Here is a 72,089-nt window from a genome sequence, read left to right as displayed (position 1 = left end):
CCACCTCTGAAAAAGAAAAGTGTTTCATGCTTAAGGAGAACAACGCACACCGAGTGATGTTTAACAGAAGGAATTTTAGGCAGCTTTTTTTCAATCTTTATTTGTGCAAAATTATACAAATCCAGATTCTGTCGCATCTTAATGAAACTCAACTAGAGAGACACATCTACCAGAGAATAAAGATGGGAAATCATTCTATATTACAGGAGGGATGTGTCAAGTACATGTCACATAGCTATTAAGTTGAAAAATGGAACTCACAGAAAAATCGGAGGACGTTTTCAAGAGCTAAAAGCCACATTTTCGCTTGCATAACTTCCCTAAAATATTTCAATAAGGATCTTATTTCTTTCAAGATTCTCTCTGTGCATTGTCCATGTGAGATTTGTGACTTTCTGTTGGTGTAGCACTTCTGGAAAAGCTATTTCAGCAACTTTCTCAGGTGTGTGAAGAACAGATAGCAAATACAGCTTACAGGCCAGATGCTGGGCTGACTGTAATCTTAAAAATAAAAAAAAAAGAAATAATATATTCAAAGCACCTGGTTTGTGTTGAAACAGCCAGAGATCAGGGAAACAGAGAACACAGTGGTTTGGATTTTTCCTCCCTTAAAGCTCAAAATTTGATTTTAGGAGCACACTTATGAATCTAACTTACCCAATGACTTTCCCAGTTCCTAAAACTAGCAAAATAGCCAATAAAAAATCCCCAACTATCTCCAGAGAGAACAGTTATTACATTGGTAGGAATTGACACAAGGGGTAATTTTGGTAATATTAATCAGAGCCATGATGGAGTCTTTCTGCATTTGAAGTCTGTATTTCCTTTACAGCTTTGTTACACGTTACTGTTGTTCCTGGTTTACTTGCTCTGTATTTAAATCTTAACCCTGAACTCTCAAAATGTGGGAGACATTAATACCAAACCTGTTGAAACCACAATGAACTCCAAATGAGGTGAAAAAATGGCCTCTTTGGAAAATACTACGTTTTAGAAAGACCCTAACAATCACAATACAGTATTCAAAACAGTAGCTAAACAAAAAATACACCACTCAGAGAGAATAACCATGGGCAAATACCTGTGGTCCAACTGTGTAAGAGGTGGAATAGGAGTCCTTGAGAAGAGTATTATACTTTCAGGTTTATCACATTCTTCGTCAGTAAACTTCAAGCAAAATTGATTGAACATTATCTCTCTCATGTTCCTCTTTTTGTCTCTTCTTTTCCTACTTAATATTATTTTTACAGACAATTCGCCTGGCAGTGGTCCTCAAGATTTTATATTTGAACTTAATATTGCTCACACAGAATTTTCTAAATTAAACCATTCTTATATTCCATGATTAACGCTGACAGCAGGAAGATGCCTTATATTAATCCAGAGGATTAATTAATAATTAATTAATAATCAGGCACAGCTTGCCCTCTCTGACCACACAGAATTTCTCAGTGAGTAACGAATTTTGCCTACCATCAATTATTGTTCTGCATTAGCTCTAAGTCTCCTTATATAGAAGATTTAATAGTTTTATAACAAGAACTTCTTTTGCCTTTATCATCTCTAAGTGGGGACAGATGCATGGCTAAATCACTCATCCTCAGCACAGCCTCGTTTTGCTCTGAGAGGAGACAAGTGGAAAACAAAACACAGACCTTTTAGCTGAAATGAGTTTATTCTCAACAGAAGTGCAATTTCTCTTGAAATGTGAACTATGCACACAAATGTTATGCACTTTTGCTTGTTTCTTTCCTATTTAGCCTCCCAGAACAACAGCATCAAATTCTTCTTCTCAAGCTGAGAAAAAAAAAATGTATGAGAAAATTAAGGGTAGAAAAGCTGGATTTTTGACAAATTTTGAGAAACTAGAGAATTTTTTTCCTTGAAAAATCCCAGTGTCTGTTTCAAATAACACGTGGAAGAAAATGCTAGTAAAAGGGAATTTAAGCCTTTATCGCGGAAGAATTCTTAGCTTACTACAGTCTTCACACATGATGAGAAATATGAAATAAATATAAATTGGCTTAAAAAAGAAAAATTACTGAAAAAAACCAGAACAGTGCAGTGTGTCCCTGAATGTGCACCTGAAGTACTACTTGCTCAGAAAACACCTCTGTGTTAACTTATATCCTGACTTCATAAGATTAACAGTTTTGCCTCCAGAACAGAAAAGTAACTTGTAAATCTGATAGAACTCACGGTGCAGTTGCTGTGGAAAAACACCAAATTCAATCTTCTTTTTTTCGCCCCTCTCTTGGTATTTACTTGGAATATGTTTCTGACAAATTTAGTAGCTAATCCTCCTCCTCTTATTTCTTACTAAGGCATTTAAACATTACAAGCTGATATATATTATTACACACTGTGGTGAAAACATTCAGAATTTCAGTGCTGCACTGTACGCAGATCAGGATTTTATGATCCCCCAAGTTCAAATTTGAAAAGCCCAATGATGCCACTAAAAAATCTATAGGGTTTCTGATGGTAGATTTTTACTTCATGAAACACAATTTCTTGCTCTGGCCGTTTGGATGACATATAACACACTGTGTATTTATTTTTGCTAGAAAAAAACAACTTCTTGAGGTACGTAGGGTTTGTCATACCAATCTCCTGGATTTTTCCCGCAATCATATTTTGAGAATATTGTTTTATCTGTGCTAAAGTAACAGTCAGAATTTATTGGGAGAAGAAGGTTTGAAAATCCTTTCTAGAAGAAAGAGATATATTCCAGCTGAAGACTACTAGTATTACTCAGACTTTTGGAATCAGAAAGATGCAATTTCATTTGTTGAGTGTTTTCTCTGTGTTTTCTCTGTGTTTTGCAGCTGGATAACATCAAGAACAAAATAAAACTGATTTATAAGGTAATGCACATGGAAACAAAGTGCATTTAGAAATCTGATTTTATGATTCTGGTCCAGGTAAATTTCAGTACATCAAGACACATCGGTAAAAACTGAGTGCAGTGATACATGGCAACATTTGATGACAAACATCTACCACAGGGACTGTGTAACTTCTTTTGGCTGACTTTTATGTGCATGCCCAGTTTTTTAAATCTTCAAGAAAACCCAGAGTGAAGAAAAACTCATTTGAGAATATTTTGTCCATCGTATGAGCTGAAAAAAAATTATCTGAACAGACCTTTGAAGCGTGGTCTAGCAGAAGCACAGCTGATGTTACCTTCAGCAATATTACTTTGGGTCACTGCATTTAGAGCAGGTCACTGAAAACAATTAACAGTGTTCTGCTGGACAAGCTACTGTGGGCAGAAAGAATGGCCTTCCAAGAGAACTCTCATGAACAGGGAATCATGAAAGCTAGGTTCTTTCACAAGTATTCTGGGAGCTGCATCAAAGAGAAGAAGAACAGAAAATGTAAGATACAGGGAACAAAAGCCATTTTCATACCTCTTTCATGTAGCCCCATAGGGGCTCACTTGAGGCTGTAAGTTCTTGAACTCAGCGGCTGCTCCAGCTGGCTGCATCTTTCCCATAGGCACTTGTGGTGTCTCATAGCTCCGTGATAAGGACAGAAGAGGTGAAAAACATTTTCCTCAGCCTCTGCTCTGCACTTAGCGTGTCCTCACAAGAGGAGTGACAAAGGGTTGTGTGTGATCCGTTCCACCCCGAAGGGTCAGCAGAGAGGGCACAGCACGCTCAACTCAATGGCCATATAAGAGGCATTCAGCCACAGAATCACAGAATGGTTTGGGTTGGGGGCCTTAAAGACCATCTAGTTCCAACCCCCTGCAGTGGGCAGGAACACCTTCCACTAGACTATATTTCTTCCCAATATCCCATCTCACCCTACTCTCTGTCAGTTTGAAGCCATTCCCCCGTGTCCTGTCACTCCAGGCCCTTGTAAACAGTCTCTTTCCATCTTTCCTGCTGGCTCCCTTCAGGTACTGAAAGGCCACAGTTAGGTCACCCCAAAGCTTCCCTTCTCCAGGCTTACAGGCAACCACAGGTCTGCTCTACAGGTGAGAGGCTGATGTACTCAGCAGGTCGGACCATGGCCTCTTCTGATCATCAAGGAATGCAGACTGCTGGGGTAGCTCAGGCATCTTACTTTCAATTGGCTGCAGTTAAGTAGGATAGATTCACTGACAGTGTTAGGGCAGAGGGGCAGCTTGATCCAAAAGCTGCACCAGTGGCTTGTAAACACAATCCATGAGAAGATTAGAGAGAGTCCAAGAGGAAGAGAGAAGCAAAGCAGATCACCAGACACATCAGAGCAGCAGCCAAGAGATCACGTGAAGTTCCACCATAACTTGTTGCCATGCAAAATAAATGTCTGTTCTAGTACTTGGGGCTAATAAAGGGGAAGCAGGTGTGACCGTGGAGCTTTGCTTCTTTTCTCTCTCAGCCTCGATGTCCTGGGATCGGAGCTGAAGCCCTGCATCCTCCTTTCCACCACTGCTGAGGGGCTGGGGAGCAGCTGCAGCCACACTTGTGTGCTCAAGTGGGTGCAGCTGGCACTGAACTGGAAGGACTGCACGGGCAGTACCCAGGGCTGGGAGTGGAGGAACCATCTGGAAGAGGCTTACACAAGAGACCACTGTAACCTATTGCTGAGTTACAGGAAACTTACTTTTCCACAATGTCGAGAAACTAGACACTGTAGGAATCAGACTTCTTGTGGCATTATCTGAGACCAGGATTCATCTCTGATCATCCGGTTTAAACCAGTCACCCAGACTCTTGTTAAAATTGATAGAAAAAAATAAATATCACCAGAGATGACTCAGCCCACCAGTTTTAGATAATTACCTTAGGAGGATATAAGCCATCCTCGGGAGATGCCTATTCTTTTCTATTGATTATTGAACGAGGCTGGAGCACTTGCCAAGGCCAGCTGTTAGGGGATAATTAGGTTAGGTGAGACTGAACAAGCAATTACAGAAAACAAACCAGAGACTTGTTTAGTTTAGGAATTGGTCCCCTAGCCTTTTCGGAGATGTAGGAGGTATCGACAAAAATATACCATATAGAGTTTTCTTCTTGCTGAAATAACCTCCACATTTTATTTTTCCTTGCAGAAAAGCAGAAGCAAGGTCACTAGAAAGGCTTGCCTGCGTCGTTCTTCAAAAGATACAGAAACATGGTGGGAGAGGAAACCTGATTATGTGTATGTTGACCACCACTTGACTCCAGGGTGTCTTTGCAACATTTTTGCAGGGCCTTCCCTGTCACTGTGCCTTTTTTCAGTATCTGCACTTAAAATTTGCCATCTATTTTTTTTTTCTTCCATTCAGAGAGGGTATAAGGAAATAGAAATAATACTGGGTTCAAGGTTGGTTAACAAGCAATTCATGACACTTTTCTGTCACAGACACATACAATCATTCATTAGCATTCCTAAAGCTTCAAGTGGCCAGGAGGTCAGAGGGAGGTGGTTCTCCCCCTCTACTCTGCCCCTGGGTGACCCCACCTGCAGAACTGCCTCCAGCTCTGGGGTCCCCAGCACAAGAAGGATGTGGAGCTGCTGGAGCGAGTCCAGAGGATGCCATGGAGATGCTCCAAGGGCTGGAGCTGGGCTGGGAGAGCTGGAGGTGTTCACCTGGAGAAGAGAAGGCTCCAGGGAGACCTGAGAGCCCCTTCCAGGGCCTAAAGGGGCTTATAAAGAGAAGGGAGAAGGACTATTTACATCAACAGATTGTGACAGGACAAGGGGGAATGGTTTTAAACTGACAGAGGGCAAGTTTAGAGTAGATACTGGGGAGAAATTCTTTACTCAGAGGTTGGGGAGGCCTTGGCACAGGTTGCCCAGAGAAGCTGTGGCTGCCTCATACCTGGAAGTGTCCAAGGCCAGGTTGGATGGGGCTTGGAGCGACCTGGGATGGTGGAAGATGTCCCTGCCCATGGCAGGGGGTGGAATGAGATGAGCTTTAAGGTCTCTTCCAACTCAAACCAGTCTGTGATTCCATGATTCTATAACTAAGTTTTGGTAGAAGTTCTACATTCTTGACAGAGGAGTTTTCTGGAGTACAAGGGAGACTCATCTCTTTGCAGTAACAACAAACACAAGAATAGAGTAGAAATGTAAAATTGCCATGTCCATGGACTTAACACAGTGAAACAAATAAATGTAATTTCATTTCTACAACTCTGTCCCACCTATGTTTACATTCTCACACATGTGCACATGCTGGCATGGTCTCTGTATAGGTCCTAAAGCATTTACAGTCTAACAGCTCAGTCACAGAATTGTCACTAAATGCCAGAAAGATGGTCTTAAGATGTCACCATGTCTAGACCCCTGCCTGAAGGTGTTCTCCGTCCTCTCTGCCTTCTCTAACCAGCTTGCTCCTGTGGGTCACTATCCCCATTCTCATTAGTTTCCCTAATGCCAAGCTCTCCTGCTGCAATTCAACCCAATACTCGGTGTCTTGTCTGCAACAAACATGCAGAATATTTTGTTACCTCTCCTCTGCAGTGCTGCTTCACTTGTTGTCTCCCCTCTATCAGTATTCCTATTTTGGGGGAGAGGGAAGTGCCTAGTCAGAGAATTTCTTTCTCTTCATTAATAAAAGTACAATATCAGATCTTGGGTACCTAACGTCCTAATTAATAATTAAGAGCTGGTATCCAGTACAGAGAATATTATTATTGTATTGATTAAATCTGTTTTGCCTATGTCATTGATAAATATTAAAAACCTACAGTATGTAAACAAAATCCTCTGTAGCTTTTTTAGGTTGTTTGTAATCCAAATTTTAATAATTGTGTTCTTAATCTCTCTAGCTCTGCCTTAATTATTTACAATGGAGCTGATGGCACCTGAGACATGGTCAGTTTTTGATTCAGAGTGAAGTAATTGCTTGTTACAAACAACTGCCCAAGCAAACCAACTACATGTCAGATTTACCCCCATCCACAGCACTGGGGGTTTCCTACATTCCCCAGCAAGGCTTGTGTAAGAATTAGGGATATGTCTGTACCTTTGTGTGTTGGCCTTGATTAATTAACTCATGATTCCAGTTATGAAGGTCAGCTTCAGCAGTGAATTTTCCTAAAATGTAATCTGGAAATGCCACATGGAACCATGACAAGCAATCTGTTTTGCTCTCTCACCTCATGCTCACTTTGTACCACAGGTAATCACTTTCTGCTTTAGTCAGACAGCTGTGCCCTGGAATTCTAACCCTTACCTGCTGCTGTAAATTCATCTTCCACAATTCATCTTCTAATACATAAGCAATGTAAAATGTTTCTAGTCTTGTTAGGCCCTGTTACAAACATGGGGGCTCAGGTATTATGCTCAGGAAACCAAAACAACTAAAATGAGAAGAAGACTTGTTGTCCAAGAGACAAAAGAAAAGCAAGGAAAAAGGCAAACCAAAGGAACTGGTCATATATTAAAGATCTATTCAACCAAAACTGGCAGCGCTCCAGCAACACGAAGGAGTTTGAGCAGAACTTCAAACATGTGAGTTGTCAAACTGAAGTCAAGACCTTAAATGATTTCCTGGACATGGAACTAAATAAAACAGATGTATTACTTAGTTTAAAACCAGATTTGTTCCATAAGGCCTCCTTATGAAATATTCTAGATCAGGAGTCCGTAGTAGCAGCATTGATTTTCCTATCAATGAAAACCAAGTGGGAAAATATGCAGTGAGGTGAAGGGGACCATCCAAATGATTCATGACTTATGCAGTGATTTTGATTATTTATAAACTGCTTCACTGTTTTTTCTGGAAAGACTTTGTTCCAAGTCTGTACTACAGGCCTGGTATGAACATCATAAAAATGATTTCAGCCTAAATCACTGCCAAACTGGCAGAAGTAATGCCTGAGACCAGAAAACATTACTGTTTCATCAACAAACTTCTTCCCATACTTTAATATCCCTCTTTAATTTACTACCCTGCTTCTATGCAGCAGGTACTCCTCATTCCTCTGTGCTGAGTGTAGCAGATGATGGGCTGACCATGTTCACCCTATGAAAAGTCCATTAAAAAAGCATTAAGGCTGTGACACAGAACAATAAAAGCAATGGAGAGCTCAGTTCCTGGAGAAATGCACCATATGTGCTCTCACACTTACCCAGCACAACAGTTGGGGTGCTAGATTATGCTAAGGTGTTGGAAAATGTAGATAGGTGAGGATAGAATGGGAAGCCCAAAGGTTAAAATGGGGATTATTAATATATTTGCTACTATTATGTATCAGAAGGATGAATAAAGAAGGATAATCTGTGATCTATTTAAAATTAAAAATATAAAACTTGTCTTTTGTCGTATTTAAATTATATCTATAGCAAGACAATGCTTACTCCTACTATTTCACTGAGGAATAGGCTTTTTTTGTTCTGATTTCCCCCTTTCTCTCTATCTCCCTGCCTACCATTTATTCATTTTCCTAAGAAGAGTATATATAAAACAAAGTACACAAGTGCCAGCACAGGTTTTGGTGACGTGAGAGGAACTTTAGTGGACACTGACTCTTCAGATGCTGACTGACCTGTTTGAAAAACTGCATCACTCTGGAAAATGCAAACACCCACATCTTTCATCAAAATTCTGCCTTCCTGTGGTCTGCTTGCTGAGACAAGCAGCTTGTAGCTGTGCTTTCAGCAAACTTTTGAGAACGACTAATCAGTAATCTGGGCTCTAATGGTCACAGTGTGAATTTCTCCTCCTTTCAGGATAATAGTTAGCAAAGTTGGAAAAATATGTATTGTAAATAAACCCTGCAATGAAGACAGTCCTCCCTTTGGTCACTGAATGGGTTTAAATCTACTTTTTAATCTTAAGAAATTTCTAGAAACATCAGAAAGGGATCGTCAAGGCTTTTCATCTGGTCCTGCTGTGTACAAGGATTGTTCAATTCCAGGCAAAACAAATGGTCCAAAGCTGATTTACGGAAGTAGCAATAGGTGAGGCTCAAAAGGACCACTCAAGTCATCACCACTGACCTCAGTGGGCTTCCAGCAGGACATTAGGAAACCTCAGCTCAGTAAGCAGGGAAGGAAAGACCTCTGAGTCTCAACACAGATCTCACGAGGAAAAGCCACAAGCCCAAACAGTGATAGTAAACCAGAGACCTCACTGTATCAGGGTCCTACTCAAATAATCTATCACTGCTTTTCATGTGCGTGGAAAAGACTGGGGCTGGCATTTTCTAACTGCCAACACTTTGTCCTAATAAATGCTTTTAAAATATGCCCTAACTTTATAAAATAACAAACCAGGAACATTTTAAAAATATGCAGTTTGTGGATTGATTTGTACTTGTCACACTAACTGATGTAAATTACAGACCCGTGGTTTTGTAAGAGAAAAATTACCACCCCTCTGAGAGCACATTTCATCTTTAGGCTTCACAGTGTTCTAAGGAAGTGGGTAAGTGGGCACGGCAGCTCCACAATGGGGAAGTGGTGAAGAGGAGCCGGAACCAGCGGGGACTGTGCTGGTGCCACGGCCGGGCACAGGCTGCTGGAGCTGCCCAGCCTGCCTTGCCCCACAGCAAACAGGCACCTGAGCCTGCACCCACCCAGAGGTGCCTGTCCCTGCCCAGCCCAGGGGGCCTGTGTGGCTCCCACTGGCACGTGGCACTTCCCACTGAGCTGGAGAATGCTGGAGAGGAACTTCTCACAAGGGCACGCAGCGATAGAACACGGGGAATGGTCTTAAGCTGAAGGAAGAAACTGTTCCCTGTGAGGGTGGGGAGGCCCTGGCACAGGTTGCCCAGAGAAGCTATGGCTGCCCCTGGATCCCTGGAAGTGTCCAAGGCCAGGCTGGATGAGGCTTGGAGCAACCTGGGCTGGTGGGAGGTGTCCCTGCCCATGGCAGTGGGGGTGGAACAGGATGAGCTCTAAGGTCCCTTCCAACCCAAACCATTCCATGAGTCCATGACTCTATAACCTGAGAACTGCTGTGACTTCTCTAAGGCTTCACAGCAGGCCAGTTACTCAGGTCATTTGTAAAATGCCATGAGGGAAGCAACAAGACGACCCAGTGAGCTAAAAAGCACGAGCGGAAGACTGAAGATTCTGGGATTTTTTTAATTTAAAATGTTGTGAACCCTCCACAATAACAATTTTCAATTATACAAAAGATTACTGTCAAGGGAAAGGGACAAAACTGTTCTTCAAAGGATAGGGAAGGGTTAGGACAAGAAGGGTTAAACTGCAGCAAGGGAAATTTAGTTTAGGCATTAAGGAAATCTTTCTATTTGTCAAGGTAGTTCAGCATGGAAATCAATTGCCAAGGGAGAGCGAAATCTCGGTCACAGGAGGGTTTTAAGAACAGGCCAGCTAATTAACTGTCTGGTGTGGCTCAGGTCTAATTGCTCCTGCTGGGGCAGGGGCCTGAGCTACCTGACCTCCTGAGGAGCCATCCAGCTTCACCTGCATTGATTAGAGGATTTCCAGAGTGTCAGAATTATCTACATCCCTCATCAATTATATATAGGCAGAATATAAGAAACCCAAACAAACCTAAAAGTTAATTACAGATGTTTAAGACACCTAATGCCATGTTGCTGCTATCTTAGTAAGTACAGAATTAAATCCATAACATTACCTCAATAATAATATTGTGCTTCAACATTATGAGACTATGGATATGTGAGTCTTACACTGCATTGCATGGCACATGTTTATTTTTTATATTCCATACAATTACCTTAGTCAAGCCTTTTGTACACAATATGTCGTGACCAGGTTTTGGTGGAAATTCGAGCAGGATCTGAGTGTTGTACATGCACATTATCCATGTATGCATAGACAACTGCATCAAAATACAGAGGGGAAAAAATATGTTAGAAGACAGTCCTTTGTAACATTCCTTCTGCTAATCATATGTAAAAAACACCCAGCAATATCGTGGTATCTAAGAGAGATAAGTCCTGACCCAGGATTCCTGTAGAGCTTCAGCTTTGTTTCCAGGCAGCAGATTGAAAGGAATACTGTTGCAGGATACTTCTTCCACTATTGCACTGTTCTATATAAATGACAAGTGCAAATTCATGCGAGACACATCCCTGGAAGTGTCCAAGGCCAGGTTGGACGGGGCTTGGAGCAACCTGGGATAGTGGAAAGTGTCCCTGCCCATGGCAGGGGGTGGAATGAGATGGGCTTTAAGGTCTCTTCCAACTCAAGCCAGTCTGTGATTCCATGATTCTATAATTAAGTTATTGTAGAGGCTTTACCTTCTTGACAGAGGACTTTTCTGGGGGAGAAGGGTAGACCTGTCTATTTGCAGTAACAACAAATATAAAGAAAGAGTAGGAGGGTGGAGCAAGATGAGCTCTAAGGTCCCTTCCAACCCAAACCATTCCATTATTCTGTGATTCTATAATTTTAGATGACTCAGATTATAAGTATCTTGTAATACCATTACTTCCTTGCAGATATGTTTTCATCTCTCTCATTATATGCCATGTTGTGTATAAACTGCTCATCTTTGTGTTTACAGTTTCCATTTAGTCCTTTACTATTATAGTCAGAGTGCCAGAGTGCTGGTTCCAACTTTTTTCTGTTTTTATTTTTCAAAAAAAAGTTTTTAATACAAAAACTTACTACAGGACAAATTAGTCATCTGAATCAAGTAAAATCTTTTTTTTTTTTTTTTTTTGCTTTTTATAATCCAATGAAACATAGAGTAATACATGGACACATAAACATTGTAAAATATTTGAACTAGGTACTGAAATTTGTAGGAAAAAAATACTATATTATTAAGTTATAATCAAGCCTGGGAATTCAATACAGTAACAAGGGAAAACTGCACTCAAATTTAGCTAAATCCCAAATCACTAATCTTTACTGTGTGCACTGCTAACCAGTGGCTGGCTTTTTCATGTGTTCTCTTTTCTATTTGAGACTCTGGGTCCAAACCAGAATATTTGACAAGCTCTGGGTGCCGTTTTCCTTTTCATTGCACCACTCCGTTCTATATTTTTAATTTGTTAAAACTACACACTTTTTTCTTCCATGACAACAACAACTATTCTGCAGGCCACCAATCCCTCAGCACACACGGCCATGAAACCGGCTGCAGTGCACCATTAGTCAGTGAAATCCCCACAGCCTTTTATTCTCAGTAAAGATTTCAAAGAACAACAGAGAAAGGCATCTGGAATCTGGACTCTTCATGCTGTAATAAAACATTTTTTATTTCGAAGCACGTTTTTGTTTTATGAATTAAAGTACTTTCAGAAGTTGTTTTTCTTTCCTACACTGTTTTTGTTTGTTTGTTTGTTTTTTTTAATTAAAATAATTATTAATCTCTAGCATTTAAATCCAAAGTAGATGCAAAAAAAGCAGTAATAATTAAATACATAGCAGGCAGCTTCCATACCCACACTCAGAGGTACAACAAGTACCCATGAAACTATAACCCTTTTGAGTTTGAGGATTACAAACAAGGAAGATCAAAACCCAGCTGTTCGGGACTGCAGGTTTCCAAGAACACGACTGAAATGTTTCCTATCCTTCACCACTATCACATAATGGTAGGATCAAAGGAACATGAGTGTTTACTAGTTTCTTGATGAAGGCAAACCCAAGTGGCCAGTTTCAGACCCTACAGCAGCATTTATTAGCTTGTTCTGTGTGTTTCTTTGGGAGACACAGCAGCGCTACAGCTGAACAGCACCGACACAGGGTTTTCATAAGGGTTGTTTTTATTAAGCTAATTACCTGAGTGAGGCCTGTCCAAGATAAATGCTTGTCAGCTTAAGGGTGAGAGACCATCAGAACTCATTCTCTTACTCTGGTTTTTTTTTAAGTTTCGGGTGTATTTCTCTAAGTGCTACAGTAGAAAAGGCCTCCCCCCCGGAAGCCGCGCGGCAGCCGCGGGGGCGACCCCAGGCCCATGTGGGGCCACCCTCCCCTCATCCCTGGAAGGGGAAAGGAGAGAGGGAACTTTGCCGGCGTGGCTTTGTGCCCTCGTGAGAAAGGAAAGTGGAAGCCTCGGAGCACACAGAGGTTTGCTGGTCTGGTTTGGGGGGGGGGTGGGAGGGGAAGGGTACCAGGTGGGCCATGGGGGTCCTCGGACTGGTGGGTGGGCAGGTAAGTGGTGTGTGGGAAAATATGAGGTAACATCCGATACCGTACTGATGGAAGCCTTTTCAACCTAAGGCGACTGAAGGCCCACACCAAGACCTTAAACCATCTTGTCCGGGAGCTGCTCTATGCTGATGACGCCGCCCTTGTCGCCCACACAGAAGCAGCTCTGCAGCGTTTAACATCCTGCTTTGCTGAGGCTGCTGAGCTCTTTGGGCCGGAAGTCAGCTTAAAGAAGACAGAAGTTCTCTATCAACCTGCACCTCAGGAAGTCTTCCATCATCCCCATGTCACCATTGGTGAATCAGAGCTCAAATCAGTCCAACAGTTTAATTACCTGGGCAGCCTCATCTCCTCGGATGGCGAGATTGACAGGGAGATAGACAACAGGTTAGCAAAGGCATATAGTGCTTTTGGAAAACTCCATAAAAGAGTATGGCGTAATAAACACTTGAAGAAAAGCACCAAGATCAGTGTTTACAGAGCCATAGTGCTGTCTACTCTCTTATATGGATCTGAATCATGGGTCATCTACTGCCACCACCTGCGTCTCCTAGAACGCTTCCATCAACGCTGCCTTGTGCAATTCTAAACATCCACTGGTCAGATTATGTGACCAATACATCTGTTCTAGAACAAGCAGCTGTCACAAGTATTGAGGCCATGTTGCTGAGAACACAGCTGTGCTGGGCAGGGCACGTCTCCAGGATGAAGGACCCCCTCCCTAAGATCTTGCTTTATGGTGAACTTGCCTCCGGCTGCCACAAGAGAGGAGCCCCAAAGAGAAGATACAAGGACTCTCTGAAACAACATCTCAGCCTTGGCCATATTGATCAACAGAACTGGTCTACTCTGGCCTCCAATCGGGAGGTCTGGACTCACACCATCTATAACGCTGCTGATGCCTTTGAGAACACTCGCAGGGTCACTCTCGAGGAGAAAAGACAACACAGAAAGAATCGTGCCTTGCAGAATTTACCACCTAAGGAGTCTTTCTGCTGTGCCTTTTGCAATCAGATATGTCTATCTCGTATTGGCCTCATTAGCCACCAGTGTGCTTGTAACAAATGTGGATAGAGCCCTTCCCAAATCTTCGTTCGCAAAGCCCAGCCATGACAGTAGAAAAAGAGAATTTCAGACAGGAGACACAGCATTTATTTGGTTCTTTAGTGACCATGATGATGGATAGAATGACCTGGATTAAATAAGATCACTACCTTCACTGAGATGTTGTATGTAACTGCACAGTCTGTCTGGACTTCTTTATTTTCTTAGCTCTCTCAGACGTGGTTAGGTTAAATATGACAGAGAAAATCCTGCAAAGGGCCATTACAACAGCTTCCCTTAATCAGCAACTCCTGGAATTACTGACAGGAAATTTACTTAGTCAAAATCACTGAGCAACTTCTAAAACTTGGTAAATGCAGTCTTTTAGTTTCACTAGTTACACACAATATATTTGGGCAATGTTAATAAAAGCTTTCTAGACTAGGTTTGTCTCTAAGAGCTATAGTTTCTGACCTTTTAAAAAATTTAACAATTTAAACTGTCAATCCATTTGATTTTCTGCAGAGACACTGCTAAATTTACTAAAATTAATTTTTTTCATAAGGTATATTTGAGAAAAACAAACAGAAATTATTTCTGACTCACTTTTAATGAGTGCCTTCCAGAATCCACCTTCTGACACAAATTAATTCAACTCTGAGAGTTAAATTTAAAAAGTACTGCAGAATCAACAAAGCTTAAGCACCCTCATCACATTGCAGCCTCTTCATAAACCTAGAACTGAAATTATTTCTGACAATAATTTTAATAATTATCAAGAAATACATATCACCTTAATTAATTGCCAAACTGCTGAACTGAAGCCTGTGAGATGAAATGGAATGTGTAGAATCTCTTGTCCCATCATTCTTCTTTGACTGAAGTCTATCCTTTTTTATTCCAAAGGTCTCTTGCTTAAAAGAGGGGATTTTTAAATCTGTTTTTGTCTTTAATTGATCTTTATTGACAGTAGTCATGCTATGCTTCCCATTATCAATCTATTCTTCCTGCAGGAATCCAACTGTCCTGCTGAGCATCCTCTGTAAACTAAGCTTTGAGCAATGATGCACATTATCAGCTTTGCAACCATGTTGTGAACAACTCAACACATGCTCTTTGAGATCAGCCCCTCAGAGTGGTATTTTTTGTCATTCTCTGTGCTTCAGGCTCCTGATCAGCTCTTTAGCTCCTTCTGGGTTCGTAACCTTCTCTTGTAGTTTAGGGGCTCTGACTGCTGGCACGGTTACACCTCTCCTCTAATCTCCACTTAGCTCTGCAAATATTTATTTCCTCCTTCTTGCTGTGCCACCAAGGCCACGCACTGCTACTGTTCCCATTAAGGGAAAAGATGAAGCTCAGTGTCTAATCCTTTAAGACAGTACCAAACACATGCTGCAGAACAATACATTACCAGTGGCTAAAGTAACTCTCCCTGAGGGAAGACATGAGGCTGCAGTACATTCACTGCCTCTGCCTTAGTCTATCTGCCTGAGGTCAAAGGCTGAGGACCTACATCAACATGAAGATAGCCTTTTACAAAGATCTCAGTGAAAAAAAATATTAATAGAAATAATAAACACATCAACGTACTGGACTTAGTTTGCTTTCTACAGCAGTTTCTGTAGTTGCAGGATGTTTATTTAGAATACAGAACACATATTAGACTAATTATATGAAATCAGTGAAGTTAGAAAAAAATTTGCTGAAGCATGTTATAAAGTTAGCGATTAAGATAACTTTCTGTTAGCTTCTGTTATAGAATCAAAACCAAAAATCAGTTTTGATTCCATAACTCTGGTTTATGAAGTCCCTGCATTCTCCACTCATTCCAGCTCTTAATCTGCAGTTCAATGCACTCCAACTGTGCTGAGATAATTTATTACAGGGCTGTGTTATAAATCAAAGAATAACTGAATTCATGGGCGCAGATGCCATATCATGCACAGACTGGTAGATGGATAAGTCTGAACCAAATATGTTAGAGCAGCTATCTGAGAGTCAGTCAACACAAACCCCTGTATCTCATGTTGTATAACACTGTGAATCAGCCACACAACAGAGAAAATGCGGGTATGAGACAAGGCAGGAATATCTCTGGTCCCCAAACTATGAATCATATTGGTGAGATGTTTAAAGAAAACAATAAATGGATGGGTAGTAGAGTCTTACACTAGCTCTGAGCTGAGGATAAAGCTGAGAGGAAAAGCAGTCTGCAAATCATAAAGCCAATTATCAATCTTAGAACATATTAACTGCATAATGGCTTTTCCATAGAAGGAACAACCCTGAAAATTTTATAAATCGACGTTTACTTGATTTATATAGATTAATTCATGGTGAGTATTAGTACAGCTCATGATAAACTGAATGGTTATGACTGCAAATGGTTGTAAGGTCTACTTAAAACCATGTAATAGATATTCAGCCCAGAAAGGTTTGCAGAATCTGTCTTTAACCTAATTACAATGGGTAAAAAATGCTCTTCAAATCCCCATTGGGAGACCAGGAAAGATCACGGGCGTGGTCAGGTCCCAAGCCATAAGAAGAGCTTTTCAGATGAAATTCCCAGATGTTTTCCTAGGAAATAGGCCATTCCCCAGGCTACTGAGCAAGGGAAAACCCCAAGTGATCCTTGCCAAAGATGATGTGAAACACAGCAGCAAGTGCAAAAACCAGTTACTTTGTGAAGCAGACCCATGAGGAATTTTGCACCAGTGGGATACTACACATGAGAATATTGTTCCAGATGCAGCTAAGATCGAGAAAGCCTCAAAGTTACTGCTGACTTCTGTCTTCAGCTGTGGAAAGTTACTAATTGCACTCCATTTACTATGAAATAGCAATATCTATCCTGCCAGTGAAGGAAATGCTATCAGATCAGAGTTTCAAAATCACATCAAAAAGCTTTTTAAATTACATCGGGCTTTTTTAACATCATTTTTTACATTTGATCAAGCACAGGAAAATCACCCTCATTTTTAAACATTTTGTGGGATTTCTTGCCTACAATTGGCAAATGAGTTCTGTTTTTTCTTCTTCCTCTAGTGTTGCATCTGCCTCCCACTTCTGCCTTGCCTGTATCAACCATTCTCACTGTAATTGAAGAAATAATTATATTAGTTATTAATTGATTGTCATACATATTTTCTTTCAGATTTCATTCCTTAATCATATTGGTTAAGTTTAAGTCTCTAATTTTAGCCCAAGAACATTTGAAATCTTGGCTCAATTAGTCCAGTGCCTAATCTGCCAAACCTTTTGATTCCCAACCTGTAGGGTACCATAGTGCAGGAACACAGCACTAGTGACATTTATTTCACATTTTTTCAGACTGTTCTCTCTCTAAATTAATGCTCTTCATATGACATAATTCTCTTTGACTACCTTAGATTTCAGCGTGCACAACCAAGATGAAAATCCACCTTCAAGCGTTTTCATTCAACATAGATGTGCTCTTATCACTCAAATTTATGGTTATTTCATTAGATACCAAGCCATTTACACTCACTTCATAAATATCAGCAGTCACTGACATTTGAAACCACTGATAAAATGCATTAATGACATCTGTTTTGATTCTGGAGGGCTGTGGGTAGTTTTTGTTTTCCCTTTACAAACAGCCTGCGTTCTGTAGGCTGGATGTGCTTGGTGAGTGGATCTTGGATGTCTGGAGAGCTGTCAACAGGAGAGCGGGACAAAATTAACTTGTGAGTCAAGATAAGGACATGGAGAACACTTACTGCTCTCTTACCAAGCACTATCATGGGCAAAACTGACTTGACTTGGTGAAAATTAATTTATTTCTAGTTGCTACAGGGTTCAAAGATGAGAAACAAAAATCACTTTACTTCCCCCCTGCCCCAGGTTCAGCTTCACCCCTCCATTTCTGACTCATCTCCAACCTGAATGGTGCAGAGGTGGGGAATGGGGGTGATGGTGACCCCACAACAGCTCCGTTCTTCTGCTCTTTCCACCTCCCCACCTCTTCCGCCTGCCCCACTGTGGTCTCCCCGCATGCCACAGGGGAATCTCTGCTCTGGCTCCCGTAGCACCTCCTCATCTTACCCCCTCGGTGCTGACAAGGCTTCTCCTCACACCTTTTTTTGCCCCTCATACTTCTCCTGTCTGGTGTTTTTCCCTTTTCTTAAACTCATTCCCCAGGAACCACGGTGGGGGGGTTGAGGGGCTGGGCTGTGCACGGGCACCCCAAACAACAACATTACTTTAAAAGGTATTTTTACAAGTTCTGTATATGTCACACTGCTCTAGGAAGCATTTCAAATACGAGACATAGAGGAGATATGAGCAGGAGGGGGTCGATGTACTGAAGCACTTGGCTGCTCCTGCGAGTCCTGAGCAGGAGCGAGGTCAGACAGTGAGCACTGCTCAAAATGAGAAATGGAAACACACTGCTATTTATCTCAGAAAATGCCCTAATAGCACCAAAACACAAACCAGAATTCCTCTGGCTGTCAGGAATTCCTTTGTCCCCCTGCTGGGGAAAGCTATGGTCCCATTGTCAGGGCAAATGCCATTATCAGGAGCCCTTAGACAAAGGCCTGGCTGCATTTGAAAAAAACTGAAGTAATCACACCCCATAGATACATTTTAAGAGCTTTTTACTTTTAACTAGAACCCTTTTGTCAACAAAAGGAAAATTCACTGCTTTTTGTAGCTTCAGTCTAGGAAAGGTGAAGCTGTGGTGTAGAAGGCTTGGCCTTTGTCCTGCTCTGAGAAGGGTGGCAAGAAGGAAAAAGGAAGTGCCCAGCCAGTCACCAAGGTGTGAAATCCTGGCTCTGCTTCTGCTTTCTGGGGTGATGGCATTAACTTCACTTGAAGGGAAATAAATCACGTAACAACTTTAATATTAGAACCATGAAGTCCTAGAAGAGGTTATAAGGGAGGTTCTGGAGTTCCCTTCCACAGAAGGAACAGATCAGATAAAGTTAAACATCTCTATTTGCTCTTGGTTCACTGCAGAGAGGAGTAGATCTTTTCTTGAGCTACCTCCTTCTACAATTCTAGTATTTTATTTACATGTGTTATGTCTAACCAAATATCAGGTTCTAAAATGAGAATTTTATCTTCATTCGAATGCATTTTCACCTATCCTTACTTCAGGGAAAACAGTGGGCAATAAATAAGTGTTGCTTAAGAATGGAGTTTAAGGAAAAAAGCTTCTGCTTGCTTAACTGATTTTTTTCCCTAAACTGTGTTATCAAGGATACAGTGTATGTAATAATTGAATATCTAACCATTCTAAGACAATATTCTGCTTAAATGACCATGCATTATACATAACATTCTTCTGTGTTTTGCTTAGAGGTGAAAAATAAGTCTAGAGAAAAAAACATCTTAAAAGAACAGGATGACATAATTACTACCATCTGTATGGATCTTGTAGCCTCATAAAGGACTTCACTGAAAAGATAATGATATATTATTCTAGGATTTTATTATTTAAAGACTGATTCAACTGGGCAACATCACCAGCTTTTATAGACCAGTGTTGCTCTTCAGACATTAATGGAAACATGTCTGCTCTATTCCCAAAGTGAAAGATGACTCCAAGAACCTGTAAGAGCTTTTATTTGAAGTGAATGTCAACTCTTCTATTAATTTCACAGAATTCCTTCAAAAGTTAATTCAAATTTAAATGGTTATAATACTCATTTCAGGGTTCATTAGGAAAATTTCGCAAACAGTGATACTGAAAGCTGATATTGAGTTTAAAAGTTTGTTAACACAACTTTAATAAAATTAGGGTTTGTGGTCAATTCTGGGAAGGTCCATATATTTTCTAAACTGATTCTTCCTGATGTATTTTACAAATACAAAAAGCCACTGGGTTTAAAACCCACTGGAAAAAAAATCAGTTTAGTTTTAATCATCTTTAAATAGAGCTTAATTCCTCCGAAGGTCTCAGACAGAAAGAGTCAGGAAAAGTTTTATTTCATGGCCTATGACATAGTACATGTCAAATTAGTTGTAGCCTAGCTTGCCCTTCCTATTCTTTTATCCACTTCATTCTAAACAATCATTCCAAAATTATTGCATTCTTCCATCATAAAAACAGGAAGAGAAATCAAGGAGCAGAGTTCTTAGTTCCTAACAACAAAACCACCAAAAATCCCCAATGTGCTATGATCTCCCAAATTATCACCATAAGTAAAGTTCCAAATAAAAACTCCCTTAAATGTGCTTTTCACTAGTTATTCTATATACTTTACATGTTCAGTTTACAACCATTTCTTAACCTCACAGGCTACTATGACACTACTTTCCATTCCGTATTACCATGGATATATTATAATCACAAATTATCCTGCCACATCAGTAACACCAAGTGTTCCAATTCAGCAAAATTACCTTGCCTTTAGTCTTACCTTTGAATCAGCAGTCAAGATCAGCTTGACCTTCTGGGGTAACAAAAACCCTTCTGAACCTCCACCAACCCATGACAAAATTCACTGGTATCAAGCAATAGGAAGTCTAATTTTTTGCTTCTGCAAATCTAAAACTCCTCCATGGGGTCACTGAGTTGATCACTGCAACACCTATAACAGGCAGAAGCTTTATAGTTCATTTTGTTTTCAGCACCATTATTCCTCTATTAAAGGAAAGGCTGTTTGATAGAGTAGATGATACAGTTCTGTTTGTGATATTAAAATCTTCTGATGGATTATAGGTCAGTTTTCTCTTTCTGGCTGTGGGGATGAAGGGTGGGATAATTTTGCTGCTTCAAGCACCATGAAGCATTTCACATCATCAAGCTACAGGTCTGGCCTAGGGAAAAGAAAATGGATATTTTTGAACATATTCAGCACCATTATTTTACTACCAACTATAGAGCTACATATTTCTCTCTCTCTTTTTTTTTTTTTTTTATCGTGGAATGCTAATATTTTTCAGCCACAAGCAAATGGAGGTGGTACCATTGAAAAGTCACACCTCCTGCCAGTGAGTGCAGCGAGAAAGACAAACAGTCATTAGGTCTATTTTTCCAGCTGATATTTGTAAACCCAAAGTTAGGACAAAGTTTTCTAAGATAGGAACTATTAATTGCTAAAGTACTTCAAAAAAATCCCTTAGAAGGGTGTTCTGTGCTCCCAGTGCCCCAAGGTACAGAAATGGTCACAAAGCTTACTTGGACATCCAGCCTTAACACAGCAACACCACGTGGAAGCCTTTTGTACTTTCACCAGCTTTCCGTTTAAAAGGCTCTTTTCTCACCCTACAGTCACACCACTTCTTAAGTTGATGTGGTCTGACCATACATTATCACATCTTTTGTCCTGTTTGACAGAGCTTATGGAATGCATTTATGTTTTTTTTTTTTTTCACAGTCATCATTCACTGTGACTCCTTCACTTGAATTCTGCTCTTCTTCCTGCAAAACTCATAATTCCACCTGAAATTATGTATAATCCCCAAGTTAACACACTTGAATTGCATCCTACTGAATTACTTTCTATTTCAGTTCTTCCAGTTGTTCCATTTCACCAATCTTCTTCTCAGAAAAGCTTGGAAATACATGAAATCAAATGCATGACTCCCCATTACGGTCGTTTATGTGACACAAGGTTGGGTAACCAGAAGTTAAATCTGTACTAAATTTTAGGACAACATAATCATGCAGTGGTTTGGGTTGGAAGGGACCTTAAGGATCACCCTGTTCCACCCCCTGCCCTGGGCAGGGACACCTCCCACTAGCCCAGGTTGCTCCAAGCCCCGTCCAACCTGGCCTTGGACACTTCCAGGGATCCAGGGGCAGCCACAGCTTCTCTGGGCAACCTGTGCCAGGGCCTCCCCACCCTCACAGGGAACAATTTATTCCATATATGTAACCTGAATTTCCCCTCTGTCAGCCTGTAACCATTCCCCCTTGTCCTGTCACTCCAGTTCCTGATGAACATTCCCCTCCAGCTCCCCTGTAGTCCCTTTGGATACTGGAAGGTGCTGTGAGGTCTCCACACAACCTTCTCTTCTGTCTCAGTTTCTGTTTATCTCAAGTCTTTACGTCTCTTGCCCAACAGGGCTTGGATGATGATCGAGGTCACAATCAAATCTAATTACAAATTCCTGATGGACCAGAAATTGTTTTTTATTCACAACTTAAAAAATGACAGAGCAACACGAGAAATTTGAAGCCTGAAGGGAGTTTTTGGAAGAACGGTATCGTCAACCCGAAATATATGTCCAAAGTGAAAGTGCCACCTCTGCCCTAATTATAACATTATTACTTTGATGCTACACTTGGCTGGGTCGTGGCACAAAGCTATGTTTCAAGCCTTGGGAGCAGCAGTGCCAGACTCAGGGCGATTTTGCACCTGAAATGCACGGAGGTTTTATGACTTTAGTTTAGCATTCTGTACTTGAACAAAAATTAAAAGGTCATCTCTTCAACTTCTTTGGGAAAAGACTGATCACAGCATGGCTTGGGGAAATCTGGAAGAAAATAGGAGCAACTTAATGTTGGCAAGTTCATTTATCTTTTGGTAAATTCTATGAAAATGTGTCAATAAAGGGGATTGCTCATTGAAAGAAAGTCCACGTTTTTGTTTTTCAGCCAGAATGAATTTGGTTCATACTCAGTGACAGTAAAGAATTTAAATGCCACCTGAGATGTCCAATTTTAGCTGTGAAAAATACAGTCAGATCACTTAGGAATCTGAAAACAGCATTTCTTCCTTGGTATTTGGAAAGAAAGTGATGTACCCTTGCCAAGTTCATCGCAAAAACCAAGTTATACCAGTGTTACGACTGACATCAGTGACAGATTCAATCATAATGCTGAATGATTTTGTGATTTGAAATTACTTGATTAACTCCTGTTCACATTTACATTGCATTTGCTCCGTAGCACAAAGTATCATTATTCCAGTCAAGTAAGAAGAATGTTGTTTCTTAAAATTCAAAACAAAAGCATTTGCTAAACAATTAGCTGGATGTGTTCCCAATAAGATTATGACCATGATTTTTAGTTGTTTATCACTGATAAACTGAAGAAAAAAACCCCATAAACAATAAATTAAAATAATTTGAATTAACACTATATGCTCCTAGGTTACGGTAATAGCTTTTTAGCTGTAGGACTACCTGTAAAATATCTGTAAATCTTTAAAAAAATTCTTTAGTGAGCCTTAAAAATCTTTAAAATGCCCCTATTTGGCATTTGGCATTTTTCTTTTCTCATTTCTGATACACATGAGGTTTGTTCCCAAAATGAAGGCCTGTTACGAAGAACATAAATGCTAAGCAGACTTGGAACAATTTAAAAAGAGCCTGTATTGCTGAAGAAAAAGAAATATCCCTTCCATTGGCAAGTTAGACTTTCTGAAGAAACTAGATTATTGAGCTGTCTGAGTAGCAGAAAGGAAGATGGATGACTCTTCCTGAATTAGATGCTTGAGCCTTACTTCTGCTCAAAAGAGAATATAATCAATTTGGGAAAGAGTTGCCTCTAACACTGGGAATGCTTTATCATAAATAGTAGATTGCATTTGAACTTTACTTGAGTGTTTTAAAGGTATTATTACAGCTTAACCTTCAAAATGAATAACAGTTTATTTGTGCAGTTACTCACTGAAATAGGTTGAGATACTCAGTTTAAAAAATATTCTACCCTGTCCTTTATGCCCTACTTCTTCTATTTATTATTAGCTGGGTTTATTACTCATCTTATTTGTTCCTCTTTAGGTTCAGAGACAGCAGACTGATCACCTTGCATTGGCACCTGAAGGGCATGGAGGCAAACATGAGCTCAGACCATCCTCTCCAGGTAAGAAGCTACAGGTGGACTCCCAAGGAAGCACTTGGTGTAGCTTCTGACCTCACCCTGTTCATACAGAACCTTCCAGAAAGAAGTGTGGTACTCCAGAGAGAGTCTTTAAAGCCCCTGAAAGGGGCTCTGCACTGCAATGGCATCATTAATTCTGACTGTCCAGGTGACGAGTCCTGAAGACTCAGAACCACTTCCACTCTTTCTAAATGAAATTAATTAAGATCTGTCACTAATCCTTTTCAGCAAGGAAACCTATATCCAGGATACCAGATGCCAAAGGGGAAGCTCCAACAATGAAGTTACAAATCTACCCAGAACACACTATTTGTAATTCTTTTTTCCCTTATTTCAGCTAAGGTGTAACACCGGCCAGAAGGTGAGACACAGGAACCACAGGTAGTGTTGTTACTCCTGCAGTGTGTTCTGGGAGAACTGACACTGTTTTACAAGCACCCAATCTGAAAAATCCTATGCAATTTATAACCAGTATTCATAGAGAAATGCATCTTTAATACTGTTGAGGGGTTTTTTTAGTAGAAGAAAAGTTATCTAGTAATTTAATTGCCAAAAATCAAAATCCATCTGTATTTTCATGCCATTTAAGTGGCTCTATGAATAATCCAGCTATCATACAGGCCCTGGATTCAACTCATATACAGTCTACATATTATTTGCTAACAACACTGAGTATTGGAAATAAATTTGGATGCTCACTTCCTTTTGAACTTGACACATATGTATGTACCAGCTTCCAAAGTTGTGCCACAGTTCTTTGTTTCAGAAACAGACATCTCAATCAGAAGCACCAACTTTCTTACAGAATAACAAATATTAAGTTAATAAAAATTACTATTTTTAAAAATATTTTTCTATTATATTTAAATATCTCCTGCTCAGTACAAGGAATAATTAAATTATTTTAAGTACAGTTATGTTTAATACCTATGAAACTAGCATTGGTGTAAAACCATATAAATGACAGGAAAAGTCATGCAGGAGAAAAATGAAGAGCAAAGTCAATCCAGACAAGCTTTCAAGGACTGTTTTTGTTCACTAAATGTTCTACAATACTTCATTAAATGAATTTCTGAATGATGAATTTCTGTAATAGTAAAATATGGTGGAATTTCTACGGCTGCTAAAATTTAGAGTGCTATTTTTTATTTAAAATATAATCAATTTGCACTGCAATGCCATGCAGAAATAATGCTTTAATTTACTTGCAGACATGATCCCTTAGAATTCAAATGAAGGAGACAAACAAAAATCCAGTTTTGGGGGATTTATGTAACAGACAAAGATGAAGCACAACCCCCCAGGCTGAGCCCACCCTGTGAGCACCATGCTCCTCAAACTCCCTTTGGCTTCACCCACAGCTCCTCTAAGGAGGGTCCCCAGTGCTCTGCTGCCCTTTAGTTCCAGTTAAGCTACATTTCACTGTAAATGACTGTTGTGAGATGGATGTTCTTGGGAGAAACAAGTGAGATTGCCCAGATGAGGCAATTCTAGCGTGCACCACCCACCACTTTAACAATGGATTCATAGATAATCAGGAGATGAGGGTCTAGAATCTGGTGAGGGGCAGCTCAGGGAGCTGGGGGGGCTCAGCCTGAAGAAAAGGAGGCTCAGGAGGGACCTTCTGGCTCTGCAACTCCCTGACAGGAGTGAGGAGCCGGCGAGGATCGGGCTGTGCTCCCAGGGAACAAGTGATAGAACAATAGGAAACAGCCTCAAGTTGTGCCAGGGTAGGCTCAGGATGGACCTGAGGAGGAATTTCTTGCTGGAAAGGGTGGTCAGGCCTTGGCAGGGGCTGCTCAGGGAGGTGGTGGAGTCCCCATCCCTGGAGGGATTGAAAATGTGGCACCTGAGGACATGGGTCAGTGCTCGGGTAACAGTTGGACTCAATGATCTTAGAGAGCTTTTCCAAGCTAAGTGTTTCTGTGGTTATGATTTAAGCATCCTCTCGTATAAAGTTACAGGCACATTGAAATGAAATGTTTGGGTGACTCGAAACTGTCAATCTAAGTGTACTGCACATATTCTTCAAGGTTTGGGTGAAAAAAACCATAAGAACATATTATACATTTATGTTTTAGCACAGGAAAAAGCCTGATTTGTTGGAATTCTGGGACTTGCCATCCCAATATATTCACAAAATCCATGGTCTTCTTACCATAGCCTTTCACTTTAATGCAGAGCTCCCCCTGGCTTCAGGAGAAACAGCATTTGCATATTTTGCTGATTTTTCACATTCACAAATTCCATCCTCAAGCACTTCATAGGTTTTTTTAAAAAAGAAAGCAATACAGCATGAGAAATACGAGAGTACAGGAAGGGGAGACATTCATTGAACAGAGGTTTTTTTGTTCTTTTTTTCCCCTCACTTCACTGTAGACCTTTCAAAGGTTCTTGGAAATGTTTCATGTGTCTCTTCCTTTGAACATATTCTCCTAAATTTCATTTAAATGTGCAGCCACCAAATAAGAGTTGTTCAGGCAGCGATGCAGAAGGATACATCAGGGACTGCTTTCCCAATATTTCCCTGCATGAACAAGTAGGCAAGAGGAGAATGGAAAATAGCAGGAATAGTAGGAACAACATTCCATGACTTGCTTCCAGCTAGCCTGACTTGCTGGCAGGCATGAAAGCTCCTACCTCTGCAGGACACTGTGATCTCTGGGCTACTGCACAGAATTGCCACAGGCTTAGGCAGGATCATCCATTTTAAAATAGTTTTATGGCCAAAGTGTTTTGAGCCTTTTTTTAGTTTTTTTTATTATTATTATTATTATTTTGTTAAAATTGTCAACCATAAAAGATAGCTGAGCACAATAAAAACCAATCACATAAGGATAAGCTCACAGGCTCTGTGAGGAAAAACTATCTTACAGCATGCCTACTTTGATAAGCTTTTTCCTACACGCTTGCAAGGCTGGCTAGACTAACCTAGTCCTTCTAGAGAACCCCTGGGAGACAGATGGAGGGCCAGGAGAATGTAAACAGCACACACAGAACCAAAACCTCTTTAAAAATGGAAAGCTGCATGAAAACCTGCACGCAGGGGTTCATTGTCCACAGATCCATATCTAAGTGGAGAGGACTATAGCAGACTTCTGCAGGACCCAGCCTACGGCCACCACTATTCCATACTGGATGTTAATTCCTTGCATGACAGCTTTTAGCAAATAGGCTGCAAGAAGGCAGAATTTTATATCTCTGTGGATAGGCAGCTGCTCCTGGCTTCACCATCCAGCTGAGGAATATCTAGCTAGGGTGCAGGTTCTGGGGAATTTCTGGGGGCCACAAAAATGGGACTGCCTAAGCCTACAGACCAGCAAAACGATTTTCAAATATATGAAAGGTCACTATAAAGAAGAGAGAAATAATCTGTTCTGCCTACTTGTAGCTGATAGAAGAGGTCATGGATTGAAATTACAGTAAGGAAGGTTCAAACTGGACTTTAACATAAGGTCCATGGGGAAAGCTTTAATGACAGACCAGAGAAAGAGCTGTCAAGACTATTTTGAGAAGCTGCCTTCCTTGTCCTTCCCCATCCTGCAGCTCTGAACTAAAGAGCAAGGTTAAGCTATGATAAATGGTATCACCACCTCAGTGCTGTTAATGTGAATTTGAGAGGTGTACACATGAAAAATAATGTAATCTGGTTGCAGTATAGTACTCTAACATAGAATATGTATGTTCCAAAATGTATTTTTGAAACAATAATGAAAAATATCATGATAAGAAATTAAAGTGGATAAAACTAGGAGGCTGGAAAGTGATGAGAATGTTACCAATATGAAAAAACCTTTTTGGTACCTAAGTATTTGGATCCAGACAAACTATGTCTTAATTCTATTCTGTTTTGAAAGATTGACACTTTGATTTTTTAAACATTTTTCCAATGCTAGACGATCTTTCTGTTTTCCCAAATCATAACAGTGTCTCTTGAGAGGAGCTTTTACCTCACTCCTGAAAGTGATAAACTTTATGGTGTTCTTAAGAACAATGCTTTCTTTGGGGTGAAAATTAATCCTCCTCTGCTGCTGATCAGACTGGTGCATCACACAACTGCAAGGCAGTGCTGAAGCTGTTCTTACAGACACTGTGCTCAAACCTGGCCTCTGAAGGGCCAAGGTGAGAACAACTGGCTGAAGAGAATTCTCTGAAAGTATCAGAAGCAAAAAAGACTTTCTCACACCTTTTTGAAAAACAGCAGGGATAACCCAAGAGATAATTAGGGAATACCTGTAATCCATTCTTTCAAGAGGACAGCCTGAAGCTGGGGAGCTGCAGAGCCCATTCACACCACTGCTCTCAGAGACACAAAGTCTGGCCCTTTCCACATTTCATAAGAATATTTCAAGTGAGCCACACTGCGAGTGTGGGCTGGTTGGAGTGGAAACGGAGGTGGGAACATTCATCATCTCACCAGTGTTACAGTGTGGTAGCTGGGAAAGAAAAAGGGGAAACCAGACGTCCCTGAAAATCCTGCTGTGGCTGTATAACTGTGTGACATTATTAGAAAAATGCCTAAAATGAGTTATGGAACTAATTAAAGAAATATAAAAGCCATGGATAAAAAGTTCCTTGTTAAGTATAATTGATAGTACAAATCTAATTTGAAAGGTTAACAAGCTCTTGAAAATTGTTGAATCAAGTACAGACTGATGTTTTTAATATAATTATATGCAGCTAGCAGATGGTATAGTCCTTTTTATTATATTGCTGGCTATTAGATTTTCATTTTTAAAGGAAATAACTGAATTATACTAAAGATATGTATGGTTATTTTCAAAGATTTTTCCATTTTCTAATATCTGTATATACCGATTAAACACATAATATTTACCATTTATAAAAATCTGAAAGATAAGATTTAAACAAGAATTTGGAGTATTTCACTACCCTCATATAAAAAACTTTATTTCGGATTTTAATTAAAAGCTTGATTGCCTTAATGAATGACATAATTTTAGATATGTAAATATATTTTCAGACCAATTGAGGATTAGAAGTACTTTAGGGAAACAAAGCAGCAGAAAAAAACCCTACTCTTAATTCAATAATTCTAGTTCCAACAAGCCACTGAGCAATTAAATTTAATATGCCAGATGATACATGAGATCCACCAATTCAGAAAGATGAGGAGAGAGGTAATGACTTCATTCTTGCACCCTCCAGTCTGCCAGTCTGTTTCTGAGAGCTGCTTTATCCGTGTTCTGAAATTCTCTGAATTAAATGTCACTACCTACCTTAGTGTTTCTAAAACAAAATCTTCATATAAGACTCAGACTTCTGGCTCCCACTGTGCTACTTCTACACATTCTGCAGACTTCTTATACATCAAACCAAAATTTTGGAGAGTTCAGGATTCACAGGTGGAGTCTTAGAGTAACAAGATATTTTTCTCATTACGGTTGATGAGGTTGCAGGATCTGAGGGCAACAACAAGGAAGCCAGAGAGGGACTGTTCATCAGGAGCTGTAGTGACAGGAAAAGGGGGAATGGGTTTGAACCGAAAGAGGGGAAATTTAGGTTAGATATACAGAAGAAATTGTTCCCTGTGAGGGTGGGGAGGCCCTGGCACAGGTTGCCCAGAGAAGGTGTGGCTGCCCCTGGATCCCTGGAAGTGTCCAAGAGCAGGTTGGATGGGGCTTGGAGCAACCTGGGATAGAGGAAGGTGTCGCTGCCCATGGCAGTGGGTGGGACTGGCTGAGCTTTAAGGACCCTTCCAACCCAAACCATTCTGTGATTCTGTGATTTATTAAGAAGGAGAGTGCTCTAATTTATTCTTACAAGTATCAGACAAAATGGATTTAGTCCAAACTGAATTTGGAATTTACAGTAAAGAGTATTGATCATAGACTCATAAGATGGTTTGGGTTCAAAGTGACCTTAAATCTCACCTCATTTAGTTCCATCCCCTGCCATGGTCCTCTAGACCAGGTTGCTCAAGTCCTTACAAAGTTAGGAAGTAGGACAGGAATTACATCCTTTGTATTAGTGTTCATCTTATCTAAATGTAGCAATAAAAAAGCATCTACTTCTTAGGGCTCCTGAATAATTATGGGGATGAACTACCAGACACCTGCCATGGCCCTTCAGAGGAGCCTATTCACGAGAAATAGCAGAAGTTCAAATGGCTCCTGAAGACAATGCATTTAAAACAGTTAAATTAGATGGAGTAAGGAGGATACTATACTAACTTAAGAGCAGCCTCACTAAGTTAGAGCAATTGTGCCCATATTCCCCAAACTCATCAACATCAGTTGCCTTGGGAAAGGAACAGAAAGCAACAATCCCCAAATACCTTCCAGCTGTGCTTTCATTTCAAATTCTGCAGGCTAATGCTCATCACTAACAATAACCCAAAGCTCTGCTGGCATGGCATGTGAAGAACCCAGGGATGGCTGTCAGCAAGGCCATAAAAATAGATAGCCTGAGCTTGATGGCTCTGGAAATAATCACGCTGCACCACTGCTTTCAGCTGGTGTAGGAAATGAAGGATGGGAAAAGCTCCTTCATGAGCTAAGAGTAAATAACTGACCCAGACAAGTTCAGACATCCTGCAGTCTCAACTTAATGAATTCACTGGACCCTTGACTAGATTAAAATAAATAAAACATTACACTTTCTCACTTGCAACTCGCCTCAAAATAGTCACAAAAGAACTATCAGGTCACTTGAAGGAAACTAAAAGTCAGCTAAAACTTCATGGGTGTTAACCAACTGGCTACAATTGAAAAGCTGTAACATCAGTGGATTCAATTGTGCTATTTCCCACTCCTGTAGACACTGTCAAAGGATTGGATTAATGCCAGCCTTTCTGTCCTTCTTACAGTCTTTGTCACAACAATGAGGCATTGCAGTTTTATAGACTTGTATGTTCTCTCAAAGATAACAGTAAACAATATTCTTTTGACATTTTCAATGTTCTATAATTTTACTGAATGGTTCTTCTTATTCCTCCTTTTATATTCTCAAAACTGATGAAAAAATAAAATACAGAATTGTTAAGAGGTTAAAGTAGTGAGCCTGACTACTGTCTCTTACACAGCAGACAGGGCATAAAGATTTTTGTTTCACTTTAGATCGTTCTTGTCACAGCTTTCTTGTGAAGTAACATCACACTACACAACAAGCTCCCACAGGAACTGCAGATCATATCAAGCATCACCACTTCCCAACTTAAATAGTAGGTTCATTTGAGTCAATTCCATGCCCTTTAACAAATGCTCAGCAAGCCACACGTGCTTCTGTCTCTTTGTGTTCAGATATGTGTAGGTTGGGCTCAAGATAAATCCCAAATAAACTACTCTGCTACAAACACTCCTCCTCCTGCAGAGATGATGAAAGAGCCAATATGTGACAGATGTTTGTCACGCTGCTTACTACACCACTGGAAGGAATGTGAGCCTGCAGTAACAGGGGGAGCGTCGGGAACTACGCTGCAGAGCACTAGTGGTGTCCTAAAATGAACTGGAGATGAAATAACACAGTAAGTTCTCAGTGGGAAAAGCAAAATGTAGTGCAGTTATCCTCAGGTGCCAAATCCTTGAACAGACTCTCCAACCGACCTACCATGTGGTTCCTCTGTGATTTCAAACTGGAGGAAACATGGTCACAGGGAAAAGACGAGTGGGGCAAGGTAAAGTGCAGGCAGACTGAAGAAAAAGAACAGAGAGCACCACACCACTGACTGTAGAATCATTTCCTGGACTGCAAACACTTCACCTGCAGTTTCTTTTCTGTCTTGTGCAATATGCCTGCTTACACAGGGTTTGTGAACGGTGAAAGCACATTAGTGACCAGAGGAAAGGAAATTACATCACTAAAGTTTTACTGGTATTCAAATTAGATCTTTAAGTCAATCTTTGTTTTAATTTTTTCCCATAAATGTGAACATTTTAGGTGTTTTATGTCAGCTACAGCTCCACAGACTCGAATACAAGTCCACACTCTGAACATGTGAAGACATGAACCTTGGGAAGGAGTGGAGAAGATGTGAATGAGGAGAAAGTCACCTTTCAACACTGCAGAGTCTTGCTTTGGCTGGTTCCTTGTTTGGAAGTTGTCCTGACCTTTGATCACCTTCATCTGCCTCCTCATACCTTTGGGATATTCTCACTGGAACCTGGGGGATCCAGACCATGTCCTCTTCTTATTCACCTTACAGGAGCAATCTCTTGCAACCAGTGGCAGAGAGATATTTCTTTCTGCTTAAGGTCTTGAAAATTCTGGATGCGCCAAGATTTCAGGTTTCTGGCAGTTGATGCTGAGCCTAAGGTAACATAAAAAGGAACCCAACAAAGGATTCTGCATAGTGGCTTGCATCTTCCAATCTCATTCCTGCTGCTGGTTGGGAAGCCACAATGTCCTCAGCAGCAATAAGCTCCTCCACAGTAATAAGCTTTGGGGCCTGGGCTAAGAACAGAAGCTTCTCTCTCAAGTACTCAATCCAACAAAGTATTTGAGCACATGCATAACATTTAAGGGTAGAATATTAAATACTTTGCTGAATCATCATCTAAAATGGTGTAATTTAATAACAAGCAAACTAAGTCAGAGTGCTCAGAAACACTTCTTCTGTGAAACCCTACTTTGAGACCTAGCTATAAAAAACCCCAAGCCTTACAAACAGCTGAAAAATAGCTACAAGTTGTTACCAGAGGGGGTTATTTCTTTTTTGAGTGTTTGATGCCTTCTCATTCCTTTGATGTTCTCACAAACACTGAATTTTACAGGGCAATACAAATAAATGTAGATAGAACTCCTTTAAATAAATACACAGACTAATATTAAGTAGCTTTTTAAATGCTGTCCCATCAAATTGACTTTAGAAGAGAAGAGCATATATATTCCTGTGTGAAATGCTGCCTGAGGATGCTTTCAGAAGAAAGGATCAGAGGAGTCTGCATGTTGCTCAAGGCAAAATACGTCACATATAAAAGACCATGGAAGACAGGAAGTAATTCAAGAATTAGAAACACCTTTTGACCAAGAAAAACTGAAGGGCACATAGGATCTCATGGACAGAAAAAGGATACAGGTGATTTTCAGTGAAACTGTTCTGGTCCCTAGGGAAGGACAAACTGGCTTCGAGCTACCACAGACCAACAGGCAACTCTCAGCTGCTTCTGCAAGGAACCTTCCGAGATGTCCAGGAAGGAAAGAGGACTCCAGCTGGCAGGCTCTGCACAACAGCCCATCTCTCATCCATCTGAAATCAAAGCAGGCAGAATGGAAAAGAAGGGCATTAATCTATAAATTATGTGGGTGATTTTTTTTTATTCTTTTTAAAGGAAGAAGAGACTCTTGTAATGCAAGAATATACAGAACATGAACACCAAAGGATAAGGGAAAAGAGAGAGAAAGCATTAATAGAGATCAAAGTAAAAGGGGGATGGACAATAAGATTACTCTGGGGTATAGACTTGATTTAGTTAATGCATTGGGCAAGGCTGGAGAAATATATAATTTTTGTAAAGCAACACAATACACTGCAGGAACAGAACAGAGGAACTAGAAACAATGGAGAAAGAGATAACAGGGAGATAATGGCTATCATGGGGGGTGTGCAAGGACAGGAGGAAAGAGCAGAAATAGAGGTGGTGGTGAGCTGTAACATTTCAGAATCACAGAATCATTAAGGTTGGAAAAGATCTCCAAGGTCACCGAGTCCCCCCTGTGCCCGATGCCCACCTTGTCCCCCAGCCCAGAGCACTGAGTGCCACGGCCAGGCCTTCCTGGGACACCTCCAGGGATGGGGAGTCCACCTCTGCCCTGGGCAGCTGTGCCAAAGCTTTACAACCCTTGCTGTGAAAACTCTTTTTTCCTCCTGGCCAACCTGAGCCTCCCCTGGCACAGCTGGAGGCCGTTCCCTCTCCTCCTGTCCCTTGTTCCCTGGCAGCAGAGCCCGACCCCCCCCGGCTCCCCTCTCCTGTCAGGGACTTGCAGAGCCAGAAGGTCCCCCCTGAGCCTCCTTTTCTCCAGGCTGAGCCCCCCCAGCTCCCTCAGCTGTTCCTCATGGGACTTGAGCTTCCAGACCCTTCCCCAGCTCTGTTCCCTCCTCTGGCCCTTCTCTCTCTTTAGGGCTATTACTGGGTAAACTGTGAAGTAATAAATATGAAAACAGACAGAACAAAGCAGGCTGGAGAGAGGCCCTCTCCTAGGAGAGACCACTCTTAATCTGAGGGGGTACAAGCAGAGGTCACTGCTGTTACTCAGGAGACACATTCCCAAACAGCCAGAGCCCGGTGCCCTGATGCTGTGTTGCTCCTGGTGCCTGTTGTTTTCCCAAGTGGGTAATACAGTATACTGCAGACATACTGCTCAGGGAAAGGAGTAGCTATTGCTCTTGTAAGGTCTGACTGCAAACCAGCAGTGGGCTCTTGCATTGCTATACAAGGCAGTACCTTTCCTGGTTTATGCTCAGAAATCAGTCCATGACAACAGTAGGGTCTGGTCATTTCCTGGGTTAGTGGTAGGGCCTCACAGGTTTTGACATAACAAAATATATATTTCACAATGTACGTACACACCAAAACACTACACACAATACATACACACAGTGTATGTTAAGCCAATAATAATGAATACTATCATTTACGTTTTCAGTTACTCATCACCCAACATTATTCTTATTAGAATAGCCAATAAGATCAAGAGTTGGTTCTGCTTCCAAATTAAAGAATATAAAAAACTAGACTGTAAACAAACATTTTCAATTAAAAAATAGAACAACAACAACAACAAACCCTCCACAACAAAAACCCTGAAAAATTAAGAGCACTAGTATCTGAAATGAACAGAAGAGCCTTGGGACATAAATGAACTCAGAAACTCAAAATCATCTAAAACTTTTTCTGAAGAAAAGGAAAGAACTTCTTCAGAATGCTTCCAGCCCTAACGGGGTGATAATCACCCCTAAAGAGATATTAGCTACACACTAGTAGGAAAATAAGAAGCACAAGAAAGGTACATTTTAGAGATAAAAAGTGTAAGAATAATTTGAGAATGGCCCCAAATCAAATGTTTTCTACATAGTAAAAAGTGTCTTCACTTCTATAAATAGAACATAAAAAGAAGAGAAATGTTAAGATTCTGTAAGAATGGATTTAAGATTATTTGTAAGGAATTTATTTTAGAATGAATACTTTTCTTCGGCTTTCAGTAAGGGAAAAAGTGAAGAGTCTAAGGCAAAAACCACACAGTCTAATGGGAATAAAGTACTGAAATGGAGGCTGCCACTGTCAAAAAACCCACACAGATCAAAGGATTTAATGTGTTTACACTGTGAGGACCAGAGTCTCCATTCCAGAATACATGAAAGCATCGAGAGATGAAGTGCAAGTGAAATAGGAGAGGCCTCTATCAAATGGAGGTGAGGCACTGCCTGACCAAAAAGGAGCTGAAATCATACTTATACTTCAGAGAGAGGGCAAAAGGTGAGCCAAATAACAGCAGATCCGTTAGTTTTACCTCAATGACACTCAAGGCTCTTGAACACGTTCTGTAGGGAAGCGTAATGGAAAGCAGGGATGCAAACGGAGCGGGAGATGTGGCTGTACCAGCTGCCCCAGCCTGCCGTGTGTGGCAGTTCTGCTTTGCTTCTCTGGCACAGGAAATGGGACAAGCCCACTCACTGGGGCTTCTGTGAGGTAATACCTAAACCCAGGAACATGGAGATTAGGTCAAACATGTAAGGAACTGGCCAAGAGAAGAGAGGGAGGAAGGGAGAGTAATATAAAATGCGAAGTCAGGCATTTGTTGACTAATTACAGAAACTTGTGTGAAATGCTAGGAGTGTGGCACCTGGGAATGACAAGAAAACAGAGCACAGTGTTGAGACCTTCTCTAGAACAGCTGCAAAGCTGCTCCCCAGATCTCAGTCAGGACTGGACCCAGAGAAGGCAGGAGGGTGATTAGAGCCTGTCCCCTAAGAAGAGATGAAAAAAAGACTAGAAGTATTTCTTGTTTAGCCCAGCAAAATGCCAGCTGCAAACAAATACATCTGTGTTCAATGCACACAGTGGGAAGGTGAAAGAAGTCCAAAGCATAGTGCTGGCAAAGGATAAATGGGTAAACTGGCATGAGACAAGGCTTGCAAGGACAGGTGAACCCCTCCAGCCCTGTGTTTTCTGTTCATAAGCATTTCACAGCAATAATTTGATCATAAATGCCTCTCACGCTGTTGAGTACACTGAAATTTGTCTTGCACTGAAGACACTGTGTGTCAGTTTGGTAACCAGAACATATATTACACTCTAATAATATGTTTCTACTTACTTAGGGGGGGAGGATGTGCGTCTTTTATCTCTGTATAATCAGAGGGAGCAAAAAATCCCTCTCAGCAGACAAACTCAATAACAGGCATAAGAACAAAGGATAATTCAGCTCAGAAAGGACTTCAAGGTTTCAAGTCCACCCTCCTGCTCAAGGCAGGGTCAGCTGCATGAGGTTCAATGCTGGCGCTCACGGCTTCACCCTCCCTGGACTTGAAAAGCTCCAAGAGTGGAGTACCTCCCTTATCAACCTGTTCCACTGATTAAAGATTTGATAGGAATAAGCTATTTCCCCACATCCAGGTGGAAAAAAACCAACCCCATCCCACGTCCTCCAAAACACAACCAAACAATGAAAGTGAAGTTAGCAGAAAAAGATTATAGGTAATAACGTAACAGTTGCCTTAGCTCAGACTTCTCTCTTTTATGAAGTACTCAGTTAAATACAGAATAGTCCTAAACCCTCTGAGAAGAGTTCAGGTAAAGCATAATGTTTAATTCTAGCCACCACTTTCAAATCTAAGTGTGAACAGAGCTGGAAAGAGCAGCCATCTAAATTGTCTCTTCAGATCCTTTCTTAACCCTGTGATTCAACCACTGAGCGCACAAAGCACAAAACAAGCAGCTCTGGAGTGTTTGCCACAGTTTGCCTCCTTGTTTGTACTGTGGTAAGGAACAGACACCATGTGCCTCAGGAGACAGTGAGAAATGATTTGTTACACTGAGTAGAGCTCCTCACTTTGTTAGATCCTGGACACCTGTTTGGGAATCGTCAAACATCAACTCTGTCCTTTAATTGCCCCGCACACCCTCTGTCCCACTTTCCTTCCAGAAACCTCAAGGACAGTCCCCATTTCAAGATGCTCAAATATCTGAAGGCAATAGAGAATGAGATATGGGTTGTGGGAAGGAGAGCAGGAGCAGGATGTAAGTTAATCCAATTCACTGTAGGCAGCGTGACAGAAATGGGTCTTTAAGATGGACATCAGTGTGCACAGTCCTTGGAGGAAAGTTCCAGGAGGTTATACCACACTTGAGAGCCAGCAGAGAGGTGCAGCAAATGAACTGACATTACCTTCCCCTTGTGGGTTTTCTGTAGAACAAATTTAATCTGACCCAGTACAGGAATACTTTAACTAAACTACAGATTTATGCAAAGGGAGAAAAGCAGAGATATTTTTATCTTAGCTTGGAAACGTATACTGAAAACAAAACCATCTAGTGCCTGCTCTGTATGGACTGCAAAGCTCAACACAGCCAGCGATCAGTGTGGGTGCATGTCAGTGTTCACAAGCTCATTTAAATGTTCATAAGTGAGTTAACAGGCCTATATCTCCAAAAGGAAAAATACCCTACCAGTATCAACTAAATATTTGTTGATAATTTAAATATCTTTCTTGATTTTCATTAACTAATCACTGATAAAAAGTTGTAAAACATCTTTGCAATCTTTCCAAATATAAATCTTTTAAAAGATACTACAGATCTGTTGAATTTCTCAGATACCTATAATTTTGGCAGATTGATGTAATGAAGAAATACGAATTTCATAGAAAATTCTTTTTTCCTTTACAGGAACAAACATCCTAAACTATTTCACAGTGTTTGAAGTGTGTCCTGAAAAACAACAGAATCACTTCATTTCCATGAAAGAATGCAGGCCCAACCCCATTTGAAGGCAATCATTTCTGTTTGTGGCATGTATCTTAAGCAAACATACCATTATGGCCAGAAATACTTCAAGACAATTAAATTAAGTTTAACCTATGAACACTGCTGTTCATTCTTCTTGCATTAGTATAGTAATCCCACAGAAACAGGTCAACATATTTTAGCTTTAATGGAGCACCCCATAGATATTCATTGACCCTAAAAACATTTATCTGGTGACTACTTTAGTTAATTGTATTACTTTATTTTCCTGTTCATCCCATTGGTGCTTTAAAGGAGCCACTGCTTTTGTTTATCTTTGATTCAGCTTTTTGTTTGTTTAATTACCTCATCTGAAATTCTGCTTTGTAAATCAATCTCTTCTTTCAAGTGCTGATTAAGAGCAAACACTCAAACAAGCCTAGACACAAACAACAGAAGTTTCCCATCCTGGTGCCCAGAAGCTACACACACTTTTACCTCTGAGTGATTTTGGATATTTTCAGATATTGAACACATTACTAGTTTGAACAGGTGTGGACTTTGTCTGGAGGAACATTTTCTCCAAAGACTAAAGGATACCTTCCAGGGATGGTGACTAACATACTGAGGGCCTTGGAGCTTTTGAAAGGCAGAACCTGGAACCACAACTCTTGCAATAGCACTTTTTCTCTCAAAAAAAAAAAAATGTTTATGAAACCTTAATTGCTGGTGACACCAACAGGGCTGACTGGAAGTGTCCACCACAATCCTAAAATGCATGTGCATTGTTGGAGGGCACCAGCAATTTCCTCCCTTTCATTATTCAGCAGCAATTTCCTGCATTGCTTTTGACCAGTTGCTCTTATCCAGTTACTAATTTATATAAGTGGAGCTAACAGAATTGCAAATGTTGGACAAAATTTGTTTCAGGCCAGTAAGGCTTGAAGTTCTTAAAATTCTCCAACTCTCTAACCCTTAAGATTCTATAATTATTTCCTCTTTCCATCCCATCCCTCAAGAGTGGCTACATTTCTGAAACTTGCAAATCACAGTAAACAAAGGCCAAAGAATTGGCTCTTCGGGAGTAGAATCACATTTGGGAAATTTACAACCATTCCCAAATATGAAGAGAGGCTTTTAGAAATGAAAGGCAAAAAGTCAGGAGAATAGTCCTTAGAATTAGTCTGTAGGATGTGTGTATCTCATATCTCATTTTTTTCAGACAGGTGATAGTGTATAATAGCAATCACAGGTCACTGTAGTATCTGAAACACTCCAAAAAGTAGCAGAAATCTTTGTCTCCTCCAGTGATCTTGATCATCTAATGCTGACATTACAGAGCTGCCACAAAACTCTTCTGCCACTGTCAGATCCCACTTTTTATCCCTTCTGTGCACCATTAGGCTCTCCATGCTGTCTGCTGGGGTGTGTGCAGAAGAAACGATGTTGTCTGGTGTTTTACCTTAATGTCTCTATGTACCTTGGAGTGCAGAAACAAATTCCACTGAAATTATGTGACAAACACACACCGAAACCTAAGCACTTCCTTGTTTATAGCCCCAAATATCTCCATTTTAAATAAGCCTTGCCCGGGATAGAATTTGCAGAACCAGGTTAGGCCTACAGATAGTGCTTCATAAATCAGTGTGGACATATCTAGGTCTATAGGGGTACAGAAAAGAAAGACCCAAACAGAAAGCTCTTGAAATAACATTGTGTTGGCCTGGGTGTTTTTTAAAAAAGAAATTTTGGCTTAGAGCAAGGTCTGTGATTCTTTACAGCTGTCATATGCTATTGTGGCACAGGATGATTCATTTTAAAGCAGTGTAAAGGAGACAGCAAGAAAAACATGCTTTTACTCTATTTGCAGTGTAATGAATCCATGAAATACCTCACTAAATTCCAGTCATTACGTTAAAAGAAAATGAAGACGTTGGGCATATTTCATATATGCTCGATATACTGTACAGTGATGCATAGAATAATGTGTCTAAAAGGTTAATGAGAACTTAATTCTAAAATAAACAATGAGGAGGACATGCAGAATTGCCACCTGGAATTTCTGAAACCCTACCCAGAAGTCCTCCCTGACATAGAGACACATGAAACGGAGCACGAACTTCAACTATTTCCATACCTGAAGACTGAAAAGATCAAAGATCAGAAGCAACAGCTTCTGTGTAAACAATAAATCAGGATTCTGCAGCTTGAGAAAGATGGTTGAGGGAGAGACAACAACGTTTACACAGTTATGAAGGGAATGGGAGTGGAAAGGGGGATAAGGTGGTTGTTTCAGTTTGCATGGGTTTTTTTACCAGAAGCAGGTGGCATCCAGCAAAGGTTTAGAAGAATTGAATGTGGGGTGGGTAAGCCACAGAAGTGAACCACAAAAGGGAGATTGGACAAATTAAATGAACAGATAGAGGGTAATGTCCCAGGAAAAACTCAGAAACTCCCTGAGGCACAAACAGTAACATGGAGACTATTCCAGGGAAGTGCCCCAAAATGTTTCCTCCAGTCTTACACTCCATCCTGCTGGACACTGCCAAGCACAGGGCTGAGCTGGCTTGGTTCCACACACATGTTCTTGCACTGCCCAAGGCAGTGGTACAGTCAACACATGCCAGCTAAATGAGACAACCTCGTAGCATTACCTTGCTGGGCCCTGTATGCCCTGTTCCCTGCTCCAGCCTCTTCCACCTGGGCTGGAGGCTGAAAAAGGCTGTTGTTAGCTAAAAGGCACCCCCTTACTACAAGATCACCCACAGAATCACTTCAAACTGCAGAGCTTAAGACACCTCAGGAAATTCTTCAAGCTTTTACCTCCAGGGTAGCTTATCCCATATATTTTTCTCTGCCATCACACTATGGAAAAATTTGTCTCCAGTTGCCAGTTTAGCTCTTGCACTGACCCAAATCCTGACTTAACAGATGTCTCAGGGATTCAGTGGAAGTTTCACCGTTCACTTTGAAAGGGTAAGATTTGATGTATTTGATGATTTAACATTGCTGTTTTGGTGTTTGTACAAAAGTAGCTCTAGCCATGAAGAATCTCAGCATCTCTAATTCCACCATGGACAGCCTGGAAACTCCAGGTGCCCAGATCTTTCAATAAGAGGCATCCCAAACCCAGTGGAAAATATTTGCAAAGAGGTTTTAATAACCATAATAGCAAATTATTTTTATTTTTTTTTTTAAAGAATGCCTAATTGGACAAGACTTGCCAATCCATTATCATTGTCTAAGGAATTCCCAGTAAGGAAATGGTGTGTGCTCTGTTAGCAGTGCCCTGGGTTCAGATGGAGGGTTGGTGCTGAGTCACTGAGGCAGAAGGCAGTTGTGCCCTGTGCAGGATGTGAGTTTTGAAGTTCCTGGCAGCAGTGATAGTTTGAAAAAATGCTTAAATAGTAAGCTTTTAATCTTTTTGTTTATACTTTCATAAAGTGAAAGCCAAAAACATTTAAAGTGAAAAATTAGCTCATAAGGTAGTTCAAGTCACAGTATTAAAATGTAGCATCGTAGTTTCCATGTTTCTTATTCTGCTGGTATGAACAATTCAGCAAACACAACAAAATAAAAAATATTAAATGCTGACGTGCCATAAATCTGCTTTTTTTTTTTTTCCCTCAAAAACAGTATTTCTATGAAGAATGCTACCTGTGTGTACTGTCCCAAGATAAAATGTGCTGGTAATCAGCTGGGTATCTGTAATCCTCTACTCCCTGTGCCTCCTGCTCCCTCTGTCCTCACTGAATTCAATGCTGTACTTCCTTTCACATCCATAGTGCTGAGTACAACTTGATTATAATGAAATACTTTTCCACTTTGTTTTGCACTGGCGTTGCTGCCACTGATCCTGCTTTTCCCCTCCACACTACAGTTTATTTTGAACTCATAAGTGTAACTATTGGACAAGGGACTGTTTGTGGCTGAGGTCTGGTTATGTACACTATAACCTTGTCTCAGTTCTCCTGGGAAAGTTGTTGCTAAGGCCTGGGAAAGGATATGAGCTAAAGTGCTGGAAGATAAGAAAGGTAATCATGCTGACAGCAGAGCAATATTTGCAACAGTAATAGCTGGCAGATGAAGAATTCAAGGAGGAAAACTACGGACACCAAGTTGCACACAACCCAAGGGAAAGAAAAAGGGTAGCAGACAGCATCTCAGCCCATTCCAGGAGGTGATGGAGACCAACACTCCAACAGTCCCTGGTTAGAGGGAACTCACTGAGTGCTGTCAGCACATTAACACTGAGCACACCAGTCCCAGCTACCTGTGGCTGTGGTGGAAGCCAATCGAGGATGCCTTTCTGTTCTCGTGCGCGCTACCGAGTCTCTTAGGGGTGCCTGAAAAAGCAACCCCCAGGGTGATGGTTGCACCCAGAATGCCCTCAGAGATAAAAGACTGGCTTCCTCACTGGCCTCTAAGTACCACAGGAACCCAAGGATGCCCACAGTTTTGCTTTGTTGTGGAGAAATTGAACTTCTGTCCCACCAAAAACATAAGGATTTGGTGATTTCAAGAAGCTCCAGAAACTGAGATTGAAATCTTACCACACAGCCAAGTATTTCCTTTTTTTCTCTGAGGAGTAAACAAGTACTAATGATATTACATGAAATGGAAACTTTTCTTCTCCTGTTTATAAATTTTTTTCTGCTTGCTGAGTGAAATCAATGCACAAGGGAAAAGTGAATGCAAAAGAACAAAAGAAAAGACAGTGAGAAACATAAGTGGAGTAAATACTTGAGACAGAGTTGTCTGTGCCAGCTCTGACTTTGAAAGAGCATTAGTTTTAGTCAGTACAGAGGAATCTGAATTCACTACGTCACAGGCCATCCATTCAACAAAGTAATTCTGATCCATTTTTATTTTTTCTGACTGTATTTCTTACTTATTTGCTGATGCTTTCTTCCCCTACCAACCAGTCTGGAACAAAGTGCTTACATTAAATGAGAAAATTAATGGCCAGTGTTGCTTCCCCCACCAGCTGTAAGGTCACTAAAATGCTCTGAAACCAAGCAAGAACAAATTATAAATTTCTAACATCCTCATTTGAATCCACAATATGCCCAATATCACAGGGGTCTACAGGGAGCCCTCAGCCCACTGTTGCCCAGAGAAGGAAAAGAGAACACATGAGGTCACAAGGCAGGGCAAAGAAGTCCAGCAGAAGATACTGTCTTAATTTGGATTAACAGATGGGATGGATCACCCCCTGGAGCTTCTCTCCATTAGAGGTTCCGTGAGAGCTGATGACTAGCTAAGCCCAACTTACAGACAACTGGAAAGGCAGCAGGTGTTTGATTTAGCTAGTCTTGAAAGAAGAAAACATTTATATTACTCAGTTCTAAGCCAGTTCAGTCTAACTGTATAACTTGTTTGTATGTTTTTCAGTAAAAACAGTAAATCTCAGATTAAAAAAAAGGCCACAAGGAAGAGATTGAGAAGCCACAAGAAAGAATGAATTCCAGACAGGAAATTATCTTCAGATTCAACAGTTTGTTCTCTTAATCATTGTTATTCAACCGGGAATATCAAGATGAATACCTGCTTTCCCTTAACGCTCTCCTCCTGAGAATACTGGCACTCTGTAGACTGCCAGACTAAATAATGCATTTCTAAGTTGAGGAGGCTTAAAGAGCCCAGGAAGACAACAGTAACAAATTCCGAGGAACAGCACTGGGGGATGGCATAAAAGGCAGAGCAGACAGCCTCAGTGGCAGCCATAAAATACAAATAAATCTGGATTTACCCAGATATAAATGTATGAGGGAAGCACACACCAGACCTGTCATTTGGATTTTTGTTCTTTTTTTAATGTTTTCCAGAAAAGCTTTTACTTACCCATTTCCACACTTCTTTCTTAATAATAATATTCTGGAAGGGAGAGGGGTTTGAGATCAAACCAGTGTATGGCTTGGGAGTACTATATATACATACAGACTGTATGTACCACAGACCAGTACTATGTTAAACCAGTTGGTACAGCATTATAGAAATGAATTAAAGAAGATAATGAGTTCTTACTTATCTACCTATCCATGAGAAGATCTCATTCTCATGAAATAAGGTCAAGAGCAAAGTAAAATTAGGAAATTCATTCCGCTGCCAATCATGTAATTTCTCTGCAGTAAGAACCTTTCAGATCTTCCTTTGGTTCTCTGCTTGACCAACTCTTAAATAGAGCTTAAATCCAGAGCACAGCATAAAACCACAGCCAGTATGTTCAAAAAACCACCTCAGTTGACTTCCCGCCCACCAAAGGCACAAGCTCCTATCAATCAGCATCACAAAACTGCCCGAAGGTGCCTTGGAGCTCTACAGGAGCTTTGCCACCATGCCAGAATGGCACCTCTGGTGTCATGTGAGTTCCATGAACCACTCTGATCTTTCATCTGGGGGTCAGCTCCAACCTACCAGCTGTCTTCACTTCCTTTAATTTTTCTTACTATTTCTTTTTTTCTTAATATTTCTTTTGGGCTTGTTTAAGTGAAAAAAACATGCTGACAAAGCAGAATATTTTCACAGAATCATAGAATATGCTGAGTTAGAAGGGACTCACAAGGATCATCCAGCCTGACTCCAGGCCCTGCACAGACACCCCAACAATCCCACCCTGTCCCTGAGAGCACTGTCTGAACCCTCCTGGAGCTCTGGCAGCCTTGGGGCTGTGCCCACTGCCCTGGGGAGCCTGGGCAGTGCCAACCACCCTCTGGGGGAAGAACCTTTTCCTGAGATCCAACCTGACCCTGTCCTGACCCAGCTCCAGCCATTCCCTGGGTGCTGTCTCTGGTCACAAAGAGCAGAGCTCAGTGCCTGCCCCTCTGCTACCTCTAGTGAGGAGGTTGGAGGCTGTGATGAGGTCTCCCCTCATTTTCCTTTTCAAGGCATCTTAAAAGCTTCAAAAGATTTATGTAGGTCTGGGAACATCATCACATTCCCTCTGGCTTTTTTCACAGGTACTTTGTTCTTGGTCTCTTCTGGACTTTCTGCTGCTCTTTGTTTACAGCACAAGCAGGGTGGGGCTGGGGCTCTGAAGATATTTTACCTTCCTTTGGGTAAAGGTAACCCTTCTGTGTGCATTCAATGCACTTGTTGGCTAATTCAGCAGCAGAGCCAGACATCACTCAGCACTGAAACACTTAATTACCTCTGAGACACTGTCCTGTCCTTCTTGCAGCCCACATCTGAGAGGATATCAGAAAATACGCAAAAATATTCTCCTTATGAGACAAATATTCCTAAATATTAACTTGTGAGCTGCCTTCTAAGAGTCTTAAAATAATAGAAACAATTAAAGGTAACTTTATTATTTCTTAACTTTTCCTGTTAATATTATCATAGAATCATCATAGCATCACAAAATGGACTGAGTTGGAAGGGGCTTTAAATCTCATCTCGTTCCACCCCTGCCATGGGCAGGGACAGCTCCCACTAGCCCAGGTTGTTCCAAGCCCTGTCCAACCTGGCCTTGGACACTTCCAGGGATCCAGTGGCAGCCACAGCTTCTCTGGGCAACCTGTGCCAGGGCCTCACCACCCTCTCAGGCAAGAATTATTAGAAATAACACAGTAATAGGTGTTTCATAGAAACCTCTGTTATCCTGGGACTATTCTGCAATCCAGCACTTTCCTCAATCCAGTCTCAGACCACAGCATCCATTCCTGCAAAGACTACTACTGGCATTATAACAAAGATCATCAAATGTGAAAATCATTCTGGAGCCACAAGAGCTAAAAAAGGCTGAAGAAAACATCAGAAATTTTAACCAAGAATTTGGTATTTAACCAAGATTTGATATTGCTGCTCCTCCTATAAGGATAGGTGAAAAACCAGGATGCTTCCAAAATCCCTGCCTCCTCCTGGCTATCATCCATGCCAGCTTTGGGAAACTCTCTTCAGAAACTTTGCAAGGCCTGCACCCAGCAGAAAGGAAACTCTGCTACACACGCAAACACTCTGTTGATTATCTTCCGAATTCTGGAGAGGAGACCTTGTCAGGAAAGGTCCACACATGGAGGAGGCAACAGTGTACCCAGCTAGAGAGCTACCTCTGCCTCCCTGAAAACCACCCCATGAGTGGTTTTAAAGTATCTCTTTAAATTATGGCTCTGGTTCAGGACACTATCCCACAGAAAGACAGCACCATTCCTTTCACAGCTGTCTGGCATTGAAAACTCCTGTCTCTGATTTCTTCAATGAGCAAATCAAAACAAGATAGTTCAACTAAGAAAATGGCCAGCTCAAGCCAGGCCCTGAAATGCAAGTGTACCACCTCTTCATCTTACTGAAAATACTGGATTCAAAACTTACCTGTCTACCACCCTGTCAGCCTCACCCTGTGCCCGGGGAGGTCCTGGAAGGGACCCTCCAGAAGCTCTGCAGAGGCACATGGAGGACAGGGAGGTGACTCGGGACAGCCAGCACAGCTTCACCAAGGGCAAATCCTGCCTGACCAACCCAGGGGCCTTCTGTGATGGAGTGACTCCATCAGTGGGCAAGGGAAGGGCTATGGATGTCATTTATCTGGGCTTCCATAAAGCCTCTGGAGAGATGGAGCACCTCTGTGATGAGGAAAGGCTGGGGGAGTTGGGATTGTTCAGCCTGGAGAAGAGAAACTTTGGGGTGGCCTAATTGTGGCCTTCCAGGACCTGAAGGGAACCTACAAGAAAGACGAAGAGAGACAAGGGCCTGGATTGCCAGGACAAGGGGGAATGGTTTCCCACTGCCAGAGGGCAGAGATAGATGGGATAGCTGTGAGGGTGGGAGGCCCTGGCACAGGTTGCCAAGAGAAGCTGTGGCTGCCCCATCCCTGGGAGTGTCCCAGGCCAGGTTGGATGGGGCTTGGACCAGTCTGGGCTAGTGGAGGTGTCCCTGCCCATGGCAGGAGGTGGAATGGGATGAGCTTTGAGGCCTCTTCCAACCCAAGCCATTCTGTGATTCTATGATTCTATTATTCCATGATAATTATAAGAATGCAAGAAGGGGAGTAAGGAAGTTCTCCACACCCAAACCACAGCCCAGATTTTGGCAAACTCAAACCAGAGTGTGACAGAACTGAACATAAACACGTGAAGCTACAAAATGGTACTTTTCTGACTTGCTCTGTGTCCAAAACAGATTATTGGAGTGATTATTGCAGTACAAGAGAAATTGATTTGAGTCTTGAACTTAACATCAAAATTCCCTGTTGTTTCCACCAGCTCAGTGGGAAATTTGGAAGCTGCACACACACTGATTCTTCTTCTCCCCTCCAAAGCCATGAAGATCTGAGAAGCACTGTGAGGCCATTTTGGGAAGGAGGGTACAAGCTGATGATGTGAGACGTTTGTTAGTCCTTTGGAGCATCGTAGGTTCAAACCCAGACAACAGAATATCAAGTTAATCTTGTTTGAAAAGCCCTGTCTGTACTGCCCAGAACATCCAGGGCACAGGGCTCTGCACATAAATGCCATAACTGGGAGCTATGCACACTCTTCTTTTGCAGGCACATGTGGGGATTCACGGACCTGCTTTGTATCTCATGTAAAAACACAGGGCAGCACTCAGACTGTTCCTTCAGTCCCTCTATGGCAGGTTTAAAACCTAAATTAAAAGTAACTTCATAGCAGAGCTGGAATAAAATATTCCAAATGCTTGCTCTTGCCACTTCATCATTATTAAAATGCTTTTACCCATAATTGTTCTCATTAGAACAGAAAAAAAGCAAGAATATAAACAACACTGAGCTTGGTATGCAAGGGATGGCATCTCTGTGGCTGAAGTGAATATGCATCACAGGCATGTTCCTCAAATTGGAGTCAACAATTATTCCACATATGGGAAAGAATGAAGTTGAAAATGAATAGGAGGATGTGACAATCTGCCAAGTTGTGTGTAAATGTGATGGCAGCCTGAACAGCCTGGATGTAAGGAAAAGATTCCCAAAGATATTCTTTTACAAACATTATGGGTTCAAAGTGTTTTTTCTTTTACTTTTAAAAGATGCAGTGTGTACTTCCTTGATCAAAATGACTCATTAGGAAGAATTTATGTTATGCATATTTTCCCCTTTAAAAAATGAAAATATGCCTTTAATTATTAATTATACTTGCTAAGAAGTAGATTTCATGGCTACATTTGATGTCAGGATTTGTCTCTCCCTGGTTCATTGAAATCAGTGTAAGGTCTCTGGTGTTTGGAGCTCACTCTTGTCACAAATTGCAATATGTCAGCTTAGAAAATCAGTCCCTATTCCTCGCTGAGTGGCCAACTGTTCTGAACAAGGGGCGTTCCTGGACAAAATGACCTGCTGCCCACCAACAGCATGATTTGAGAAAGGACATTTCAGATCCTTTTAGTCATCCTTTGAATTTTAAAATTTTGTTTTAGAAATTGGTTTCCATCTTGGACTTCCTTCCCTCCTCTTGTCCTAAATACACGAGAAAGATCAAAGACAGATTTGCTGGTTCACTAGTACGTGTTATGTTCAATTTTCTTCTGTCACATTCACATAAGTAAGAGCAGATGTTGCTAGAACATTCATGAGTTTCGTTCTGAAGTGTGCAGCCAGACATTTGTCAGGCTAATTTGATTTCCTGAGGACTGCGAGGAGGGTTCTGCTGGATAGTTCCCATCTGTGACACTGAGACACTCCTGCCAAATTCACTTGAAGCCTCCAATGAAGATGTTCTCCTCTGAATTTTTGCTAGGGCTACTTTTTATTGGTTTTCTTCAAGAAGTTTTTCTTCCTTTCTTTCCCACTATTTACGCTGCTATAAGGATGGGGAGGAAAAGGTTCAGGAGAATGAGGAAAAGATGCACATTCCCACAAGATGGCCACAGTCTTTGCCATCTTGATGTTTACAAACGCCTACTAAAGCCAATAGAGAAGACTCATAGAGATTTCAGTGAAAGAATTTTGTGTTCTCCCACAACTGAAGAAACATTGTAATTTAAATACTTACATACATGTCAGATGCAAACTTTCTTTTTGGACTAACTGCCTGCAAACCATTTTCTAAGAGACTTCTGGAAACAGCAAATCTCTTTATTGTGCATTTGTACGTAAAAGATTAAGAAGCATTTTGCAGTGCCTTAAAACAGCCTTTAAATTTCAAGTGAACTTTATTATATTTACTCATTCCATATTTGAATTAGTAAATAAAATTCAATTAAAGACTTATTAGTGAATATTACCTTTGAATAAAAGATGCCAAAGTTTTTCACAGGATTGGAAATGCTTCCAGATTTAGAGAAGTTATTAAATGGATTAAGGCATTATCTCAAAACTTAAGGAAGGTTTCCTAAGGCTTTCTACATGACAAAAATGAAATTTGTGCACATATGAAAAGCCATTTTCCTCCTTATTTTCTATAGGGATTGCACCTAGGTGTAACTTTTGGTAAGTGATGCACTTGGTTTTATCCCTGTGAGTCAGACAGGTGCCCAAGGTGGGGGCTTAAATGAACATCACATCGATGGGAACACTGAGACACACAGCCCCTAATTTCGCAGAGCTTGAAGGGTTTCCTTCCTAACACCTGGTGTGGTGCTGTATGTGCCCGGGGGCTTTAACGCGATCCTCAGGCAGAGATTTGGAAAGGCCCTTTGTGGCCGTGCGATGGCTGCGGGGGCAGACCCGCTGAGGGCGGGTACCGGTACTGCTGGCTGTTCGATTCCCTCCCCATCCCCTTCCCCATTCCCATGTTCCACCCCCATTCTCGTCCCCCTCCCCGTTCCTATCCTCATCCCTATTCCTTCCCGGCTTCTCTCCCCCTCCCTACACCCATGTCTGTCTCCATCCCTGTCCCCATTCCCATCCACCTCTCTCTCCCCATTTCCATCCCCATCCCCATTTCCATCCCCATCCCCATTTCCATCCCCATCCCCATCCCCATCCCCATCCCCATCCCTATCCCTATCCCTATCCCTATCCCTATCCCTATCCCCATCCCCATCCCCAACCCATCCCCATCCCTATCCCTATCCCTGCCCCTATCCCTATCCCTGCCCCTATCCCTATCCCTGCCCCTATCCCTATCCCTGCCCCTATCCCTATCCCTATCCCTATCCCCATCCCCATCCCTATCCCTATCCCCATCTCCATCCCTGCCCCTATCCCCATCCCCATCCCTATCCCTGCCCCTATCCCCGCCCCTGCCCCTATCCCCTGCCGCTATCCCCCTCCCTGCCGCTATCCTCCCCCCCATCCCTTCCCTATCCCATCCCTATCCCGATCCCTATCCCTATCCCTACCCCCAGCCCCCATCCCCCATCCCCATCACCCATCGCCCCCATCCCCATCCCTATCCGCTACCCCCCCAGCCCCATCCCCATCCTCCCCATCCCCATCCCCATCCCCATCCCCATCCCCATCCCCATCCCCATCCCTATCCCTTCCCATCCCGGTCAAGCCCGGCGCGGAGGCGGTGCGGGAGCTCCCCCTCGTGCCCCGCGGCCGCGGCCCAGGGGCGGGGAGAGTGCGGGGTACACGAGGGGGGCACGGGGAGCACGGGGGACACGGGGAGCACAAGGGGGGCACAAGGGGCAAAAGGGGAGCACAAGGTGTGCAAGAGGCGCTCCCGGGGGCCGGCTGTCCCAAAGCAAGGCAGGAACTCGGGCACCTCCCGCTCCCCTGCTCGCACAGAGGATTTGAGAAGGGGGGTGAGCAACATGGGCATCACCGAGTTCCCTCTGTGTAAAAAAACCTTTGTCTCTTCGTCTAGGGTAGTTTCTGTTAACGTAACTTTTAGAAAGGCAGAGCTTTGGAACACAACAGCACCCTCTGCACGGCTCAAGAGGTCTCTGTCCGACCCCCCTTCCCTTCCAGCTGCAGCGGGCACAGGGAAGCCGAGCCACCCCTCCCTTTTCTCACCCACAGTGGGACAGAGGGGACACACATCCAACACACCCGGCGTGTTCCTGCTTACAGGGATGTCTCCAAGTGTGTATAACGTTTTCATAGTGAAATTCTTAGGAAAAAAAAAAAATCTTATTATTCATTCTAAAATGTCAAAGTCCTAAATTAAAACTGTGAATTTATTTGGAAAAAAACCAAACCATAAAGTGAAAATCTTCGGCCTGAGTTTTTCTTGTACCCATTACACGGATGAGGAAGTGTGACTGTTGTGTATCAGAGAAAGGTAAGTCATCTTCATAAATATCTCCAAAGGCCATTTAGCTCTATCAGCAAACTAGGGAAATGAGCTATTTAGCATAGTTTAGTGACTGAGTTTTCATTTCAAGGTTGAATAATGTCTTAAATAAGAAAAACAAAGGAGGCTTTGAAATTTTTCCTAACCTTCAGCTCCAGTAACATGAAAACTAACTGCTGAATTCTGGGGAAGTGACCTATTTCTCAACACTTCAAAAAGCTTAAAACTGTGCAAATGACATTGACAAAAACACAACCCATGTTTTCTAAGCTCACTTCACACAATATGGTGAAAATCAAGTAGAATATAAACTGAATTCCTGGGAAAAGGCCTGGAGTTTCTAGAGGAAATGCACTTGTTCTAAACTTTTTCTTGATTTTTTTCTTCTTTTATAACATCTCACCAAACTGGATTATGAGGAAAAAACTGATCCCCATGTAGTCAAAATATGTCCATTTGATGGAGAGTTCAGTTCCAATCACAAAATAAGTTAGGAAGTTTTTCCTGATCTTGCTCTTCGGTCAGAATTTTTCACCCACCACTGCCACCAGCAGGAGAAAAAGTATTTTGGCTACGAATGAAAGGATGATACACGCAACATTTTACAACTTCTTTTGTACTTGAGTAAATAGTGGACATCATCACTGTTTCTGAGGCTCCCAGAGGAGTTTGCTAAGAAACGAGGCCCCGCTTGGAAACAGTGCTCTCTGCTGCTTGCAGGTGTCCCTTGTCTTCCACCAGAAAGATGTTGGAAAAGAGAAATCCTTTAGCTCTTCCAGTTTTGTTTTGATGTTATGTAACTGCTCATTGTAAACGTGGCTTTTCCTAGAAGTACAATCAGATCAGACTGCTGTCCATACCCTCTGGTAGTCTAAGTTTCCTATAGTGACAACAACACGGAGAGAGAAAAAAAAACCCCACACTCTTTGCCACCTGCAACTGAAAGAGTGATCATAGAATCAAGGAATGGTTTGGTTTGGAAGGGACCTTAAGGATCACCCTGTTCCACCCCCTGCCATGGGCAGGGACACCTCCCACTAGCCCAGGTTGCTCCAAGCCCCGTCCAACCTGGCCTTGGTCACTTCCAGGGATCCAGGGGCAGCCACAGCTTCTCTGGGCAACCTGGGCCAGGGCCTTAGCACCCTCCCAAGGAACAATTCCTTCCCAATATCCCATCTAACCCTGCCCTGTGGCAGTGGGAAGCCATTTTCCCTTGTCCTGTCCTTCCATCCCTTGTCCTAAGTCCCTTTTCACCTCTCCTGGAGCCCCTTTAGGCCCTGGAAGGGGCTCTGAGGTGTCCCTGGACCCTTCTCTTCTCCAGGTGAACCCCCCAGCTCTCCCAGCCTGTCTCCAGAGCAGAGGGGCTCCAGCTCTTGGAGCATCTCGGTGCCTCCTCTGGACTCGCTCCAGCAGCTCCATGTCCTTCCTTGCTAAGGACCTCAGGGCTGGAGGCAGCTCTGCAGGGGGGTCTCACAAGGGCAGAGCAGAGGGGGGGAACCAACTCCCTCAACCTGCTGCCCCCTTGGCCAGCGATGCACATTTGTGAAAGGCAGAGGTTTCCCCTGGACTGGGATGTCACTCAATGGCAACTGAACAAATAAAGCTGCCATTAGATTCTGCAAATAGAACTACCATCAGACCTTTGTGATGCAGTCATCATCACTTTGTATAAGAGGAAAGGTATTAAATCAGACTGTTCAAATTACCGTGGTATTACTCTGCTCTCCATTGCTGGCAAAATCCTGGCAAGAATACTTTTGAACAGATTAATACCTGTTATAGCAGAAGGAATTCTACCTGAAAGCCAATGTGGTTTTCGAGCCAACAGGAGCACCACAGACATTGTATTTGTTCTCAGACAACTGCAAGAGAAGTGTAGGGAACAGAACAAAGGTCTCTATGTAACCTTTGTTGATCTCACCAGGGCTTTCGATACTGTGAGCAGAGAATGTCTGTGGCAGATTTTGGAACGATTAGGTTGTCCCCCCAAGTTCCTTGAAATGATCATCTCACTCCATGAGGATCAGCACGGCCAAGTCAGAAAGGAAGAGCCTCTCAGCCTGTTTTTCCAACAGTAATTTCTTAATACATGATGATTTTCCTTTGGATTTGCCAGCGAGACTGATACCTTTAATGCAGTTACACCCCTGCATGACTCATGCAGACTCTTGGGCACCTGGACAAAGATCATGTAGCTTCCATAACACTCAGAAAAACAGAGGTCATGGAGCTTGTAAAATGGCCACAGAAGGTTAAACAAAGTCACTTATGAATGATAAGAAGTCAGGAAAATATTTTGGTTCTGTGCATAACTTATTCCTTACTTTTTTCTTATAACTATAAAAATTCAATGTCTGAACACTTAGAGAAAGCACATTTTGTGTGTACATTCAAAAGCTAGTCACCCCAATTTCATTAGGAAGGGTAATGCACACCTTCTGAGGAGCTCAGCAGGATTTCAGAAAAACTGAGGAGAAAAGCAGCTGACATTACTGATACTTCTAGAGTAGAACATAAGAAATAAGATTAAAGTGAACCTTCTTTGAAAACAAACACTCTCACAACCTCTTTTTAGAACACAGAGCATCTAGAAACCTCACTTTTTGATTGACTGTTTTGCAAAATCCCTTCTGTATCACTTTTTATATGATACATGCATATATCTCACTGCAGCCAGGGATAAATCATATATATCTCTACAGCTGGTGCTGCTTTTGTTTGTGTAAAACCTTGGTTGTAGACTGAAATGATAAAAAGATGAACGTTTAGTGTTGCTTACAGATAAGAGTGAAACAGTGCTTCAGAAGAGACATAAAGTGTTTGAAGTTGATGAGAAAGTTGAACATATGTAAACCCAAAACACAGCAACCCCTCAGCCCCACCTGCTTTTTTTGCTTCTCCCCTGCTGTGTACACAGAAAAAACCACAAGAACAGTTCAACAATTAGCAACAATCCTTTCACATCAATCAACCGTTATCCTTTGAAATAATGTGGATATATTAATTCTTCAAAGCAAGACATTGGAGCAAATAATTTCTGCAAAAAAAGCTGTGATCTGTTACAGACGCCCTTCAAAAGCTATGTATGAAAACAAGTGAACATTAAGAGTTCAAAATTCCTCATTCTTATGAACATGTGGAGAAAACACATTTAATGAAGCGTTTGGGTTTTTTAGGTTGGACTTTGCAAACACTCTCAAGGTGTCAAGATGAATTGTTCATCTGTTTAAGGTAGGAATGTTTTTTGACCGTCTTCTTGGAGGATGGACAAAATTTGTCTCAAACTCAAAATGAGACATCAAAGATAAAAACATGCACATGGTGCTATGAGATAGGAATTTGCCACATTCTCATTAACAATCCATCTCTTGCTGTGACAATGACTTGAAACAGAGAGATGCAGCTGTATTTTTTCTTTTTCCTGATTTTTGAGTGTAAATTTCTGAAGGCAGAACAAAGAGAGGATCCAGCGCAGAAGATACAGCCATTTAGGCAATGAACATGTTTTAAAAATTGGAATTTTATTCATGCTGACATTCTGGATGAGGCAGCCTGCTCTAGCATATAAATGATATAATTCACTAGTGTTAACATCAGTACTTACCAGGATCACAAAAGCTTGGAGGACACTGCAGAATCCTCAGTCACAAAACTGCAGTCTAGATAAGCTGCTTTACAAAATGGACAGATTCTGTTAATTCAAAATTTAAGACAGTGAATCACTCATTTTGGCACTTGTTTAGCATGTGCTAGAAAAACAAATTACATTTTTTGTTCCTGTCAATGGCTGGCTTTCATAGCAGCCACAAGAGACCAAAATCCCCTGCTGAGTGTTTGCTGGCTTGTTCTCAATATCCATCACTCTTCATCCCCTGTAAGCCTGACTCTGTTTCAAGCAAAATGAGGTCAACCTGACCTAAGCAGGACATATGAAGCCAAGTGTTTTGGGAATCTCCTCCAGAGCACACTCGAGTCAGCAAGCATCCTTCTGCTGGCTGCCATGGGCATTAGATCTGCCCTTGAATAACTTAGTTCCTGCAGAGAAAAATTCATCTGTGGTCCTTGGCTCTATAAACAATACCTTCTACAAACAGTCTCACCCCAGAGAAAACTATTTTACGAGACTTTATTTTCCCCTGCTTCTTTTACCCTGATTACAAATATTGTATCATTTTCTATTCAAGTTGACCAAAACATCATGAACACCATGGAAACACATTCCCCTTCCACAGTTCATTTATAACCAGCCCCAGAACATACCACCTTGGGTCAGTTGACCATTTACCAAGATTCTTATTATCTTTTATTTGCCAAGCATTATTTAGGCCTCTGTAAGAGCTTTCTTCAATTCCTGACAGTCCCTTGCCACCTCCAATTCTATTTTACACATCACAATCCATCAGGAACATGACAAATTCTCTTCTCTTCCTACTGTAGCTTTTTTGCTGCCATTTCATTATCTTTAGGTTGAATTGAAGCAGCACTGACTATTCCCGTGCATTTGGTTTTTTTTCTGACCTGTGTAAGGAAAACATACCTTGCTTCAATCTTCTTCCTTCCACAGGACATATGAATTTAAAATTTTACCTTTATTTATTTCCTCATACATAGCATTTACCAAGTAAATTCTTTCTCCTATGTATTTTATAAAAACACAGAAAAAAAAGGAAATTCTGCTTACAGATATACAAATTATACAGATAAGAATTATACAGATAAAAATTGCAAGCATTTGGTAAATATTATGAGGTATAAAACCATATTTTTACTTAAATACTTTTAAAAGGACAAGAGAAAAGAAGCGGTATCTAGTTTATGGAAATAGATTCAACAGTAGCTGATGCTGTATTAATCTCCTCTCAAATTCACAATTACAAATTAGTTACTTTACAACTTTGTTCAACAACTTTTGAGGGATTCCACAGACTCTGGCATGATTGCATTATGCCATGACTCACAGTTAATGAATGTTTTCCAATTCTCACTTTCACAGAAATAAAATTCATGAATGAAGTGATTAGTTCCTAAAATAAGTTTTCCTTTCTAGTATTATAGAATCATTTTAAAACTGACCGTGACCAAACTGTCAATGAGCTAATTAACATGATTACTTTGAATTTATTAACCAGAACTTGGTTATATATATATATATATATAAAAGTTATAGTAATTAGTGTTGGTTATATATATAGTCATTAGTCTTGGTTATATATATATATATGTTATAGTCAGTATTTTCTATTAATTATTTCATTAATTTTCTGAGAAGGGAGGAAAAATGACAGTCACCTCTACCTTCCAGTGAACAACAGAGAAAATTCTTTAACTATTATTTGAAAAGCCATGGAATTCTGTGAAATAACATTCTGAAATCTGGACGGTGCTACTTGTCCAGTTTGGGGACATGCTATCAAATCAAGACAAAGTTCCACATGAGTATGTTATGCCAGATTCCATCTCTGTTCAAATGCTCCAATTTACACATGGTAAAACTGCAAGAAATAAGATTTTTGCTGTTCCGATAACGAAGCAAGGAAAAAAAATTGATGGCTTACTATATTTTAATGTTAAGTTTGTGGAAATCTCAGTCAATGATAAGATTAAATCTAAACTCTACGAATGAGGATCGAGAACAAGAGTTTTGTTTTCTTTTCACCCCTTCAATTTATTAGTCATTCCTAAGAGCTTTGTCAACAAGTGACCCCATCAAAGGATTTTATGCCTCTTCAGACTGTTCTTACACTTCCAAAACACTACTGTAGCTCTTTTCAGCAGCTCTCTGCCAGCTACTGAAGACTTTTTGTACTACTTCAGTTTCTCTCTTCACCAAATCCTGACTTTTTTCACCAGCTCAAAGGAAATTACCAATGCTTCAGCGAAATCAAAATATGCAAAACCTGACAGTTAAAAAACCCCAACCAAACATCTCCCTATGCCCAACACATTTAGCTAACTACTGAATTTGTCTTTATTTCCAATTTCAGCGGCTGAAATTTTCTGTGTGTTTGTCAGCCATGTGGAAAACCCCGGCACCATCGCTTCATTTCTGTGCCTAATTAGCTGCACAAAAACAGAAAATCACCTCTCAAGTTGCTCTTTGGCAAGCCCTGTTATTATTTTGAATATATTCCTCTAACAAGTACCAGCACTGGTGTTAAAATTTCTATTCAGCACACGTTTATCCATTGGTGCACCAGAAAAAACTTTTTTTACAAAAATCTATTAATTAGCACTATATTTCTTTTACTTGCAAGAAGCAGCAAATCCACTATTAACTTCTTATCAAATCTCCCACAAATAAACCTATTTTCTTATTGTGACAGGGCTTAATTCAGCTATGAACACTCTGTTTTGACCTACCTTGCCCTGAAAAAGTGAACCAGAGAACATCTGATTAAGTGATAGCTTGAATGGATTTAACCTTTTTTACCAGTTTGCAATAAAAATGCAATAATAACACCCTTTCCCTGTTATTTCTGTATTAGCATTAGAAATCCTAAGAATATTCTTAAAGTCACCTCTAGAATGTTTCAGTAGAAGCACTAATAACCTTTAAGAAAAATCCTGTGTTCCCCAAAACGCTCTGAAGTAATATTTTACCATCTGCTTTCCTCTACAAGAGCAATGAGGGTGATTATAATTCAATTACAGACGAAGGCAGGATAGGTGCAAGAGACATTCTTTCTTGTCTTTGCTAGAAGAAATCAGATCTGACTGTCAAGGGCTTGTACAAATGTGTAAAAATTGCATCCATATGTTATTTGCTTTTGCTTTCTTCCACAACAACAAACTGAGCAGGGTGAGCTGTGCTGTGCACTGTGCTATGGCAGTCGGAACTTCTCATCCATTTGCAAGTCTTCAAGTATGTTTCCATTATGCTTCCTAATAAATCCCCAAATAAAATCAGTCTGATACGATGGCAGACTAGTTCAGGATAGGTGCTTTCCAGGATTGTTGTCAACGTACAACCCGGATCTTTAATTTGTTGAAAAAGACTCCACAAACCTTGGTAGGGCACGGGGTATAAAACAAGGACTCCTGAAAGCTCAGTGCCAGCCTGTTCAGACCACAGTGTAGTGAACCACCTGTGTGGTTCCAGATTGTCTGTATTATGTACTGTTTCTTTATCCAGTATTAACTCCTTCAATCAAAATGATTCTCTGTGGACTCATCAGCATAATTAGAAATACAGGAGACGTGTGGTCCTTTTTAAGTCACCTGGAACCTCATCCTCACCTGTGGGTTGCCTGAACTGGGTGCAGAGCACATAAGGCAACAAACATTTACCTGTCACTAAGAAAAATGCATTACCCAAAGGTACCTGCAGAATTAGGATACTTGGAAGAACAAACTGGTTACTGGGAAAATGTTGGTTACCTGGGAAAATGCTGGTTGCCTTTGAAAACTTCGTGTTTTATTGTTAAATGGGATAATAACCCATACATCAGTAACACATTTGGAAAACCAAAGAGGTTTGAAAATACTTTTTCCAAAGCATCAGCTCCAGAGCACAGCTAGTTCAGCAGATAATCAGATTTGAGGATGAAACTTCTATTCCCTAACGAGAGCAGGGGATGGGAGGCATTTATCTAGTGACCATACACATGGTAATCTACAGATAAAGAACACGATGAGAATGAAATCAGGAGTCTGTTGCCACAGAGGGGTGGTAATGGCATTATGGAGAAAAGCCACAGACACCTCTGACACATAAGAAGGAAATGTGTTCTCTTTAGAACAGGAGTTCACACTGTGCCCTGGGAGCAGCTCTCACACGCCCAAGATGATTCTTAAGGTATTTTCTGACAGCTATTCGACTGAGACTCCATTATGCTTAGGAATCATTTCTCTGGAATTTATGACATTACAAAATGAAGAAGACTGCTGAATACCGTGTTCTAGCAAGACAGAAACTGTCCCAATCTTTCCAGCAGAATTCGAACTTTTCCAGCGTTTGTGATAAACACATTAACTTTTCTTTATAAACGACGCCTTCATGTGAGTGAAGCCCAGGACAAGCTCCCACTCCCACGCAGAAGCAGCAATGCCAGACTTCCACCAGAAAAGCTCCTTATGTCGCCCCTGCTTAGGCAGAGAAGAGAGTTTCACTCTCCAAGGAAAATATGTACAATATCCAACCTGGTTTGGATCAGCAGGGGACATCTGGAGTCTTCTCTGCAGCAAAACCTTTTGATATGTATACCCTGCCAGTAAAAACAAACATCTACCTCATGCCAGCTTTACTAACAGCACAGTTTTGCAGACAGAAATAAGACCAAATTGAGGGGAAGCACTGGAGACTTTCAGTGAGAAAAATTATATGATGTTCTTTCTGTAATAGGAACGACTCCCTTAGTATTCTTTTCAACCAGATTAAAATAAAGTAAGAAAAATCCCTGTTTCTAATGACTCTCGTCATAGCTGTGAGATACATTCATTTGTGAGGCAATCTGTGTAAGAACATGCATTTTAAAGCATGCAGGAGACAGTCAACCTTTGACAAAAAACAGTTCACAACTTTAACACAGCCAAACTAGTGCTCTGCCTGTAATAATGATAATCCTTTCTTTGCTGTTTCTTAAGCACCAAAGAAGGTGAATTACAAGGATGACTGACTCTTTGGTTCCTGTGTTTAAATATCTAACTGAAAAATCAGGCTGCTAACCAAGGAAGAGAGCATTAGCTTCAGGTCAATATACACACTACTGAGTACAGCAGGGTATTATACAATGCAAGATTCTTATTATCTTCTTCTTAATTCTTATTATATTTCTACTATACCAGCGGAATTAAGGTGAAAAAAAGACCCTGATCCATTCAAAGAAACCCATTTTAAGGAGTAGACCTTAAGATAATATTACAAAGTAACAGAAATAATTTGTGGAGTAGCTACTTCAAATTTAACTTCAAATGTTATCATCGTACATTTTAAAATCAAAGTTATCAGGTGATTCGTCATTACTGAAATAGTGCATAAATATATATATATTCAAGCCTTACATACCAATTTCAGTTGATCTTTTTAAGTAAATGCTTCTCAAACCTAATGTAAAGTAGGAAAAACACTAGACAAAGAGAGACACGTTAACCATACATACCTACAAAGCTTCTCTTCTTTAATACTGGGAAGGAGTAGAGGGGAGCAGTAATATCTGTTCTTACTTTTTAGCCAAGTCCCAGTAATATATGAATATCTGTAAAACACAAACAGTAAGTACCTGGCAAAAGTATTTGAATACCTCTGAATTAAACAAAATCTTTCTCTTTATTGGCTTTAGCAGTGAAAGAGATCTGCCTAATTCAAAGTCAGGCTTTTTGGTTTTCTAATAGGAACTGAAAAGATGATTTATTAAAAAAAAAAAAGAAACAAACCAGCCAAATCAGTGCCAGAAGTATCGGAAGTCCTGAACCAGCACTTCTGCCTGTGCTTCTCCCCCTGGGCTGGGTGCAATCAGCAAATTATCAACCTCTGTCTCCCTCATCCCTCATCTCACTGCCAGGACAGCCTTCCTGACTTCCTTAGGAGAAAGAAACCAGACAACATAAGGCTCTAAACACAGCCAGAAGAAAGGCAGAAAGGAAGAAATAAAAGAAAACAAGTTCCCCACTTCCCATCTATATCTCATTCTCTCACTTCACCTATTTTTCTATCACATCCAGAACTGCAACTTCTCCCTGTAACTTGCCAATGAGCCTCCTCCATCCAATTGTGTTTTCCTGCCTTGTAGTCACAGCTGGGACAAGGCAGCACTTTGGTTTCCTCTTAATATACAGAAGAATTCTTTATTAATTTGCATTGAAAATAGAGTGGATGGCCTTTAGAATAGACCTACCTTGCCATAAGATACTGAACTGGTGTCAAGCACAACCACAAGTCTCCACTGAATTTACAGCAATGACAACCAAGGCAAAGGCTTTTTTATTCTGGAAGGGGACAACCCTGTGACACCTGAAGTCTCAGGGAGTATTTTAGATCTTGTTCTCTAAGACTTTCTCCTGTGCTGTGTGAAGCTTTGCACAGAGAAAGTTAATATTGACATAGAAAAAAAGTACAACAGTCTGTATTTTGAGAATTGACAGGGGAAATCTTTTGTCTTCTCTCATATTTATTGAGTTGCTGCATTCAAGAACAATACAGTTTTGTGCATTCTACATACCAAAAACTACTAAAAATGGTTTCATTTAGTTATTGCACTACCACAGCAAACCCCCCCACCCTTTATGACTAAATTCCAGTGAAAATCTCACAAATTAATTTCAAAGTATGCTTGCATAAATCATAGTTTGTTAGATCCATAGAGCCTAGCAGTCCACGAAAACTAGTGATCCCAAGCTGAAACTAGAAAGTACGTACTAAAACCGCCCCTGAAGCTGATGATGTGCAAACCACATGACGCTACAAATCATTTTCCGCCGACGAAACAAGAAACCCGAGTTTCAGAAGGACAAGAATCAGAAGGACAAACTCATGAAAGAAGGGTAGACATTCAGTTTGGCACCTTGGAAGTAATTGAAGAGTGCCCTAAAGTGCCCTAAAATGTAATATAATATAATAGACACCAATTTAAAAGACTACAAATGTTCTTCTGCAGTAAACTCATGATCATGACTTATAAAATCCACAGTGTTCTGTTGCTTGTACTGCAGCATCAAATCTTTACTTGGTCTCCAGGTGATGTTAATGAGGAGAATGTATTCTCCCACTATCAAGCTCAATTTGAAAGAAATCCCAGCCTTACTTTAAGCTAGTTCTTTTACTGCTCCTTCCTTCTATCAAAACGAAGGAAAAAAAAAAAGGCCCATTCACAGGAGCTAGAGGAATAAACCCACAGACCAGTCAGCCTCACCTTGATGGAAATAAGTGAAAATTAATGGAGAAATACCTATAAAATAGTAGGCCATCAAAAAAAAAAAAACAAACACACACACAAAAAAACCAAACAAACCACAGAAAAATCCCCCAGGGTCTACTGAAAACAAGTCATGCCAGAAAAATCAAATCCCATGATGGGATAATCACTGGGATGGAACCTAGGGAAAGGGCTGACCATAGCCAGCAAAAGGCAATGTGACTTCACTGCACTGCCTTGGTCCCTCGGTCCTTTTGGGAATGTATTGCTGGCTTCCAGCAGTCCAGAGGATCTTTGGAAATTCTTAGAGTTGATGTGTAACAGGGTAGACAAAGAACAAATTGTTCTGGTGACCTTGTTCATTTCTAGTACAAAAGTTCAGGCTTCCTTAGAGGTTAACAAAAGATGTGATATTCTAGATGTGACATTTTATAGAGAAATATTTTTAGCTTAAAGAAAAACAGTATTGCTTGAAGCACATTGTTAAAAAGAAAAGAAAGTCCACCCACATTTTTGTAAGCTAAACCAGCAGCAATGAAATTAAACAAACTAATGACCCCAATCAGTTATTTCAGAACATGGTTCCCAGGGAAAAAATTCTCCCATTTAACGCTAATGGACTGACCACACAGGCACACTGACATTTTGGCAGGTGACAAATAAAAAGGCTGTTTATGTTATGTATTCCATCTAGGTACATTTTACACATACACGTATAACCTCAGGTGGTAATCAAGCTGACTCACATTTCCTACTGGTAATGTAAAAGTTTCTCCTATTTAGACAAACTATAGTGTGCGGAAATTAAGGTTTCGAAAAGAGAAGACAGCCTCAGGGTAACACCAGTGCTTTTCCTCAAGGAGAGAGCAATCAGTTCAGGTCAGATCACCTAAAGATACATACATTTCATCCAGTGGAATGACAAAATACACACATGAGGAATTACTTTATTTCTTTATGATAGCAGCACTAGTGTCATCAAAACCCAAGGTCATGCCAAAATTGCAGTCATGGGTGTGCATATACACATGCACCACCCCCCAGCCCCCTCCGGGGACAGAATCTCGAATGAACTGAATTAAACACAAAAGAATGCAGAGAAGTAACCAGTTTTGGGTTACATCTTTGAGAACAACGTGAACAAATCAAGGATTTCCACCAAAAGTAGGCAAGTCTACACAATCCTAAAGAATGAGTAAATCACCAGTATAATGTACCATGCACTTAGTCCCCCAACAAGATTAGGTTTCCCTGCTGCTTACTGCTCACTGTGACATTTAAAAACTCTTAAGTACCAAAGCCCAAATGTGGGCACAAAGAGCACAGCTCCCAGTGAAACTGCCCCCAGTTACCCAAGAGGTTCCCAGTCCCCTGGGGATGATCATCTAGACAGGTACATCCTCGGGCAGTACAAGACTGTCATCCTGGAAGTAGAACTCAAGCAAGAAAGACACAGAACTTCCTCATGTGGCAGGCTGAGACTGTGAAATGCTCCTGCAGTGTTTATTGAGTGAAAACTTCCCTGCTAAATGTGAATGGATCTCTGCAATCCATACAAGGCAGAGACGGGAATGGAAAACAGATTTACTTTGGAACAACAGGAGTCACACTGAGCCACCTTTCAGTCTGCCTGAGCCACCCACCCATCTCTCACCAGGAATATCTCCGGATGAAAGAAAAAACATGTTCCTCCTTGTTCCCAGGCAATGTTATTACACTACACAGTGGCTCAGGGGAAGCTACAGCTTCTCTACACATCTCACATGCATGGTGGAAAGCCCTGGAAAACCATTAAGCACTGGAGGAAGAACAGAGACTGACAGAAACGATTTTTTTTTTTTTTTAATCAAGTTAACAACCACCTCCTCCACTGGACAAGTAATGTTCCTTCAACACCTCATCTGAATAGTTAGTATCCAGCTTGTCTTCGTGCAGTCCACCCTGCCTAAAATCCTCTTGGCTTGGGGAGTCTGTTTCCAGAGCAAAGAAGCATTTTCTCCTCAGAAGTGAATTTCTTTTATGCAATACAGCTTCTCAGTCTACACCTTCCAGAACTTCATGGGCTAAGTAATGGGACAGCCTTAAGATTTCAAAAAAGAAAAAGTAAACTTGCATATTTAGTTGTTTGCTATTTAGACAGTGTTGTAAGTTCCTCAAAGGGGCAGTGGGTAGCTGTGGAGGGTGGACTACTGCATTCGAGAAGAATCTCTGCTCCTAATTCAAACTATTTCAGGACAACCTTTTCCCACGAGTAGGCACAGTTCCCAGGGAGCCACAGAAGAAAGTCCTGTGGGATTTCCATAGGTTCAGCAGTCCTTTCAGACATACAGCAGCTTGTTCACCTGGCAGCAGTGGAGGGAAGTTGTGCTGTGCTCCATGTCTCCAGTTGCCCTTCTCAGGCTGTTGAAGGTGCCCAATTTTGATAATACAGACATTTATAAGCTGCTTTTGTTGTTGCTTTTTCAACATGGAGAAAAAGGAAGGTTGCTATTGAGGGTGCCTGACATGCAGAAAATTTTCTTTTCAGTACCTCAATTAGAATCTATTTTAAAATTTCTATGCATAACACATCAGACTGACTGTTACAGAAAAGAAAGTCACTTCTATTTTAATATATTCCCCGAATAAGGGATAAATAATGAGACAAATACAAAAGTAATCAGAGAGGCAAGCAATGGTGCTACCTTTGAGATGTCTGGAGGCCACAGATAACTTCCTTGGGCGCTTTACCATGGGTGGAATATTCTTAGGCAAATGCTCTGATTACTCCCACAGAAGGACAGATTCAGCTCTCTGATGAGAGTAAGTGGACATCCTGCCTGGAAAGCTGGGAAAGTGTGTGCAGCTTTATCCCTTTCCTCCCGATTTTATAACATGTCACAATGAGGAATCTTCTATAACTTCGTTAAAACTTTTACCTCCCAGAAAATGCAGATCAAGAAATGCCTTATGCTTAGCCATGGGGGAAACTGTAATGACATAAACGCAATGTAAAATGTTTAAAACATTATTAGTAGAGAGTCTTTATTGGAAAACTCATGAAAATACAGAAAGCTGTCAGTTCTTGGACCTGAATTACTATAGAAAAAAATTCTGCCTGTTTTTCAAAGGTATTCAGAGAAAGTTAAGTAAACAGTAAAGTCTCTAACTCTTTTCTGAAGGAAAAAAATCTGAAAAAAAAAAAAAAGTTAAAAATGAGTATTAAAGAAAGATCAGCACTGTCATGCATTTGTTAGAAAAAGGATTTTGGTGAAGCACATTTCACGCACTGAGTTTTTTTGTGAAATATATTCTTCCACATACTAGGAAAACAGCTCACTTGACTTGATAGTACTTGATCCCCCTTGTCCCAAATATCATGAAGTGGTGCCCAATACTAGGATTTTGAATACAAGTAAGGGACTTTTTTCTCATTCACACGCAGAGTTTTACAATAATGGAAATTCTGTTTCATTGCTGAAATATCAAGAAGATATGAAACACAGCACAGAGGGGTTTTTGTGCCTAATTAGGGATAACCTAATTAGGTTCTTTTTCTGAGTTCTGTGAAGTGGCTGTAGAATCACACATAACAGAAGCATGAGGCAATGGAATAATAAACAAGAAAACAAAGAAAACAGTTACATCAGAAGGCCCAAAAATCTTTACCACAGTGACTATGGTAGTGCTGTAATAGAAAATTGGTGGATGTGGTCTTACAAATGGAATGCCAAAGTTAGTGGTTAATTCAGAAATCTACCACCAAAGAAACAATGACTTGAAGTAGAATTAATCTCGCAGACAGAGAGGGTCAAAGGCAGTAACACTTGCTGAAAATCAAAGTAAAAATATACAAGAATAGGAGAGGTCAGTGGGCCAGGTCATCAGCCCAGCAAAGCACACAGTTCGAAGGGGTGTTTAGTTTCAGAACTGAGAAATGAAGTGATTGGCAACCAAAAGCTTGGGAATAAAAATTAATCTCCAGGCAGCCTCCTGCCCATGTACCAGTGACACCAGTCTGTCAGGGCTGGCCGAGGATGGCAGGGAATGGCTGGTCCTGGGTTTTAATGGGGAGTGGTGACATCTTGTGATTTTTGCCAGGAATGAGCAAAAAAGTGACACATGCAGATGCTGAAGGAAGGTGGACAACACAGGAATGTCTGCCTGGAAACCTTCTCTTGCAGGGCAGCAGCTACTGTAAAGATTGCATGGGGGTACAGCAGGCATGGGAAGCCTGTTTTCATAAACTGAAATGTTCTCTGGAACCCAAACATCTGCATATCTGACACAGCAGCTGTAAGACAGCAGTTCTAGACCTCGATCCCTTTAAAGCAGAGCTCTTGAGTTTCAAAGGGACCAACCACTCCCCTCACTCCTACCAATCTGCTGAGCAGTGATGCTAAATGTTACCAACCCTTTCTTGGGCAGTTCAAAAATAGGAACCTCACAGAAAGGCTGAGGCCAGAAAGACAACATTGACCTGACACAGTACAAGTAAGAGTGAGGTTTTGCTGAAAACAAGCCCCATGAGGCGGCCAGGATCAAGCAAGCTCAAAGTCAGAAGACCATGGGAAGAAGACCAGCACGTATCTGGCCCCACTGCTTTCACTGCTTTAAAGGCAAGGCTGGGCTCCAAGTCGAGAAGTATTCCAAGCTGGTTGATAAAAACAGAGGATTGAACAGCTGGAAGTCAAAATTTGGCAAGTTAACCACAAGTTAATATACGATTAAGTAGCATAAGGAAACATAAAAAATAGTGAGATAGGATGTGGCTGCCAAAGTAGAGGCACTAAGCACTGTTTCTGATGCCCTGGAGCATTCCTCACTCGACAGCCATCTGTCACTCACGAAGAAACCATTTTCCCACAGGTCCTGACTCACACCTGCAAGTTGAACACTGACATCTCATACTCCTGGGCATCTCATACCCTAGAAGTCTGCCTAGAGGAAAGCCCAACTTCTAGGAGAAAACATCTGTTTATGGTCCATGAGGACTGATCTTTCAAACTGACAACTGATAGAGCTATAAATCCTTTTGGCCTCTCCTTTCCCCTGCTTTCTTGGAGAAGGCAGAAATTTTTGTGTTATTCTCGACACATTCTGAGCACTTTATGGATTGAGCATATCACTAAAGTGAGCCAGGAAGCCTTTGCTTTTCCATACTATGTAAAATCTGGTTTTTTCTGCCCTTCTCTGTGGCATTTTAGACCAACAGTGAAAGAACTGCATGATATGGGTCACAGCTCCCTGACACTACAAAACCTCTCATGTTCAGAGTCACTGATCTGGGGGTAGGAAGGAATTCTACATTTGGCGAAAAACACATGATTTTTTGCTTTCTCTTTGTACAAGAAGTAATTTACCTGCTCAAACAATCTGGTACATCTTACAGTATCAATTCCTCGCCAATGTAAGGACCCTCAGGCACTGGTAGCACTCCTCTTCTTTGCTCATGGCAGCTTCTGACCTGAGGAATGATATTAAAAATATAGATTCTAGAACACAATTCTTCAGGATGTCAAAAGTTCCCACTCTATGGTTTCCATAAATGAATGCCTACCTTCATGGAGAGTAAAGAAAAAAACAAAAGGTTTGGGGCTGTAATGCCATTACGCAAATATAATGTCCACTTACTCAATAATTAAATTGCACACAGACTTTAACATTAACAGAATCTTGCCATTATGACCAGAAATTATCTGGCAAAAGTGCATCTGGAATATTTCAAAACATCTAAAGAAGTGGCCATTTGAAGCTACTGCATACGATGCATCAAACTTACTTGGAAAAGACAAAATGCCCCCTATCTGAAGGCAATTTTTCTGTGATACACAGACTGAACACAACCCTGAGAAACCTGTTTCCATGCTTAAGTTCTTAAACTTTAATTTCTTCACTACCTTTATCTTGAGAAATTTTACTTTGCTCTGCATTTGCAATAGAAGACAATATATTATGTATATTACAATAGAGTGATCAGTGACAGAATCCCAGGAAATGGCCTGAAGTTCTTCAGGGCAGGTTTAGGTTGGATCTCAAGGAAAGGTTCTTCTCCCAGAGAATGGTTGGGCACTGACCAGGCTCCCCAGGGCAGTGGGCACAGCACCAAAGCTACCAGAGCTCCAGGAGGGTTTGGACAATGCTCTGAGGGACAGGGTGTGACTCTTGGGGATGGGCCTGGGCAGGGCCAGGAGTTGGACTCAATGATCCTTGTGGGTCCCTTCCAACTCAGCATATTCTATGATTCTCTGACAGTAGATTTTCACGTATTTTCATTAGTAGTTACATTTTAGAGCAGTGTTACATTAATAGAAATTAAACCTAAGGATGGAAAAGAGTGACTATTAACTATTCCAGCTTCTATATCTTCAGCTGAAAGCTCTCTGGCATGTGTTGGTATGATCTGATCCTAACCCAGCTACTTAATATGTAAATTTTTCTGAAGAAAAAAATAGTTAAAGTAAGTATGCATATTTACTTAGGAATCAGGAGTAGTATATATTCCTGATTTACTGCTCTTTGCAATTTAAGGTACTTGTAATGTCTTAAAAAGTTTAAAACAAAATCCTGTGTACTGAATGACATGCATATATTGCAATAGAATAGTTTCTAAGCTACAAACAAAACCGACTAAAACAGTATTAATGCTTCTCCTGTCAACACTTCTATTCTTCAAAAGAATGAATACAAAGGCATTTCCAGTCAACCAACCTGGTGTCCCAGAATCACCATCCCTCACAGATGATTAGAAGTTCATCACATTGAGAGAAAATACCCTTTCACTGACCACAGTCACAGAATTATGGACATTCCACTACCCCAGCAACATATTAATCACAGGTTCCAGCCTAAATTTCTTGGCAGTCTACAAGATGAAAGACAAGCACAGTTAATGGTGTTGAACATGTTGTGGGCTTAGTTACCAGCATGAATTTCCATTAGAAATAGTGGCAGTAGGGAAAATTAAGAGGAAAGGAGTAGTTGGAGAAGCAAAGCAAGGAAGGGCAATGCATCTGATCTCCACACTCAGACATAACAGGGACTCACAGGCAGAGAGTCAGAAGGAGTCATGTGGGATATTTAGAGGGAGGGCACAGAAATGGGTGGACAGCTCTATTAGACTGATTTTTCCCTTATACACAAGGATTGACATGGAAAAAAGTAAAAAGATATTTATGGGTGAAGTGGCTGAGGAATCCTGTGAACAAGGGGGAAACTAAAGCAAAAAGTGGGCTTTACAAAGAGAACTTTGTGTAAAGAGAAATTGCTCTTAAAGCTTCAAGTGTATATCTCGTGAATGGGAGAAGACAAAAGTCAGGTTGGACAGGGCTTGGAGCAACCTGGTCTGGTGGAAGGTGTCCCTGCCCATGGCAAGGGGTGGAATTTAGGTGTTCTTTAAAGGTTCCTCCTGACCCCAACCACCCTGTGATTCTGTGCAGGGGTTGGAGTCAAGATGATGATGTTCCTATGGCAAGAAAGAGAATGTATTAAAGAGTCCTACAGAAGTTGAAGCACAAAAAGTTGAGAACACAGCTGAGTTTTGATGAAAGAAAAAGGTACAGTTCCAGCAAAATAGCAGTGCCCCATTTTTCCATGCTTACAAGAGGAGAAAGCTGAAAAAATAATGACCATGCTGGAGGCAAGAGTGGTTGGAAAAATAGGGGAGTGCCATCTACAATAACAGGTAGTAGGAGATGAAAGCAGCAGCATTTCAGGAAGATTTTGCCTGGATGAATGATGTATTTTTTAGCTACTAATAATTAACTAGATTAGGATCATCTTCCTAGCTCCAGCACATTAACTCCAGAGCAACTGAGACATCCTCCTCAGTTCCCTTGCCTCTACCTTACTGTTCTCTCTCACGCATTTCTGTTGCCCTCTCTTGTGCCTCCCTTCCCTTCAGGACTTCTGCACAACCCCAACAGAACAGCACCCTCACAACTGCAGGGAAAGAAGGTGGCACAGCAGCTTCAGAAACCATTACATTTGTCTGAATTCTAGAAAACTGCAAGTTGTCAAGTTTGCCTTCGTTACAGGGACTTTATCCCATCATCCTCCTGAGTACTGCAAAAATCCCATGAAGAGTTCCCCAGATGAGCCCTGTACTGAAACACTCTGTTCTGCTGTAGGAGTGGGACTAGAGAGATTCACAACAGTCATAATACACCTTTAAAAGGCCATTTTACATGTGAACTGTGACAGTTCAGAGAGACTTGTTATGCCTATGGTGTCGAGTCAGGAAAATAAATTGATCTAGTTTGTGGATGAAACAGTAGGTGGCAAGTACAAAAACATAAAGAACCACCAAAGGAAAAGACGCTCTTAAATTGGATAAATACAGGATCGGGTGTGGGAGTTGATGGCTGAAAGAAATGCTGAGACATCCTGGACAAACTGAGCAACCCATATCTGGAAACAGATGTGTTTGCTTAACAAAATATCAATGCTGTAAAATGCCTTGAAAATGTATTGATTGCAGAAAACATCAAGCAGTAATACCCAAATCCTCTGTTTTCCTTCAGATTTCATAATGACAGATAAACTTTCTCAGGGCTTTAGCAAGCAAAAATAGATAAACCACTTTCTTGTGCAAACCACATGAATTCATCTCTGCACTCACACTTTGTCTGAAAGAATGCCAACACTGTAAAATAGAGCAAAATATCGAGAGAGTTAATTTTTTTTAAGAGTACATTTATTCTGTGGACAATAAATATCGAGACTGAACAGGATATAGAGTTTCCTTCACAGACTTAGAAAATTGGTTTAGGTAGCTTCATGGCTGCCAGGCCATGGCTGAAGGCATGTTGTGTTGTAGGACAGATGAAAAAACCCACAGTGCTCACTCACTGGTCTGCCCATCACCTTACCAGGATAAAGGACAACTGAAAGGCTGGGAAATCAACACAATGTTTGGCTTCAAAATGCAATAGATTATGTAGACGTGTGGCCCATACTAGAGGATTATCTTCACTCCTTTTAAAAGGACGACTAATACTTATTTGTTTCTTGTATATTTAGTTATAAAGCAAAGGGAAAGGATGGGAAAACTGGCTGCTCTCTGACTGGAGCTAGTCCCATGGTTTAACCCCAGCCAGCAGCCAAGCCCTTCACAGTCGCTCGCTCGCTCCCCCACCAGTAGGATCAGGGAGAGAATCAGAAGAATAAAAGCCAGAAAACTCCTGGGTTGAGATAAAGACAGTTTAATAGATGAAACAAAAGCTGTGCACACAAGCACAGCAAAACAAGGAATTAATTCATTGCTTCCCATGACTGGGCAGGTGTTCAGTCATCTCCAGGAGAGCAAGTCCCATCCCACAAAACAGTTACTTGGGAAGACAAATACCATCACTCCAAACATCTCCCCCTTTCCTCCTTCTTCTCCTCAGTCTGTATAATGAGCATGATGCCATATGGTCTGCAATATCCAGTTTGGATCTCCTGCCCTGGTTGTGCCCCCTACCAGCTTCCCAAGCACACCCAGCCCCCTCCCCAGCGTGGCAGGAAAGGCCTCAGCAGTTAAAAAACCATCTCTGCATTATCAACCCTGTGTTCAGCACAAATCCAAAACACAGTCCCACACCAGCCACTGGGAAGGAAATTAACTGTACCCCAGCCCAAACCAGGACAGCTATTTAGCTGCAAAACAACCAGTTTCTTCTGGATTTGCTCTCTCTCCCATGTGAACACTGAATGTAACACAGGGTTGCCTTCAGCTGAGATAGACCTCTACCTCCTGCAAACCAGGTAACATCCAGTTATTAACACTCTCCCTCATCTTTCAATGATCCTACTTCTGTGATCACAGAAACGAGTTGCAAAGCTTCCAGAAATACAAGCCATGAATTTCCAATGTGTGGATAAGAGAAGAAGATAAGAGCTCTTTGACTCTTCTGATATCTAAGGCATAATAGCATCATTTTCCCATTCTGGCTGGAACTACAATGAAAAATAACCCTTCAAAGGTGCATAAGGAGTGTGGAGGACACGTCAGCTCTGTGGTCAGAGGAGTCTCTGCTGCCCACTAAATTTCAAAACTAGCTAACATCCTACAGAAGCCTATTTGAACAAATATAACAACATGATAAGAATTAATTAGAAATCCCATTTGGTAATTAGCGGAATTCCCAGGGCTCACCTCAATAGCAAGGGCCACTCCACAAGGGCTCTCTGTCCCAAGGTGGATGGGACACCTCCATGATGTTAGGTATCAGGTAGTGAAATTCTCAATAAAGCAACAACTTCTATAACTGAAGAATATTATTTTGCATGTTAGTCAATTACATAAACACTTAAATCTCAACCCCTTCTAGAAACTCTTACAAACCTAATTAATATTTATCTTTAGAATATT

General features: G+C 41.1%; 1 long non-coding RNA gene across 1 annotated transcript; it reads right to left on the bottom strand.

Annotated features, from left to right (window-relative positions):
• Positions 1–16,847: 16,847 nt before the first annotated feature.
• On the bottom strand, positions 16,848–60,424 carry LOC113996417. The gene is made up of 5 exons (XR_003543765.2): positions 60,279–60,424; positions 60,005–60,100; positions 31,879–33,074; positions 20,454–20,853; positions 16,848–17,160 (listed from the first exon to the last, which is right to left on the bottom strand). It is a non-coding gene; the product is annotated as an uncharacterized LOC113996417 (long non-coding RNA).
• Between the last annotated feature and the right edge of the window lie 11,665 nt (positions 60,425–72,089).

Source organism: Pipra filicauda, unplaced genomic scaffold (genome assembly GCF_003945595.2).
Source record: "Pipra filicauda isolate LSUMZ 115617 unplaced genomic scaffold, ASM394559v2 scaffold371_size1224239_pilon, whole genome shotgun sequence".
In the NCBI taxonomy this organism is placed as follows: domain Eukaryota; kingdom Metazoa; phylum Chordata; class Aves; order Passeriformes; family Pipridae; genus Pipra; species Pipra filicauda.
Note: the sequence above shows the minus strand (reverse complement) of the source record. Positions and strands in the feature narration are given on the sequence as shown.